This window comes from Homo sapiens, chromosome 21, assembly GCF_000001405.40.
Source record: "Homo sapiens chromosome 21, GRCh38.p14 Primary Assembly".
In the NCBI taxonomy this organism is placed as follows: Eukaryota; Metazoa; Chordata; class Mammalia; order Primates; family Hominidae; genus Homo; species Homo sapiens.
In genome coordinates, this window is record NC_000021.9 from 6,034,170 (window position 1) to 6,104,023 (window position 69,854).

Here is a 69,854-nt window from a genome sequence, read left to right on the forward strand (position 1 = left end):
GCCTGTTCTCTCTGGAAGGTTCCAGGACAGAGTGCAGGATCCAGGAGGGGAAGGGAGACTTGTCCCCGTTTGTGGCTGGGGAATGTGAAGCACAGCAGGGTGGTGGCGTTCCCCCAGGGCCCAGGCTGCTGGGAGGCTCATGATTCTTGTCTCTGCTCCCTGCCGGTTCTGGGAACAAAGGAAACCGGGGAAGCTGGGCGTTTCCGAGAGAAGTTTCTTCAGAAACCCAGATTGGGTGTTGGACATAAATCTGGAGGAGTCTGCCTCGTCTCCTGGGCTGTGACCTTGTGGAGCAAAGGTGGCGGGAAGCGGAAGCAGAGGCAGGCGGCCCAAGGTGCAGAGCGGGCCAGCGGGGTCCTGCTGCCCCTACTGTCCCCAGGAACCACTGCCTGGGAGCAGCTTCCGTCAACACCCCAGGCCAGAGGCGAAGGCCTCCCTACCATAAACCTACCATAATCCCAGTGTGGTGTTGAAATTAGGATAGACAGTGTATCAGTGGAACACAATGAGTCCACAAATAGACCCACAGATACAGACACACATTTCCAACAAAGATTCAAAGACAATTCAGTGGAAAAGGGAAGTCTTTTTAACAATGGAGCAGAGACAATTGGGTATCCACTGGCACAAAAGTGGAACTGCATACTTTTCACTGCATACAGAACCTTAACAGATCGTAGACCCACATATGTGATCTAACACTATTAAATTTCTAGAAGAAAACAAAATTTTTGTAAACTTGAGTTAGGAAGAGATTTCGGTACATTGCTGTCAGAGAACGTTTGCAGAGAGCTCTGTTCACTGCAGGGGGAGCTGCAGGTCTGCACTGCTTTGTTCTCTTGGGGCAGCCACCCAGGCGCCCTCTGTTCTTAGGGGAAGCTGCCACCCTGGCCTTCAGGGCTGACTGGAGGCACATATCACTGCTTTGCGTCCTGTCCACCCGTGCCCAGCTTTATATACCTGCAGCAGGGGCTGTGAGGGGCGAGGCACCAGCTCAGGGCTGTGTGACCAGCAGGTGGATTTAGATCCTCATCTGTTTGTGCCAGCGCCTGCCCCTGGCTGCTGCCCACCCCCTCGTCTTCTCCTGCTCTTGCTTAAGAGGCCAAAGTCTGACTCCACGGAGGGCACAGCGCATTCCTGAGTGCGATGCTCACTTGGCATCTCTGAGCTGCATTTTCTGCAGCTCAAAAAGGAGGTGTGAGGGATGTGTCCTTTCCCGGCAGCTAGCACTTTGGAAGGCACCACACACCTTCCTCTTTGCTTGTAGACGTGGCTCTTTAGAAAAACAAGATAGCGTTCCCCAGAGCAGGCTCCTTGGAGACAGTGGGAGGGGGTGATGCCACTTGTTGGACATGGCCATTCATAAGCGCAGGTCATGGAAGGGGACGGCAGCCAGGATGGAAAATTAAAGCCCGCATCCCTGGGAAGACGAGCCAGGAGGTCTCACAGCTGCTCCACCTGCAGCAGGCACCGGTCTTCGCAGTGTCCACAGAGCCCTGGCCTGGGAGCTAACGACTCCCCTGTAGCCCTGGGGCTTGCTGTGCTGGGGAGCACCACAGACCCCAAACTTCCTGATTGCTCTCGGTACAGACGAAATGCGCCCGAGTCTTCCAGCAGACGTGGGTAATTTAGGCAAGAAGCATTGTGAACGAGGACAAAGGGGACTTTTGGTTGCATGTTGTTTTTTTTGTCCAGCGTGGCTGCCTAAGGTGACCACGAGTTCTCGTTCAGCTGGCTGAATCACTGCAGGCAAGGGGAAGGACAACACCCTTTGCAAACACGTCCTCTTTTGGCCTTGGGAGGCAGCATGGGAGTGTCTGCTGAGCTGCCATGGCCTGTTGGGGGAGGGGCTGGTTGTTGAGCCTCAGTCCCCTGCCCTTGCTGTCCAGCCTGCTCGGGGCTCACTGAGGTTCCTGTGACGGCCGTCCATGTTCCTCAGAGTTCCGCGTGAGACCCCAGAAGCAGAGCAAAGAGCCCCAGGGCTGTACGTGGGCAGCAAGGAATGAAACGCTGAGTCCTCAGGGGATGTTTGAGGATAGAGGGACAGAGGCCAGTCCAGGTGGAAGGATAGAGAACGGTCTTCCAATAGCAATGTGTTCTGAATATTTTGGAACATAATTAGGTTGCCTTGGTGAATTCCCCTATTTTCTCCAGAGCACTTCTCAATCTGAGGTTACATATTTACTTGGGAATTTACTTACTTATGGATCGAACTGTATCCCCTTGATACTGAATTCCTAACCCGCAGTGCCTGTAAATGTGACCTTGTTTAGAAAGAGGGTCTTTACCGACGTAAGCAGGTTAAGATGAGGTCAGCCCTGTCAGTCACTACATGACAGACGAACAGCAGTTGGAGCCACAGTGCCCAGGTGCAGTGCCCTCCCTTATCCTCAGGGGATGCATTCCAAGATCCCCGGTGGATGCCTGAATCCGCAGATAGCATTGAACCCTAGACAGAACCCTAGATAGACCATGTTTTGTCCTCTGCATGCGTATGTGTGGTAAAGTTTAATTTATAAATTAGGCACAGTAAGAGACTAACAACAATAGCTAATAGTAGAACAATTAGAACAATAAGCCAGCATCACTGCTCTTCTGATTTGGGGCTGTTATTAACTAGGATGAGGGTTACTTGAACACAGGTGCTGTGATACCACAACACTTGTTCTGATCATCAGGACAGCTACAGCTGGGCGCGGTGGCTCACACCCATAATCCCGTAATCCCAGCACTTTAGGAGGCTGAGGCAGGCAGATTACTTGAGGTCAGGAGTTTGAGACCAGCCTGGCCAACATAGTGAAACCCCATCTCTACTAAAAATACTAAAATTATCTAGGTGTGGTGGCGTGCGCCTGTAATCCCAGCTGCTCTGGAGGCTGAGGCAGGAGAATCACTTGAACCTGGGAGGCAGAGGTTGCAGTGAGCCGAGATCGTGCCACTGTGCTCCAGCCTGGGTACAGAGCAAGACTCCGTCTCAAAAAAAAAAAAAAAAAAAAAAAGACAGCTACAGAGTGACTAGCAGGCAGGTCAAATAGACACTGTGGAGATGCTGGATAAAGGATGCTACACGTCCCTGGTGGGACAGAGCAGGACGGCAGGGGATTTCATTATGCCACTCAGAATGGCAGGCAATTGAAAAAACTTATAAATTGTTTATTTCCAGAATTTTTTACTTAATATTTTCAGACTGCAGTTGACCTCAGGACACTGAACCATGGAAAGCGAAACCGCGGATAAGGGGGAACAAGTGTGTTTCCCAAAGTCACAGTGCACTTAGAGGGGGTCCTCCCACCCCATCCTCCCCTCAGACAGAGACTGGGTGTTGTGTGGGTTTCTACTGGGTCCTCTGAGAGGGCAGCGCCTGGGGTGAAGAAGTAGCCCCCAGACTCTGTCCACCCCCTCCCGCCTCTGGAATGTATCAGGGGGAAGACAGGCCTCCAGTTCCATGAGTTCCTGCCCTGGCCCCGCCCAGCACCCTCATGCCCACCCCCATTCTCACTTGGCCAGCACCACTGACCCCAGCGCACTCAGGCACAAGCGTGTTCCCTGTGCATATGCTGTCCGTGCACATACATCCTGAACCAGGCACACAGATGCACACACATACACGTGTGTGTGTACACATGCACTGTGTTCACACCCCAGAAACACACCTGTGTAGACACGTGCATGCACAGACATGTTTCTGTACTCGAAGTGGGTTCTGAGACAGTGAGCAGCAGGCACTTGGGTTTTTGGCCAGGAGCGCTGCTGTGCTAAGGCTGGGAGGGCCTGGGTCCCTGCAGGCGTCGCGGCCTTCCTTCTTACAGACTCGCTCTAGGTCGCCCCTGCTGTTGACACCCGTGTCAGTGCAGACACAGCCCTCCCAGCTGGGCAGCCGAGTCCGAAGGCTGCCTGCGCGCTGGCCCTTCCATCTCTGCTCCTGCACACGGCTCCTCTGCAGACCTACCTCATCGCTGTCACCTGCTCTCTCCCGTTCCAGAAGCCACCCCTGAGCCACGGGAAGCTCCCAGCACCTGCTCTTTTACTCCCAATTTGCTCCTCCTCTTCCGCCCTCCTCTTTTATTTCTATTTGGAGAAGTATGGAAAGTCAAAAAGTACAGTGAATAAGAGCAACCCCCATATTCCCGTCACCCAGAATGAATAACCTGTTATGTGTGTAGGGTGGTGGGAGGTGGTATGCATGTGTGTGTGAGGGGTGGGGGGTGCATGTGTGGTATGTAGAGTGTGTGTGCGCGTGTGTGGTGTGAGGGTATGTGTGTGGTATATGTGTGTAGTGTGAATGCAGTGTGTGGTGTGTGCATGTATGTTGTGTGGTGTCTGCGCATGTATGGTGTGTTTGGGGTGTGTGTGGTGTCAGCGTGTGTGTGGGCTGTGTAGGGTGTGAATGTGGTGTGTGGGTGTGTGTGTGGTATATGTGTGATGTGTGTGCATGTATGGTGCGTGGAGTGTGTGGGGTGAGCGTGGTATAAGTGTGTGATCACGTGTGGTATACATGTGTGCTGTGTGTGATATGTGTGCATGTAGTGTGGCGTGTATGCATGTATGGTGTGTGATGTGGCTGTGATGAGTTTGGTGTGAGTGTGCATGTGTGGTGTGAGCGTGTGTGGTATAAGTGTGGTGTATGCTGTGAGTGTGGTATAAGTGTGTGGTATGAGTGTGTGGTGTGTGAGCAGGTGGGGGGCAGGAAGGGATCAAGCCAGCATTGTTGTTACAGCACTGACTTCCCCATAGGTGATTTCCGCTGCATCCCAGACACCCCCTAGCTGGCCCCAATTTTTGGAAAAGTAAGTGATTTGGGGGTGAATTGCACTACCTTTAAGTGATTCTGAAGTCCTCGGTGGCTCAGAAATGCAGGGAGATGACATTGGAAGCTTCCCTCCCTCTTGTTAGGACAAATCCTGTGATTTGCACACCTTGAAAGTCTGGATCTGGGACCTGGGCAGGCCCTGGCACCCCCGGGGCCCCTGCAGCAGGTGCGGGGAGGGGGCTGGTAGGGCAGTGCACAGGGATGGAAGGTAGCAGAGTGGGCACAACATCCCCTGCAATCCCTAGCACATTCCTGTGGTTCCGTGGGTGGGTGGGCAGGACAGGGAGAGTCACAGGTGGGAGGAGGCCTGGTCCCCTGTCCTCACCCTGCATCAGTCCTGGCTGGTGGCATTCTGACCACCCTCTCCCATAATACCAGGCTCGCCCCTCCCCCAGGCCTGGCTGTGTCCGGAGCTGCCCTCTGGGCTCTGTGGGCAATGTGAACATGTGGCCGCCAGGAATAGCGCCTCATATTTAGACAGCAGCCTCCTCTGCTCCCGGCCTGCCCTTCCAGGCCCTCTGCGGGCAGGCTGGCCATTTGTCCCAAGTCCCTTTCAGGGTTCTGTTGGTGGAAGGGCCTCCATCCTGCCCACCCCTTCAGCTGAAGGCTTCTGTCCCAGGATCACACCCCACGCTCCCAACAGGACTCAGAGGGCCTCGTCTTCCAGCCTAGAAGCCACCAAGTTCTTTTGTGTAAAGTGTAAAAAATGTTTGCACACCCAGCTATTTGTGTGTGTGTGTGTACATTTAAAATTATGTGTTTGTTGTATTCTCATTAGCTAACGTCTTAAGGCACAGTGTGTGTTTACGGTGAAGTTTATAACAGCAGATGTTAACCCACCACGTGAAAGTGTTAACCCGACCATCTCAGAGATGACTTCCTAATCCTGGGTTCTCAGACTGGCCTGAGTCTGGGTGGCGATGGAGACAGCAGTGGCTTCCGGGAGGTCCCTGCACTGGCCCCACCCAGGGGACCATGGAAGGATTGGATCTGGGCCATCTGGGTCTCCTCTGGCCCCTTGTCCTGGCGCCTGGGAGCAGGGGTGTTGGGAGGAGGAGGCTAGGCTGCTCCCGGGCACTGGGCCAGGGCCAGGGCCAGGGCCAGTGGCTGTGTCTCAGAAGTCCAGGCTACCTTCCTGCCCCATGTTCCAGAAAGCTCTCCTGTCCCCAGGCTGCCCTCATTCAGGTACCTTTTCACACTTGGATGACTCCAACGGGCTGATTCAGTACCGCAGTGTCCCAGCAGCTGACAATGACTGGAACTTGGGGAACGTCTCCATGGCCAGACAGGGCCCTGTTGAGGTGGCTGAGGCCACAGCTTAACACCAACAAACCATTTGCTGGTGGTCACAAGACGGGGTGAGTAGCAGCTGCACATTCCTGCAGAGTGAGCAGGCATTCCCAGCTGGGTGGATGAAGGCCCTGCAGCCTGGATGTGGGAGCTGGAACTGTCCGCTTTGCCCGGCACACACTACTGCACCCCATCAGCTAAAATGCATTGCCTACCACGGGGTCTTCACCCACCCACAGCTCTGCTCCAATTCCAGGTTGGGCCCTTCTTCCTCTGGCCACTGTACCTTTATTTTTTTTAGCCTTTGGCATATTTATTACTGTAAAATACACAATACAAATTTTACCATTGTGGCTGGGTGCGGTGGCTCATGCCTGTATTCCCAGCACTTTGGGAGGCCAAGGCGGGCGGATGACTTGAGGTCAAGAGTTTGACACCAGACTGGGCAAGATGATGAAACCCCATCTCTACTAAATATACAAAAAATTAATTGGGCGTGTTGATGGCTACATGTAGTCCTGGCTACTTAGGGGGCTGAGGCAGGAGAATCGCTTGAACCTAGGAGGTGGAGGTTGCAGTGAACTGAGATCGTGCCACTGCACTCAAGCCTGGGCGGCAGAACAAGACTCCATCTCAAAAAAAAAAAAATGTTACCATCTTAAACCTTAAGGCTCATCCATGTTGTAGCATGTGTCAGAATTTCCCTACTTTTAAAAACGGAGTAATATCCCATTTTGTGGATGGACCACATGTGTTCAGGTGAGTACCTAGGACTACAGACAGAGATGGGGTCTTACTATGTTGCCCAAGCTGGTCTCAAATTCCTGGCCTCAAGTGATCCTCCCACCTCAGCCTCCCAAAGTGTTAGGATTACAAGTGTGAGCCACCATGCCTGGCTGAGTTAATTTTTGTATACGGTGTAAGGTAAAGATCCAACTTCACTTTTTTAAAAAATTTAACTGGATTTCCAATTTTCCCAGCACTATTTGATGGAAAGACTGTCCTTTCCCCATTAAATGGTGTTCATACTCTCATCAAAAATCATCTGGCCATACATGCCAGGGTTTATTTCTGGACTGTTGTATTCCACTGGTCCATATGTCTGTCTTCATGCCTGTATCACACTCCATTGATTACTGTAGCTTTGTAGTAAGTTTTGAAATATGAAAGTGTGAGTCTTCCAACTTTATTCTTTCCAGATTGCCTTGATTGCCGGGCGTGGTGGCTCACTCCTGTCATCCCAGGGCTTTGGGAGGCTGAGGTGGGAACATTGCTTGAGGCCAGGAGTTTGAGAGCAGCTTGGGCAACATAGAGACCTTGTTTCTACAATAAACAATTTTAAAAAAATTGGCCAGTCACAGTGGCTCACACCTGTAATCCCAGCACTTTGGGAGGCAGAGGTGGGCAGATCACGAGGTCAAGAGATCAAGACCATCCTGACCAACATGGTGAAACCCCGTCTAGCTGGATGTGGTGGTGTGCACCTGTAGTCCCAGCTACTTGGGAGGCTCAGGTAGGAGAATTGCTTGAGCCTGGGAGGTGGAGGTTGCAGTGAGCTGAGATCGCACTACTCAGGAAGCTGAGGCAGGAGGATCAATTGAGCCCAGAAGGTCGAGGCTACAGCGAGCTATGATCATGCCATTACACTTCAGACTGGGTGACAGAGCAAGGCCCTGTCTCTAAAAAAAGATGGAAAAAAGTTTTTTAAATAAAAAAAGATTGTCTTGACTATTCAGAGTCCCTTGCAATTCCATATGAATTGTAGAATGGATTTTAAAATTTCTTTAAAAAGTGCTGTTGGATTTAGGTAGGTAGTTATTGCGTTGAATCTATAGATTGCTTTGAGTAGTATTAACATCTCAATATTAGGTTTTCCAATTCATGAACATGGGATGTCTTTTAATGTCTTTTTTAATGTCTTTCAGCAACATTTTGTAGTTTTTATTGTAGAAATCGTTCACCTCCTTGTTTAATTTCTAAGTGTGTCATTCACTTTGATGCTACAAATGGACTTGCTTTCTTCATTTGTTCTTGGGTTGCCATTTGTTAGCGTATAGAAATGAGCTTGATTTTTGCAGGTTGAGTTTGTATGCTGCAACTTTGCTGAATTCATTTATTAGTTTTAGCAGATGTGTGTGTGTGTGTAATCTTTAGTTTTCGGTGTACAAACAGGATTTTACTTCTTTTCCAATTTGGATGCCTTTGTGTGTCAGCATGTGTGAGTGATAGTGTGTGGCAGGGGAGTGCTGTGTGCGTGTGTGTGTGTGTGTGTGTGTGCACGTGTGTTTGAGAGAGAGATGGGTGAAATCAGCTGGCTGGCCTGGGTGCTCTCTGGGGCTATAGAGCACCACTCCTGGGAGTCCGTGCTCCACAGGACAAGGGAGTGAGCTGGAGTTCGGGCAGCAGGTTCACATTAGGGGTGTTTTCATAGATGTCTCTGGATTTCAGTAGCTGGATCCCAGCCAAAGCAAGTGGTAGCAGCTTTGAATTGTTGTAAAATTTCACTGCTTCGGAAAGACCTCTCTTTCTGTGTGTCTTCTCCACATCCTAGTCAAAAAATCATTTCAGAGAGAATCTCAGGAAGGGCTGCTGCCCTGCCACTGAAATGTGGGCCAGTCTGCCTGGGACAGATCCCTCTTTCCAGCAAGCATCTGCTCTTCTCCTAGTTCAGTTGGAAACTTGAGTTTGTCCAAGCGAGGTGGCCTCCGGGAGAGGCCAGGTGGAAGTCCTGATGTGAGCCGATGACTTTGGTCTCCTTCTCACAAGCAGTTGCCAGCCACGGGCACATGCAGATTCTCGCCGTCTCCATCATTCTTCCCCTTTGGAGGGAGAACCCAGGAGTGCTGTGGCGCCCCGCGGAGGGGGAGAACCCAGGAGTGCTGCGGCGCCCCGCAAAGGGAAGCTGGGGCGGGAGATGTTCACGGGCGGGGGGTTCTGCCCTGCCCCGCCATGGGTCTCTGCGCCTGCCTGGTCAGATGGTGGAACTTTCTGGGCACGGAGTGGGGGCTGTAACCACACTTACTGCACAGTTGTTGCGAGAATCAAATGTCAGCTGCTTGGGGCCCAGGAGCTCGGTCCAGGTGAAGTCCTTTGTCGGGGGCAGATCCTGCCGTGAATCTGAGTGGATAGAGGCTCGTGCAAGAGGCCAGGCCTCCAGCAGCCCAGGGTTCGCAGGTGGTCTGACACCTGCCCTAACACACTTCTGCTTTGTTCCCCAAACCCAGTGGGTTGATGGAAGCATTTCCGTCCTCTCCCGATGGGTACCCCTGTGCTCTTCACTGCAAACCTCCTTTTTAAGAAGGTTGAGTCCTGAGAAACTCTGCGTACACACACATCCCCCTGTGGCCACCTGTCAGGGTAGCCTGGGTGTCAGTGTCGACAGCTGGGTGGCACTGCCCACGCCGGACATTCTGCTAATAGCCAGGCAGTCATGCCTTCCTCTTCCGAATCAACCTCACTCGGAAGCTCAACGCAAACCCTGCCAGTCACCCAGCAGCCACAGATGGATGAGTCACTGTGATAAATGCACGATGAGGAAATACAGAGTCATCTCCCCACAATTCTATACTCTGTGTGTGAGGGAGACAGAGAGCGGGGTGGGCAGAGAGACAGAGAACACTGGGGAGGAGGAGGAGGAGTCCAGAAGGAGCTGGAACGGCCTTTCTGGGTGAGAACACAGCATGTGCCAGCCTGGCCCTGTGGACCACAAGGCTCACGGTGGCCACCTTCATGGGCCTTCCCTGGACTCGCCTGGTGGGTCCTGAGGGCTTGTGTGCCCCCCCTCACTCTGACCCAGGACGGCCCTAGGGATCCTTTGGCCTCAGACCTGTTCAGGCAGGACCCAGCAGAAACCCCTCCCCCGTCTCCGCCCACAGGCCTCTTTGCCCTTTACAAAGTTTAAGGGTCACTCTGGAGTTTTTCCTTAGGGGCTCAGAAAGTCAGCCACACTCGGCGATCAGGGTCAGGCTTCATGGGGTCAGACAGGCACGGGGCATGCTAGGGAGTGTCTAGCAGCCACTCTTGGGGTGTGAGGAGTCCTGGTCTGCTCCCCCAACAGCAGGCTTCCAGCTTCTAACGCAAACTTGCTGGCTGCAGAGTTGGTGTGAGATGTTCGCCTTGGAAGGCAGACGCACCCTCAGGACGTCAGGAAGTCTTGGTCAGGGGGATTGTGTTGGGGGAGAGACCACCTTAGCTGAAGGGGGTTTCCAGTGTGTGGTTCTGATCTGGGCTGCTGCACAGGCTCAAGGCTCACAGGACGTCCTTCCTCCAGGGTCATATGGGCCCCTGCACTGCAAATCGATGGCACCCATGGGCAGCAGGGCCTCCCTAGACAGCCCATCACACAAAAGACCACCTGTGGCTGGCCCCTCACCTGGAGGTGGTAGCACAGCCGCAGCCACACTTTACCACCGGCTGGGGCAGAGACCAAGGGCCCTGTGGACGGCTGGTCCTTCCCAGGCTCCCACTCGGGGGAGCCCCAGAAACAAGCACACGTATACTGTTAGAAACATCCAAGGGGAGGCCGCGTAACTGGAGGACCAGGAGGAGCATTGCGGCATCTTGGGGCATTCCATCCTGTGCCCTGTGGCAGAGCTGAGCCACGTAGCAGAGCTGAGTCACATGGCAGAGCTGAGCCGCGTGGCAGAGCTGAGTCGGCTTCTGAGAGGGAGCATCCTGTTCCCTGCAGCCCTGGCCAGAGCCACTAGGCCAGCTGGTCCCATCCGGAGGAGCCTCCCTCAGGCGATGGCTGAGGGGTCCCAGGGTCTCTGCTGATGGTCGGTTTATCCAGCTATGCTGCTGACCCTGCCCTCTCTTGCCACCCAAGGGCTAGGCTGCAGTGGGTAGGGGTAGTGGCAGGGATTGGTGAGGTCCCCCAGGGTGTGGCAGCCACTGGAGGAGGGTGGCTGGGCTCCGGCTGCCCTCTCGTGGAATCTTGGCATGCTGCTCAACCTTCAGCCTCAGTTTCCTCTTCCACGAAAGGGGAAAACAGTGGCTCAGGGGCTGGCAGTTGGACTAAGGAGCTGACGCCTACATGGTGGCTACTGATAACACCACAGTCGCTCTTTTGCTTTAGGAAATTGTCTCAAGGACGTTCCTGTTAAAATGCAAATGTTGGTTGTAAATTATCCCCCCTCCTACCTGGCACCAGCTGACTCATCAGAAGGGCTAGGGGCATAGAAGGGGCAACAGTGGGGGGCACAGGGAAGCCCTGGCTCGCAGCCTTGGGGAGATGGCACTGCCCCTCAGGGACCGTGAAGCTGCCGCCACGCATCGCCCCTGCCTCAGAGCTGCCCATGAGGCCCTCCCGAACTGTCCAGCCAGCCTGGCTGCCTTGGCTGGGCCCCTCAGTGGCCCCTTCACGGTGTTTGTTCTCCCCAGCTCAGCCACAACGCCTGCTGGCTTCCCATGGCCCTGGGGTGCTGTTGCCCTGGCCCTCCCTTCCCTCTTCTCTGTTCAGGTTGCATGGCTGTCATGTTAATCACCATTCAAGGGACCCTTAACTTCTGTGTCTCTCACTCCCCTGGACTTGCCTGGAAAGCCTCTCCCTCGAATTCTCCGTGCCCCGGGCAGCAGCTGCAGCTCCAGCGCAGGCAGAATGGGAGCCGAGACGAGAGCCCCGAGTGTCTTCTCTGCCCGTGTGGCCGTCCCTCAGGCTCCAGCCACCTCCCTTGCTGTGCCAGGTAACCTGTACCACACGTCCATCTTCAGGTCCCCCCTGCCTCGGGACCTTGGTACGTGACGTCCCCTTTCCTGCCAGGCTCAGGCCCTGGCTTCATTGAGGTCTCCATGGCGCGGTTTCCTCCCTGGACTCCCTCCGTGGCTGTGGCCTCTGCACACCCAGGCCACCTTGCCTTATGCTGCATGGCCTGCACCGCTGCTTGCCGTCATGGGTATTTTTTAAAAGGTGATTAATAACTCCTTCACCTTGAAAAAGGTGGGGGATCACCTTATTCTGAAAACTCATAAAGGGACAGAATCAAGTATGTATCCTGCTTGTCCTGGCAAACAAAGAGTTGATGATGGAAAGTTCTTCATAGACGGTTAGCTAATAGGCCGGGCGTGGTGGCTCATGCCTGTAATCCCAGCACTTTGGGAGGCCGAGGTGGGTGGATCACAAGGTCAGGAGATTGAGACCATTCTGGCTAACACAGTGAAACCCCGTCTCTACTCAAAATACAAAAAATTAGCCGGGCGTGGTGGCGGGTGCCTGTAGTCCCAGCTACTCGGGAGGCTGAGGCAGGAGAATGGCGTGAACCCGGGAGGTGGAGCTTGCAGTGAGCCGAGATCACACCACTGCACTCCAGCCTGGGCGACAGAGAGAGACTCCGTCTCAAAAAGAAAAAAAAAAAAAGTTAGCTAATAAATGAAGAATGAATTAAAATATTGCCATTTTGCAACTTCCAGTGAAATCTCAGATGTGGGCATTGGTCCTCAATGGCTGCAGAAATTAGGAGGCGACAGGCTGTCGGGGGCCTTCACGGTGTGAGGCAGGCTGGCCATAGATGGACCCCAATCGATCTAATCAGAAGGACAGGGACAACCAGACGCCGTGCGCCTTCGGATGGGACGTGCTGGGAATCACACGGCCCCACTGGGACCAGCCTGAATGAGGCCAGCCTCTGGTTCTACGCACTGGTGTACCAGGCACAGAGGGGAATGTGCTGAACTGCACCCAGCCACACACAGGCCATGAGACCCGGCAACAACCTGGTGTCCTGTCCTCAACAAATCAATGAAAGGAAAAAGAGAAGGAATCTTGTCTGTTGATTAAAAAAAAGGTAGATGAGCTCTAGCCGCCAAACACAGCACGCAGACCTTGCCTGGACCCTGATTGTCATAAACTAACCAAACAGACAGAGGCTACCAAAAGCATTGATGAGGCAGTTGGGAACTTTGGTGGTATGAAGGAATTACTTATTTTGGGGTGTGATAATGGGATCGTGATTATTTTTTAGAAAGAGCTGTCATTTAGAGATTCTGCTGCACTGTTGGTGGTGCAAGGAGAGATTTACTTCAAAATACGCCAGTGGTGCTCGCGTGGGGACGGGGCTCAGGGTGCCATGGGGTACAGATGAGAGGCCACTGGTCACCAGCCACTGTGATGAGGGCTGCAGGGCTGACAGGTACAGGGTGTTTAGTATACTTTGCTTTCCGTTGGTATATATTTGGCAATTTCCTAATAAAAAGTCAAAAATTGGCCGGGCCCTGTGGCTCATGCCTGTAATCCAGCACTTTGAGAGACTGAGATGGGAGGATCACTGGAGGCCAGGAGTTTGCGACCAGCCTGGGCAATAGAGCAAGACCCTATCTCTATGAAGAAAAAATTGGCCAGGTGTGGTAGCACATGCCTGCAGTTTCAGCTACTCAAGAGGCTGAGGTGGGAAGACTGCTTGAGTCCAGGAGTTTGAAGTTGCAGTGAGCCAGGATGGTGCCACTGCGCTCCAGCCTGGGTGACAGAGTGAGAGCCTGTCTCGAAAACATTTTTTTAAGTTAAAAATCAGCCAATAGGTGGATTATTCATCCCATAATCACCATTAGGCTGAAAAGGTAACATTTTTCCTTTGGGTCACAAAGGTCTTCTGTAACCCCAGCAAAGTATGAACGTAATATTACTTAAACTCCAAGAAGTCTTCAAAACAGGCAGTGTTATAAGCTAGGGTGGTTTACACAAGCAGAGAAACAAATAGATGACGCAAACCCTGATTGTGTGGAACCCAGTTTATATGTTTGTGTGTTTTGTTTGCTTTCAAGAAGTTTAAGGTGTTTGGAAGAATCACTCACCCTAAATCATTGATTATGGTTTTAATGGTTTAAGGAGATGTAGTTACACCAATAAGCCTTAAATGATAAGAAAACTGCTTTTTCAAAGTTCCCCTTATTCTTACATTAACTTTATTATTTTTTATTTTTTATTTTTATTTTTGAGACAGAGTCTCATTCACTCTCACCCAGACTGGAGTGCAATGGCGCGATCTCGGCTCACTGCAACCTGCACCTGCCAGGTTCAAGCGATTCTCCTGCCTCAGCCTCTAGAGTAGCTGGGATTATAGGCATGCACCACCACGCCCAGCTAATTTTTATATATTTTTTTTAGTAAAGATCGGGTTTCGCCATGTTGGCCAGGCTGGTCTTGAACTCCTGACCTCAGGTGATCTGCCCGCCGTGACCTCCCGAAGTGCTGGGATAACAGGTGTGAGCCACCATGCCTGGCCACATTCACTTTAATAACTAAAACATTATAGAGCTGCAGGGCTCTGTTGAACACGCCCAGGGTTGGTCCCGCCTTGTGCTGGCTCTGTTTCTCCTTCTTTTCGTTTGGTGTTGGTGTTTCTCCTTCTTTTCGTTTGGTGTTGGTGTTTCTCCTTCTTTTCGTTTGGTGTTGGTGTTTCTCCTTCTTTTCGTTTGGTGTTGGTGTTTCTCCTTTTTGTTTGCTGTTGGTGTTTCTCCTTCTTTTCGTTTGGTGTTGGTGTTTCTCCTTCTTTTCGTTTGGTGTTGGTGTTTCTCCTTTTCGTTTGCTGTTGGTCTCTGGCTGCTCTGAGCAGCACACAGTGTGCAGCCTCTGCTCCTCCCTGTTGAAGAGGGCAATATAGCTTGGATGTCCCGCTCTGGTCTCATGTGGGGATGTAGTCCCCAGTGCTGGAGGTGGGGCCTGGTGGGAGGAGCTGGATCATAGGGGTGGCTCCTGGCTTGGTGCTGTCCTTGTGATAGTCAGTGAGCTCTCGAGAGAGCTGGGAAACAGTCTGTGGCATCTTCCACCTGCCACCTGCCCTCCCGCTCTTGCTGTGCGACACATGGGCTCCTCCTGTGCCTTCCGACATGATTGAAAGCTTCCTGAGGCCTCACCGGAAGCCAAGCAGATGCCAGTGCCATGCTTCCTGTGTAGCCTACAGAACCTGAGCCAATCAAACCCCTTTTCTTTATAAATTACCCAGTCTCAGTTTGTTTCTTTATAGCAATGCAAGAATGGCCTACCTACCACAGGGGGCAATGGGCCCGTGGGGGAGGGGTGTAAAAGCCAGGACCTGAGGGCTCCTCAGTGTTGTTGTGGATAAAATGGGGGATGGACATTTCCTGGGTCCTTGCCACCCCCTGCGAAGTCATGGGGTCTTCCTGAGTGTACAGGACGCTGCCTGGCCTGGCCTCAGCCCTCCCATTCCACCCGTGCAGGACGATGCCTACAGAAGTGTCCCTGGGTCACAGCCCATCAGAAGGAGGATTGGGCAGTGGTGTGGGCCAAGAGCCTGTCTGCACAGAGATCCTTGGGGGCTCAAGACAGCCCTGCACCCCGGCCAGGAGCTCCGTGTGTCACTCCTTTTGTTGGTTTATTTGTTTAAGATTTTCTTATTTGAGTTGCAGAAATGAGATTGAGAAAGGGGCGTGCTGTGGCTACCCTGCTGCATCCTATGCAAATGTCGTGGAGCCCGGTCACCCAGATAGCTGTGTCCAGGCATTGGCAGCCAGGCCTTCCCGGGAGGACTGCCTGCGGGGGCTCAGCCCACCCAGTTCCCGCCAGCAGGAGCAGGCAGTGCCCGCCGCTGCCCCCACTTGGAGGTTCTGAGGTGTCAGTCACCTTTTTGTTGTTGTTTTTAAAAAACTTTACTGAGGTGGAGTTTGCATGCTACCCAAGTCTCAGGTGTACGATTCAGCAGTTGTCACTGCATCATGCAGCCACCAGCACGATCCACCGTCGGAACATTGCATCCTTCCAGATAGACCCTGTGTGCCCCTTCACGGCTCATCCCGTTCCTGTCCCAGGCCCTGGCAGCCCTGGCATAGCTCCTGTCCCTGTGGATGCGCCTGCTCTGAATATTTCCCAGCAGCAGAGTCACAGGATGTGGCCTCTCACTGAGCAGCATGTCCTGAGGCTTGTCTGTGCTGTGGCGTGAGTCAGAGCCTCCCTCCTTTCCATGGCCGAACAGGTTTCATCGTATGCGTGTCCTGTGCATCTGCCCAGCAGCTGATGGATGCTGGGGTGCCCACGTTGTGGCTATTGGGAATCAAGTGGCTGAACACGTCACGGCACTTGTGTTTCCGCTTCTCTCGCGCAGACGTCTAGGAGTTGATGTCTTTTATGAAAGAGTAAGTTTTTGAGTAAGTTAGATATGCCCAGGGAACAAGTTTCAGAAGGCACAGAAGCAACTAAAGGAAGAGTGAGTAGTAAACGTCCTACTGGTGTCTCCTACTGGTGTCTCTCCAAAGGCGGTCATTGTCGCCAGATTCTTGTGTTTCCCCTGAGGGCCTTTCCATGTCTATCAGCAGAAAAACACACTGCATTTGATGTAAAAGAGATGTGTCTTGGTTTGGGTTCCCCTGAAGGCAGAGCCGAGGCAGGGGCTTGGGTGCAGGTGGATTACCTGGAGGTGACCCAGGAAGCCCGAGGGGACAGGAGGGAGCAGTGGGATGGAGAGGTGGGAAGAAAGGAGTCTGTGCAGCTGAGTTGCTGAGCGGTTCCCACGGAGAGCAGCCATGCTCAGTTCCACCAGGCACCTCCAAGGGCTGTGCCTCTGAAGGACGGGAGGTTGGGTTATTTGTGGGAGGACCTGGACCCCTCCTGGCCGAGGCCGGCCCCAGGGATTGCCGCCTCCACTTTCTGCGGCTTAGGCAGGATCTTTGTGTAGATGTTTGCACAGATGGTAGCTTTGTCTGTTCACGGTTCTGTACTTTTCCATATTCACTTGACCATGTATCTTGGGAACGTACCTCACTTTTTTTTTTTTTTTTTTTTTTGAGTTGGAGCCTTGCTCTGTCACTCAGGCTGGAGTGCAGTGGTGCCATTTTGGCTCACTGCAACCTCTGCCTTCCTGGTTCAGGCGATTCTCCTGCCTCAGCCTCCTGAGTAGCTGGGACTACAGGCACATGCCACCATGCCTGTCCAGTGTTTGTATTTTTAGTAGAGACAGGATTTCGCCCTGTTGGCCAGGCTTGTCTTGAACTCCTGACCTCAGGTGATCCACCCACCTCAGCCTCCCAAAGTGCTGGGATTACAGGCGTGAGCCACCACCCCCAGCCCCATACCTCACTCTTAAATGGAACATAATATTCCCTTGTATGGATATGCTGTGGTTTATTCACTAGTCTTGCCTAGTGATGGATCTTTAGATTTGTTTTTTTCTGTGAGAAATGCTGCAATAACTTACTTTGAAATGCATCAGAAGTAAGATGGGTGGATGGACCTGGGCTAGGCAAGTGTAGTGCGCTGTGCATGGGAGTGTCTGGGAGTGCATGGGTCTTCACTGCACAACTGGCTAAATAAATTGCCATGTGTTTGAAAGGTTCAGAAAGTAAAACGGTGGGGAGAGTGCTGGTCTCTTAAGTGTTAAAGCCCCAGGACAGTGGTATTGTGGGGTGCGGGGTCCATCAGCTCAGCTTCTTCCCAGACAGGCAAGCGCAGGGAACCTGAGACCCCTGGACCCTTGGCAGGAGGGCACCTGGAAGGGCCCTGGGAAGCCCTGGAGTGCCTCAAAACAGGGAGCCCAGTACAGAGTGTGATTCTGGTGCCCGAGCCTAGGGCTTGGTGAGACGGCCCCTCATGGAAGCCCCAGCCCCCACTCTCTGCCCCGCTCCTGCTGGATGGGAGCGCTTGAAATTCAGGGCTTGTCACTGTATCCGCAATAACAGGAACATGTGGAGACCCCTCACCACGCATGGAGCTCATCCTGCTCACAGCGAGCCTGTGGGTGCAGCCCCCGCAGATCCCATGCATAGGTGGGGACGTGGAAGCCCCAGGAGGCAGGGGGACAGGTCAGTGGGTGGTCCTGCCCAGCCTGCTCTCCTGCCCTCATGTCTGCTGGGTGACTTGGCAGTGTGCAGCATCAGTGCTGGTCCCCCTAGTGGGCCCGGGGCCAGCTGACTCTGCCAGGGAGGGGGTGGGTTTTCAGGCTGAATAGGCTGGGAGCAGGGACAGAGAAGGAGAGATGAGATGGGACTGGGGCTGCGTGGACTGTGCCTGTGTGGGGTTTGTGTCACCTGCTGTGACATGACATTGTGATGTTGGCTGCAGCAGCAGAGGGCAGCTGGGAGGTGCTGTTGTGGCGGCTGCAGCTCCCAGCCTGGGTGTGGCGTGGCCTGAGCAGTCCTGGCACCCTGAGCACCCAGGCCAGTCTCAGCCAGTTGTCCAGAACCTGCAGGAAGTGCTGGCTCCACCAAGAAGGGGAGGGGGGGCCTGGCCACCCCTGATCATGGGGATAGAAGAGGCAGCTGCGGGGGTGGGAACCCGTGCATGGCAGGGGTAGAACCAGCCACCTAGAAACTGAACACCAGACAGGCACCAAGTGATGCAGATTTCCCTGTATGTTGGTGGCACCTGTGCTGCTGGCTGCCTTGGGGCTGAGTTATGATGAACACCACTAGCTCCCAGCAGGACGTGGGACATGCAGGGCTGAGCTGGATGTGTGAACTGGGCTTTCCTCGTGGGATCTGAATCCTTTCCTGTCCCTGCTATGGGAAGGGCTGGGGTGCCTGTGGATCGCTGGGCAAGAGCAGGGGGGCGGCAGGTTTGCGGGTCACAGTAACAGCTGCTGAGGGCTGGACGCTCATGTTCCCCCAAAACTCAGGTGGAAATCCTCACCCCCAAAGCAGTGGCATTAGGAGGTGGGGCCTTTGGGAGGTGATTAGGCCTGAAGGACAGAGCCCTCATGCTGGGATGAGTGCCCTTAGGAAGGAGAGATCCCTTGCTCCTTCCACGTGTGAGGACACAGTGAGAAGACGCTCATGGGCAAGCCGCAGGTGGGCCCTCGCCAGAGCCCGGCCACGCGGGCACCTGGTCTGGGACTTCCAGCCTGCAGGACTGTGAGAAATAGGTTTCTGCTGCTGAGAAGCCGCCCGCCTGTGGGATTTTGCTATAGCAGCCAGAATGGACTAAGACAGTAGGGGAATGGGAGATTCCCGCTGGAGCTGAGAGCCTGACCTGGGAACGTGACAGGCCAGCGAGGCTGTAGACGTGGCCACGCATCACTGCTCGCAGGGCTCCCGAACTTAGAGCACGGTGAACCAGACAGTGATGAAGCAAAGCCACCGCCACGCAACTCCGAGGTTCAGCCAGCAGGCACCGAACATGCCAGCAGCTCGGTGGCACCCGGCATGCTCGGTGGCATGTCCCTTCAGCGGACGGGGCACCAACCCAGCATGTGTGCAGTGAGAGCGTGTGGTGTGAGCACACCCGGCGGGAGCTCTTCTGGTGCTGTTGTGTGGCGGCGGCAGCTGAGCACAACGCAGATGACTTTGCCCCCTGCGCACTTGGTGTCCCCATATCTGTGTCCGGTGGGCAGCTGTGATGGGACATCTGGAGTTGCTGTTGCCTGTCACAGGAGCAAGCATTGGTGGGCAGACCCTAGCCCAGAGGAGGCCCCGGGGGCAAGCTACCAGTCTGGGGGCCAGAAGGTGGGGAGGGTGAAGGGCCAACCCTCTTCTGGTTCCTATCATGCATGGATTTCCAGTGCCCACCTCATTCCTGGCGGACACCGTACTATCAGGGGTTCACTGGGCTTTGGGAATGCCTATATGGCTGATTGCAGGGTGGCCTCGGGCAGCCGGTGATGGGGTCAGGTCGGAAACAGGCGAAAGAGAAGCTGCTTTAGAGACGCTGCCACTAGAAAGAAGGAAAGGCAGAGACTGTCAGTCTGGGGCTGCCAGGAGGGAGTGGTGGCCAGGGTGGGTGACACGCTGCTGTCATGTCCCTGCATAGGTCCACCGATCAGGGAGAAGGAAGGGAGGAGAGCTGTGCTCCTGGGGGCTTTCGCGAGAGCTCCCCTGGCTTGCCTCCTCCCCAGGGCTGGGCAGGGGGAGCTTCTACAGAGGTCATTTTCTCCTGAAACCCAGGGCCCAGAGTGGCATCAGCTTGTGAGGGCAGCAGGAAGGGCCCTGAGGGCTGATGGTGCAGGCCCTGGACAGCCTGGAGAGCTCTCCCACCAGGAGGTTACTAACCTCCGCCAACACCTAGGCGACCTCATTTAATCCTTACAGGAACCCTGAGGGGCAAACTGAGGTACAGAGAGGCTCAGCGACTTGCCTGAGGTCACACAGCTAGCAGAATTTTGTGGAAAGCCAGGACTCCACCGTGCCCTCGACGTCTACTTGCCACTTTGTCTTCAGAATTAGATCAATTTGCTACAACTCTGTTTGCCTAGACCTGGGTGGACCCGAGCCGACTTCACGGAGTGATCTAGTTAGTGAATAAAAAAATGGCCTCCAAAGGCTTCTCGCTGTTTTATGGCGGCCACTTTTCCTGATATGCATTGGTCCAGCTCGACTGAATGTCTTTTCTTCTGAATGTGCCCTTAACCCTGGCTCACGTATTTTGCTGGAATTTTCAGCCCCTGCTCCTGCCTGTGTTGCCAAATGGCTGCGGCCAACTGCCCAGACAAGGTTTAAAGTTTCTGTCTGAAGTCTTGGAAAATGTATCGTTTAGAGAATTGATTTTCAGCAAACTGACCAATCAAGGTCATTTTGTGAACTGACTTTCAGAGAATTGATTTCCCATATCCTGATCCAATGACTAAACTTTTAAAAATGAGTCTGCAAGCCCCAATTCAGAAGCACGGGATTTTGCATGTTAAGAAACAGTTATGGGTACACAACATCCTGAGTGTATTAAATGCCACTAAATTGCACACTTTTAAATTGCTAACTTTACGTTATCCTAATTTCATTGAAATTAAAAAAGAAACAACCAACAAAATTCATACCCAGAACATGAATTCATTCCAGATGGAGTAAAGTTTATGGAGGAATCTAATAAAGACTTAATCTACCAAAGAGATAAGAAAAAGGACCACAGCCATTAAAGTAAATACATTACAAAAACTGAATGGCAGATTCAAGACAAGAACAGATAGTTATGAAAATGGCACATCCTGGAAATGAAAAATACAGTCACCGAGACAAAAGGCTCAGAAGATGGGATAGGATGAAGTACACAGTTGAAAAGAGAATTAGTGAAATAGAAGAGAGAAATACGGAATTTGACCAGAATGCAAAACAGAGAGACAGAGATGACAATTTCTTTCTTTTTTTTTTTTAAACAAAGTCTCGCCCTGTTGCCCAGGCTGGAGTGCAGTGGCACCATTTCCGCTCACTGCAACCTCCACCTCCCAGGTTTAAGCAATTCTTGTGCCTCAGTCTCCTGAGTATCTGGGACTACTACAGGTGCGTGCCACCATGCCCAGCTGATTTTCATATTTTCAGTAGAGATGGGGTTTCGCCATGTTGGTCAGATGGTCTCGAACTCTTGGCCTCAAGTGATCCGCCAACCTTGGCCTCCCAAAGTGCTGGGATTACAGGTGTGAGCCACCATCCCCGGCCTGAGATTTAACACCTGTGCATGCATGTGCACACACAGAGACGTGCACACACGGCAACCGAAAGCCCTGGCAGGGCCGGACGTGGTGGCTCACGCCTGTAATCCCAGGACTTCGGGAGGCTCAAGCAGTTGCCAGTCCTTGGGATTTTCTGCTGTGTGCGTGGGGACACCCCTTGAGAGGCTCCTGGTGATGGGGCAGTGACCCTGCTGGTAGGGCAGTGAGAGGCCGTGGCTATGAAGCCCCCCGGCACGGGGGCTCCTGGTTCTGCCCTTCCAAGGGTGTGGTCTGGATACTGCTGGAACCCATTTCCCGCCTGAGAAATAGGGCAGGGGCGTCCATCTTGCAGAGTCACTGTGGAAGGTGGAGTCACCCCGCTGTGCCCCTGAGGGCATCTGCAGTAACTTCAGAGCCACAGCAGGCACCCTGCCCCTCCTGGCCCTGGCCCCACCCCTTTACCTGCCTTCTCCTAACTGTTCCTCTTCTGGAAGTGCCTGGAGCCCAGGAGAGGCCTGTGCTAGGGGCTCCTCCCTGTCTGGGCTGCCATCTGCGCACTCGCTGGCCCCCCTTCAGTGCAGACAACACACTGTGTCCGGCAGCAGGGCCTTGTCCTCATCCTCGCCTGTCTGCCAGTGGCTTTGCTGTCCCTGGTCTGGGCCTGACTCTGACACGCAGCCCATTCTTGCCTTTTGTGAGGGGCAGCTCCGGCCCCTGCGTCTTTGTAAGATGAAGACTCCAGAAATAAATAAATTTACTTATTTATTTATTTATTTTGAGACAGAGTCTCTCTCTGTCACCCAGGCTGGAGTGCAATGGTGCAGTCTTGGCTCACTACAGCCTCCACCTCCTGGATTCAAGCGATTCTCCTGCCTTAGCCTCCTAAGTAGCTGGGATTACAGGCACCCACCACCACGCCCGGCTAATTTTTATATTTTTAGTAGAGATGGGGTTTCACCATGTTGGTCAGGCTGGTCTCGAACTCCTGACCTTGGATCCACCTGCCTTGGCCTCCCAAAGTGCTGGGATTACAGACGTGAGCCACCGTGCCTGGCCAGACTCCAGAAATTAGGCCTGCAGGAGATTCTGGGCTGTGTTGAGGCCTGGGCTGCTGGGCCTGAGCTAGGAACCACGCCACCACCCAGTGGCCTCGCTCTGGCCCCGGCAGGGACCCACGAGCAGGCCCTGCTGCCCCCACCATGCTCCCCTGGAAGTCAGACCCACCTCCCCTACCCAGCAAGGGCTGTGGCCAGGCATGAAGCCTGGCTCCCCTGGTCCCCGTGGAGACCACGGGGACCTGGGTGGACTCCTGGGCCTCAGGGGTCCCCATCCAAACAGTGGGAGGGTTGGGCTGGAGCTCACCCAGAATGTTTGGCAGTGCCTGCAGCGGGGGAGGGTCTTTATGTCATCGCTCCTGAGGGTCCTTTGGAGCCTGTTCCTGCTGGTGCGTCGGCAGCTCGGAGCCACACGCCTCTCCCGAGGGTACCCTGGCTGCCCATCTGCCCATGTCCCTCCCTCCCTCGGTCACCCTAACAGTTGCACCCGCAGCACAAGGTCCCCTGAAAACGCACAGCGAGGCCGGAGCTGCTGCAGGCAGGGCACGGCCCTGCGGGTGTTTCATCTCGTTGTGAGAGCTTTCCAGTTGGCACAGGTAGTGTCTGCTTTCACCCATCCTTCCAGAAACAAGGGGCCTTAGGCCACGGGAAGAGCGCGTCCTGCACTTCCATGCCTGTGTGGGAGTGGCCTGTCCACTGGAGACAGCCTGTGCCCCGCTAGCAAGACCACGCTCATTTTGTGAGAGCTCCCGCCATCCTGTGGCTCTTGGGCCTGGAACTCGCATTCCTGCTCCATTCTGAGGGCCAAGTGATGTGGCTAGATGCAGAGAGATGGGGGCCTGCGGCGGCCGACACCCAAAGCATCCTTGATGGCTTTTTTTTTTTTGAGACAGGCATGGCAAGGTCTCACTCCCGCCCCCTGGATCTGCCTGTGAACACAGGGTGCCCCTGGGGGTGTCCAGAGTGAGAACAAATTCCGTTTGGGATAGAGTCTTACTCTGTTGCCCAGGCTGACCTTCAGTGGTGCGATCATGGCTCACTGCAACCTTGAACTCCAGGGTTCAAGTGATCCTCCCACCTCAGCCTCCTGAGGAGCTGGGACCACAGCGACACACCACCACGCCTGCCTAATTTTTTTTTTTTTTTCAGAGACGGGAACTTGCTGTGTTGCCCAGGCTGGACTCAAACTCCTGGCCTTAAGTGATCCCACTCAGCCTTCCAAAGCTGGGTAGCTTTTGATTGCAGATTCTAGCTAGGTTGCAGGACGTGAGGAAGTGGGGGTGCAGAAATCACAGCAACACCCTCCCCCAAGGGTGCTTTCCGTGGCCGTGTACACAGCCCGCCTGGCCGGCTCTGAGAGCAGGGACCCTTCTCTGGATGCTCCAGGCCATCGCTGTGCAGGAACCCGGTGTGTCGTAAGTGAAGGACAGTCGTCTTTACCTTGGGGGAGACAGTTGTGGGTGCCTCCCTGCAGGCTGTGGCATCTGTAATTCCCCAAATGTAGGTGCTACGTTGAACAGCCCCTTAGACTTCACCGCAGCACCGTGTGGCCACCGTGCACAGCCTTCCCAGGCCAGCTGCAGAATTCCATGGAAAAGGTTTTGTGAATGATTACAACTCAACGGTCTAGGCCCTCAACCTTCTCTTTTTAGAACAGTGCCCCCCATTGTGGAAATCCTCGGTTCAGCCACTGGGAACTCCCCAGTTTTGAGGGCAGGTGTTGGCAGTTTCATTTGGTCCAACACCAATTCCACGTTCCTGTGCCCCCTTCAACAGTCTGCGCAGCCTCCCAGTGGCGCAGCCTCCCCGTGACTCAGCCTCCTGGTGACACGGCCTTGCTAGCCGCCATCCTGTACCGGGCCCAGGTGACACCGTGGGACGTCTGTTATTTAGGTGCCCCTGGCCCCTGCCACGGGGTTTCCCACTTTGGGGGCCTTGCATCTGTGTGGCTTCTTCCTTGCTCTCAGTGGTCACCTGGTTGTCGGTGGCCCGCGTCCATCAGCCCATCATCATTCCGACTTGCTGTTTTGATCGTCGGCCGGAAAGCCAGACAGCTGGCCTTGCTGGACCATGTCTGCAATGGGAATTTTGAGGCCGAGAGGGAGGGCTTCAGGGGCCCCTGGGAGTGCAACACGTAAATGGGGGCTTGCACACGGGGTCGGGTGGGGGGCTCTTGCTCCGATGTTCCGGGATCTTTTTTGCCCCTTGTAGACCCACAGGTGTGTGTGCAGGAGCCCTGAGGAGGCCAGAGGAGGCCAGAGAAGGGTGAGCAGAGGTCCGAGGGCACTGCGGTGAGGCCAGGCTGCAGATGGAGCTGGGGCTCGAGCTCAGGAGCTGGTCTTCCCTGCTGGGGCCGCGACGCCTGCCGCTTTCCTGCCGGCTCTCTGGGTCAAGGCCTGGAAAGGCTTTCTTCTCGGGCTTCTCATCAGCTTATTGGCCCATTTAGGTAATGGCACTTCCTGTCCATTAACCTCAGCCACACTGAGATCAGCTCTCCACACTCACTTGGCAGGAGGCTTGCAGGAGCTTTCCTATTTGGAGAGTAAAAAGAGCATGGCCTCTGCAGCAGCCAGGAAGTGGAAAGCCCTGGCTTCCTGGTTCCAGAGAACAAACAGGGGATGCGGCTCCCAGATGCAGCCAAAAGTGCTCTGGGGACGGGGACAGTCGGCCGGGTCCTGTCGCAAGCGGCTGCCCTGTTGCACTGATGTCCTGGCCCCTGAGAACACATCAGTAGGGCCTGGCCGGACCCTGGGCCGATGCCACTCTTAGGGGTGAGATGGGGAGCCTGGCCCAGGCTGAGACCCCCACCCTCCACCCAAAACGTGTCCGGGCCTCCAGGCCGTGCAGAGCACACTGGAGGCTCAAGACGGCACCTCTTCTGTGGGACTGGGCCACAGCCTGTCTGATGCCTCACTTCTCTGACTCTTGGAGGCATGGTGCTGGCCTGTCTGTGAGCCCCAGACCCCCTCGTAGAGCTCGCTCCAGGGCCAGGCCCAGCCCCCTTACCGCCTCTCAGCCAGGCTCAGCTAGTGGCCGGCTCTGCCATGGGGAAGGCCCGGTGTCTCTCTCTCTCTGCCTCTCCCAGGCTGCTGCAGCATGGCCCCAAGCCTGGGCGCCAGTAACAGCCTCGTCCCTCCAGCCTGTACAATGGCTCAGCGCTACCTGGGGACTCCCTCCAGCCAGGCCAGACATGCTGGGCAGTCAGGGTCCCTGGGAGCCCCTTGACAGCGACTGACGGCAGGTGGGGGATAAGTAGCCAAGTGTCTCCTGCCGGCGGGGGCAACTCTGCAGGTGTCTCTGCAGCCTCCCCAGTACCCCATGGGTGCCTGCCCCCTGAGTCCCCCAGGGGGCACCTGCCCCTTTGTCCTGACCCCTGCTCCTTCCCTCTCTTCTCCTGGGGTGGCCAGGGGTCACATGCCATGTAACCCTGAATCCTGTCCCAGCCTCTGCCCCTGAGGAACCCGCCCAGCAAGCCATCCACCCTCACTAAAGTCCAGGCCGTCTTCCATGGTCCCCTCACCACCTTGTTCTTTCTGGCCCCAGAGGCCATCACCATCCAGGGCACAAGGGGGCCTGCCCCTTGGCCAGGTGGCTGCCTGTCCTCTGACCCTGGGTTGTCGACAGGGGGAGGGGAGAGCTGGAAACCGGGGTCAGGAGGATGCCAGCAGGTCCGTCACTCCCTGCCTGGATCCGGCCAAGTGCGGGGGACCTTGGCCAGCATCCTAGAGAGCTGGCGCACCTCCTGGGCCTGACGCGGGCTTCCTGGATTGCATAAAGGCTCCTTCTCCTTACATAGCCAGGGCAAAGGTGCATGACAACTCTGAGCAAGTCAAAACAACCGTCAGCAGCGGGAAACCTCGATGAACAAACACCGGGAGAGTGGTGAGTAGCTGCCAGGAAAGCCCCAGCCTCCGGCAGGAAAGGGACTCTGGGCGGGGCGGCCCCAGAGAGAAAGTGGTTAGATGTACGGACAGAGGGATGACAGGGCTGGCCAGGCAGTGCTGCCTGCAGGCTGTGCAGTTGGCCTGGGGGTCTGGAGCCTCCGGGACCCACAGATGCGCCCGCACCCTCATCCCTGGCTTCTTTCGGCCCCACAGCGGGGCAGCAGCACTGCTGTCCTAGCCACGCCAGGCGCCAGTGTGGCCTGGTAAAGGCCTCGTGCATTCTGTCCTGCTGGTGGGGGAGGCTGGCCTCTCATGCGCTTGTCCTTAGAGGGCAGCATGAAGATGCCGCGCCCCACCGGGGAGACGAGGGGAGTGGACCCCTCATGAGATCCAGGCCGCATGAGGCAGGGGCTGCCATGACAGGATACTGCATGCGGGGGGCCTCATGCAGCAGAAGTGGACTCTCTGAGTCCTGGGGCCAGACTTCAAAATCAAGGTGTCGGCAGGGCCACCTCCTGCTGAAGGCTCCAGGAGAAAACCCTTCCTGCCGCTCCTAGCTTCCGGTGGCCCAGGCAGTCCTTGGCTTGTGTCCGCATCGCTCCAGTTCTCTGCCTCCGTCTCACGTGACTGTGTCTCTGCACCTTTCCCCCTTCTCAGAACGTGTCCTTGGATCTCAAGTCCACCCTCATCCAGGAGGCTTTCATCTCAAAATCCTTAACTTAATCCCATCTATCTGCAAAGACCCCTTTTCTAAATCAGGTCCCATTCTCCAGTTCCTCGGGTTAGGACCTGGACAAATCTTTTGGGGGTGTCGTTCATCATCCAACTGCACTTGGCATGGGAAGGCCCCCCTCCTGCCCCCTGGATCTGCCTGTGAGCACAGGGGTCCCCTGGGGGTGTCCAGAGTGAGAACAAATTCCGTCTGGGACAGAGCTGGCAGAGGCCCCGGACGCTGGCCTCCCGAGCGGGGTTGTGATGTTGGACCCTGTTCTCAACACCAGGCCCACGCCACCAATTCGTGCTTCTGTCTGGGCCAGGCTTCCCCGTCCCCCTGTCCCAGTCTCAGGAGGGTGTCTGCAGGTTTGTCTCCCTGGGGGACGGAGCCACGTTTGGGTTCCACTTCATTCTCCAACTGCTCTGGTGCTGGACAGAAGCTGAGCCTGCCCGCCTCCATATGTGGGGTTGGAGAGCCTGGGGTACCCTGGCCTCAGAGGCAGTGATGATGGGGGAGGGAGAGAGATGGGAGAGGGGCCTGGGATGCCATTGGAATCTCTCAGGGCTTCATCTGAGCTGTCTCTGCCCCCTTCTAGCATTCCCAGGGGAGTTCCAGGAGGCCCATGGCCCCTCCTGTACAGCCCTCCACCGCCCAGAGCCTTCCAGCGCCGTGTCTTCCCCTTGGAGCATCTGGAGGCCCCAGACAGCACCCGCCTGACGTTCAGCAGAGGGGGAGACCGAGGCCTGCAGCAGAGTGTTTTGTCAGATGCTGCTCCCTGACCGGGAGTGAGAGGGAACCCACCTAGAGGTGCCAGATGGGGTGCCAGGGCAGCGTGGCCTGCAGGCCCCTCAGCTCCTCACAGCCCCTGCCCCCAGCCTTCCTGGGCCCAGAGATCCCCTTGTTTACCCTAGTCCAGGGACAGAGGCTCAGATGTCATGCTTGACCCCACAGGTACAGGGTTAGGGGTGAAGGTGGCTGTCTCTTCATGTCTTCACCATGGCTTCTCTGCCTTCCTCCTGCTCCTGGTGGCTTATGTCCTGCCGCTCTTGATACGCGACTGTGGTCTGTCCTGGGATGGTTATGATGCATATGTGCTATTGTTGTGAACTGTAACATTGAGGTCTGGCCTTACGGTTGGTTTTGATTGTCCCTTCTGCTCCCTTTTCTTATTTTAATATTTTACCATTTTCCATTTTAATGTATCTGTTGTCTTTTTTGGCTAAATCTCTTTTCAGTTTTATTTTACTGTATATCTTTTCTAAGTGATTGCTTAGAGATTACAATATACTAAACCTAGCCTTTCACAGTTTCTGCAGATCCTGCTTTGTGACTTCGAGTGAAGTGTGGAAGCGCTGGAAGCACTTAGACCCTGCCTGTGAGTTGTCATGTATCATGTCTGCAAACATTAAAAATCTCACCAGATGATGGGGTGTGTGTGTGTGTGTGTGTGTGTCTGTGTGTGTGTGTGTATGTGTCTGTGTGTGTATTTTTTTTTAGACAGAGTCTTGCTCTGTCACCCAGGCTGGAGTGCAATGGCACACTCTCGGCTCACTGCAACCTCTGCCTCCCGGGTTCAAGCGATTCTCCTGCCTCAGCCTCCTGAGTAGCTGGGATTACAGGCACGCGTCACGACGCCCAGCTAATTTTTGTAATTTTAGTAGAGAGGGGGTCTCACCATGTTGGCCAGGCTGGTCTCGAACTCCTGAGCTCAAGTGATCTGCCCGCCTCAGCCTCCCAAAGTGCTGGGATTACAGGCATGAGCCACCACACCTGGCCAAGATGATGGTATATTTTTTGCTTTCAATAGTCATACATATTTTAAAGGACTTAAAAGAAAAAATAGTTTAAAAACTATTTACCCAGGTATCCGCTATTTCTGTTTCTCTTTCTTCATTCTAGAAGTGCTGTGTTTCCCCCTGGGGTCTTTTCCCTTGCTGGTGACAATTCTCTTCTAGTTCCTTTACTTGAGAATGTCTTTATTTTGCTTCTATTCCTGAAGGCTGTCTCCACTGGATGTAGGATTCTGTGGTGACTTCTTCTCCTTTCATTCTTCGTGCAGCACACCAGCATGGCGCATGTGTACATACGTAGCAAACCTGCATGTTCTGCACAAGTACCCTAGAACTTAAAGTATAATTTAAAAAAAAAAAGAAAAAAAAAGGTATTGTTCCATCGTCTTCTGGCCTCCCTGTTTTGTTTAAGCAGTTTTTTTTGTTTGTTTGTTTTAAAAATTTCTATGCTAGTGGGGTGCAGTGGCTTATGCCTGTAATCCCAGAACTTTGGGAGGCTGAGGCGGGTGGATCACTTGAGGTCAGGAGTTTGAGACCAGCCTGGCCGACATGGTGAGAACCCATCTCTACTAAAAATACAACAATTAGCCAGGTGTGGTGGCTCACACCTATAATCCCAGCTATTCCGAAGGCTGAGCCAGGAGAATCGCTTGAACCTGGGATGCAGAGGTTGCGGTGAGCTGAGATGACGCCACTACACTCCAGCCTAGGCGACAGAGCAAGACCCTATCTCAAAAAACAAAACAAAATAAAAGTTCTCTGCTTATTTTGCACCTAATTTCTGTTTAGTTAGTAGAGTTTTAAGAAGTAGATTTAGGTTTGCAGAAAAACTGAGCAGGAAGTACAGAGAATTCCCGCACCCGCCTCCCCCACACTGTCCACAGCTTCCTTCCCTGTTATGAGCACAGCCATGCCATGGGACATGGGTCACAGCTGATGAGCCAGTATCCATACATTGTTACTACCTACGTCCATCTTTTACAACAGGGATCACTCTGTGTGTTGTACATTCTGGGCTTGGGGCAAATATATAATGACATGTATAATGACATCATTATAACATCATACGGAATAGTTTCACTGCCCTAAAAATCCTCCACACTCTGCCAATTCATCCCTCCCTCCTCCCAACCCCTGGCAGCCACTGACCTTTTTCCCGTCTCCATGGTTTTGCCTGTTCCCGAGAGTTGTATAGCTGGAGTTGTATAGTTGTGTGGCCTTTCCCAGGCTGGCTGTTTTCACTTAGCTGCATGCGTTCAAGCCTCCACAGTGTATTTGCTGGCCTCTGTGGTTTTGATGAGAAATCCTGGGTCATTTGAATTCCTGCTCCCTCTGTGTGTGTAAGCTATCATTTTTCTCTGGCTACATTCAAGATTTTTCTCTTTGTTTTTATGTTTTAGCAGTTTTTAATGTGTGTAGGCATGGTTTTATTTGAGTCTAGTCTGTTTGGGATTTGCTGAGCTCATTAAAACTGTAAATTGATATGTTCCCCCAAATTTGGGAAGTTTTCTGCTTTTATTTCTTCAAATATTTTTCTGCACCATTTTCTTCTCTCCTCTGGGCCTCTAAGGACGTGAATGTTAGACCTTTTGATATCATTCCACAGGTCCCTGGACTCTGCTCATTTTTTTCAGTCTTCTTTTTCTTTTCTTTTTTTTTTTTTTGAGATGGAGTCTTGCTTTGCCACCTAGGCTGGAGTGCAATGGCGTGATCTCAGCTCACTGCAACCTTCGCCTCCCAGGTTCAAGTGATTCTCCCACCTCAGCCTCCCGAGTAGCTGGGATTAAGGCACCCGCCATCATGCCCAGCTAATTTTTGTATTTTTAGTAGAGACAGGGTTTCACCATGTTGGCCAGGCTGGTCTCGAACTCATGACCTCCGGTGATCCACCCACCTCGGCCTCCCAAAGTGCTGGGATTACAGGCATGAGCCACCGTGCCCGGCCTTCAGTCTTACTTTTCTTTCTATTGTCTAGATTGGAAATTTTCTACTGATCCATGTATAAGTTCACAGATTCTTTCCTCTGTCACTGACATTCTGCTATTAGGTCTGTCCATTAAAAAAAAACAATTTCTCAGGTATCATATCTTTGAGTTCTGAAATTTCTATTTAGTTCTTTTTTGTAGTTTCCATTTACCTACTGAGAATTTCTGTCCTTCCATCTGCTTCACTCGTGGTTTCTTTTACCATGTGGAGCACAGTTGTGACAGGTGCTGTCCAGTCTTGACCTAATTCCAGCACCTAGAGCATCTGTTGACTCTCTCTCTCTTGAGAATTTTGTGGCTCTTTGTATGTCAAGTAATTTTTTTTTTTTTCCGAGACGGAGTCTTGCTCTGTCGCCCAGGCTGGAGGGCAGTGGCAGGATCTCAGCTCACTGCAACCTCCGCCTCCCAGGTTCAAGCGATTCTCCTGCCTCAACCTCCCGAGTAGCTGGGATTACAGGCACTCGCCACCACACCTGGCTAATTTTTGTATTTTTAGTAGAGACAGGGTTTCACCATGTTGGCCAGGCTGGTCTTGAACTCCTGACCTCATCATCTGCCTGCCTTGGCCTCCCAAAGTGCTGGGATTACAGGCGTGAGCCACCACGCTCGGCCCGTCAAGTAATTTTGAATTGTATTGTGGACATCTTGAATACTATGTAGTGTAGATTCTTGTTAAAATCTGCTGGAAAATGTTGATTTCTGTTCATTGTTTTGGCGGCAGTCAATTCAGTCAGAGCCAGATCTCAAGTTTTGTCTTCTCTCCTGGGGGCTGTGGTCTCCATCTCATTGTGCTCTCAAGGCTTTTCCTGGGTGGCTGTGGGTGCGTCCCGAAGCCAGTGTTGTCTCTGTAGGGTGCTCTCTGCCCCTCCCCAAGTACCATGAAGTGAGAGAGCAGCGAGCGGGCCAGGCGCCACTCCTGGAGGACAGCCACGATGCTCACCTGGACCTGGGCCCCACACACCTCTCATGGTACAAAGCTGGGGGCCTGCAGGCTTTCTGCTGCCCGCCTCTCCCTGGGGGTTCCAGCCCATACCCCAGGATGGTTGTAGGGTATGGCCGAGTCCATCATTTGCTCCTGGTATTGGGGGGAAGTGCCATGGTGGCCTCTGGCAGCCATCCTTGTGGCCTGCCTGCCCTTGCCACCCTTGATGTGTATATGTTTCAATATAGTTGCATAGTGGTTAAATATTCACTTAGCCACCTTCTGCTCCTGCCTTGACTTCCCACACAGGAAGATGGCCTGTACCCCAGGAAGATGGCCTGTACTAGTCAGGGTTCTCCAGCGAAGCAGAGCCTATAGGAGATGCAGACACAGAGATGGATATAGATACCTAAGAGAAGAGGCATTATTACAGGAATTGGCGCATGCAGTTACAGAGGCTGAGAAATTCCATGAGCTGCCATCTGCAAGTGGGAGAACCAAGAAAGCCTGGGGTGTAATTCCATCCATGGCGCAGGCCTGAGAGCTGAGGCCAGTACCTGAGCTCAGCAGGAGATGGTGTCTCAGCTCTGAGAGCCAGCTCTCCCTTCCTCTGCCTGGGGTGTAATTCCATCCACGGCAGCAGGCCTGAGAGCTGAGCGCTGCTGTCTGATCCCAGGAGGAGATGAAGTCTCAGCTCTCAGAGCCAGCTCTCCCTTCCTCTGCCTTTTTTGTTCTAGTCAGGCCCTCACTGGGTTAAATGATTCCACCCACACCGGGAGGGGCGTCTGGCTTCCTGAGGCCAGTTCAAACGCTGATCTCACCCGGAAGCACCCTCACAGATCCCCCAGAAGTAATATCTCCCCAGCTGTCATGCATCCCAGCCCCAGCCAGGAGGAGACAGAGCTAACCATCACAGTGGACCATGACGAAGTGGCTCTGCTGCTGCTTCACAGGTGCCGCAGACCCCTGGGAGGCACCAACACCCCGGATCGAGAAGCCCGATGGGAAAGAATGTCTGGGAAGGACGTCATGCCCGAGGCTTGCGTGACAGTTTCCACTCACAGTGCGCTCACTCTGAACCTCTGTGCACACGATGGGCCTGCATCTCTTCCCACTATCTGCTAGGAAACACGAGGGTGAGTGATGAGTTTTTAGGGTGGAGCTGGTCGGCAGTGGGGCCCCGACTCCCAGTCCAGGGCTGCTTCTGTTGCACCAGTGTCCCCCAGTGACCCCTGCACTTGTTTGGGTGCTGGACCCCTTTGAGAATCTGATGCACGACAGGGACCATTTCCCCTGGAAAACACACGTCCCCACCCTTCTTGTATGCAGAATCATGGGATTTGCCGCAGTTTGCACCCAGGCCTGTGCGGATGCCCCCCGACTGCCCGAGATGCTGCACCTGCCACTGCTGGGGGTGTACCTGCCTATGCCCACTCACAGGGGCACCTCCAGGGTAGCTGCCTGGTGCAGGCATTGGCTCTAAGCAGAGCAGCACTATGGGCCCATCTGGGGCTGGCTCTTGCCTGGGCCTGTGAGCACCATCACAGCCAGCCGATCTGGGAGTATCCAGGGTGTTCTTGTCATTGCGGACACTGAATAGCCATTGGTGGGTGGCGATGGGGGCTTGGAAGCCGAGCATCAGTGGCAATGAGAAGCAGGCCCTGTGGTTTAATTCCGAAGCACATGAACCCACAGAGCCGCCAACAGTCGTTATTCGGCAGGAGGGGGTACAGAGACAGCAGCCTGCGGAGCGTTCTAGGCAGGACAGGGCAGCAAACCTGACATGCGGAGCTGGGGGCAGGGGTAATGGGGCCAGGGGGTAATGGCAGGTGAGGCCATGGCCTAGAGGGTTGCCATGCTTGGTGCAGGGGAGGAGAGGCCCAGGTGTGGCTGCAGTGGCAGCAGGAGTCAGTGTGGCTGTGCCCAGTGGGATGTTGTCAGAGAATGGACCTGGCTGCTGGGAAAGGTGATTGTGTTTGTCTGAGCCACACTGGACTCTTCTCTGACCAGCAAGCACATTCTGGAGATGCGGGGCAGAGACGAGGCCTCCGTGAGAACCTTTGAGGTGTGAGGGCCTTGATCTGGGGTGCAGCCTCCAGCTTTCTGCTTACAGAGCAGGACCTGCAGGAGCTCGCTGACTGCCTGCACAGTGGAAGGAAGACCTGTTTCTTTTACTTTCCTTGAGGAGAAAAAATTAAAGTTCTGAGCAAACGCATGGCAAGGGAGCTCTTGCTTTCCTCTCTTGGAGTTCTAGGCGGCTGGCGCTAGTGGCACGTGGAACTGGTCACGCACACTGGGTCTCGAGGCCGTCTCCTCTTCTGTAAGTTGAAAGGTTGGTGAGAACAGAGGTGTGGTGTGCTCTGACAGTGGCTGGTTGCCTTGTTAGTGCCTGTGCTGCCGGCCTGCCACGCCTCCAGCTCTTTTAGAGGAATGGCCTACCTTTCAAAGAGGAAGTGCCACAGACCAGTCTAGTTCCCTGGAGCCACATTCCCACATGGCGAAGGTGGGAAGCCACTGCGTTATGACTCTGTGCGTTCACCACCATCTCCACCCCGCGTCATCCCTCGTGGCGTACGTCCCTGCCTGGCCTCCCCAGGCACTGGAGCTGGCACTTCTTGTCTAGGTATCTCAGGCCTGGCGAAGCTCCTCGGCTCCGGCCTGAGCGACGACCTGCAAGCACAGACTGGGCGCTGAGCCCCTGCCTGAGCTGAGTCAGGGCCGGAGAGCCGGCCGAGTGGCATGCTCCCGAGAGCACAGCTGGCTGTGCAGTCAGGGCCTTGGTGGACACGCTGTCCACCTGGCATGGACATGGGGACATGAGGGGCAATGCGGGCACATGCAAGAGCATTCCCAGAACAAATGCATGGTCGTCCCCCAACCCCCTCCCTCGGAGTCCAGCTGCTGCCAAATGTCCCTTAAAACCCTGGGTGGGATGCCAGCAAGAGCCCCGGGAAGCTTGATGATGAGACTCCCAGCCTCGCCTCCCGGCAGTCTCCCCCGCCGTGGCAGGCCTGGGCTGGCCCTGGCATCTGTCCAGGCCCCTCGGTGACTCTAACCTTGGCCAGGTTTGGGGACCACAGGGGACTCTGGGGCCCTCTTTGCTTGGTGACTTGGAGTTCTGGCCTGGCACCCCCAAGACAGCAAAGGGCCTGGCCCTTCCGGTGTCATTGCTCTCCTGGGTCCCAAGCTTGCGTGTCCCCGCGGGCCAGGGCAGGGCTGCATGCCACAGAAGTCATCGTTTCATAGAAGGGAAGACTAGGAAGTCAGCTGCACCCAGGTCAAGTGGGTCTGTGCGAGTGGACGTCCCTCCTCTTGCTGTCTGCGTGGGTCACATTGACCAGAGTTTGTTAAGCCCGGGCCAGAGGAGGCTCACTCCCTAGGCTGGGAATGAGTTTGGTGTGGCTTCACACACACCGCACTCACACACACACCCTCTACTCCACACGGTGATAAGTGAGTGGCTGGAGCAAGCCGCAAGGAGCTTTTGAGCGCACACCAGAGCTGCTTCTGCTACCTCCAGGCCTCTGATGGCTGCGGCTGCAGACACAGCCAGCCTCGCAGCATGTAAGAGTGGGCAAGGATGACACACGGGCACAGAGAGACCAGGCTGGGCTTCAGGAAGCAGGTCTGCGTGGGATGGAAGTGCTTAGAAAGTCATTTCTGGAAGGCCGACACCAGTCGGCACTCCCTGAGCGAAAGGACTTGGGAACACGTGGATGCACTTCTTGTATCTCCAAGGAAATGCTCCCTGAGGATTTGCGACGTGGAAATGCAACGGGCTGTGGAGTGCTGCGCACCCCGCACCTCGAGCAGTGGTTTAGCTCAGCTCGGGGTTTGTGGCTTCAGGGGGTCATAGTCCACAGGAGTGCCAGGGGGTTGGGCGGGTGGGACAGAGGAGGCGAGAAGTGGTTGCGGACACTCTGCATGAGCAGGACACGCACACACCACACACACACATACCCCACACACATATACACACCACACACCCCATATACACACAAGTACACACACGAACATACCACACACCCCATATACACACAAGTACACACATGAACACACCACACACACACACAATACGGCTCTGCAAGGAAACGTGTGAGGGGTGTGGTGTGTGTGCACTGTGTGTGAGGTGTGTGGTGTGTGTGAAATGTATGTGTGAGGTATGCAGTATGTGTGTGAGGTAGTGTGCGATGTGTGTGTAGTGTATGTGGTTGTGTGAGGTATGTGGGGTGTGAGGAATGTATTGTGTATGTGTGATATATACTGATTGTGTGTAAGGGATGTGGAGTGTGTGGCATGTGTGTAAGGTAGGTGTGTGTTGTGTATATGTGAGCTGTATAGTGTCGGGGGGGTGTGAGGTATGTGGTGTATGTTATGTTTGAGATCTAGTGTGTGTGTATGGTGTGTGTGGGAGGTATGTGGGGTGTGTGGTGTGTGGTGTGTATGAGGTATGTAGTGTGAGGTGTGTGATGTGTAGTGTGTGGTGTGGGGTATGTGGTGTATGTGTGAAGTATGTGTTGTGTGATGTGTGGGTGATATTTGGTGCCGTGTGTGTGGTATATGGTGTGTGGTATGAGGTGTGTAGTGTGATATGTGTGGTGTGTAATATGTGGTGTGTGTGTGTGTGTGATATATGGTGTGTGTGTGGTGTGTGGTTTGTGGTGTGGTGTGTGTGGATTGTGGCCCCCATCCCCATCTTGCGGAAGGGCTCAGACCCCGGCCCCTGTGCATTTACTCTCTAGCTTCTGGGTGCCAAGCTCAGGCTAAGGGGATTTCTGACGGGCTGGACGTCTGGGCTTCAGCCCTGAAATAAGAGTTTTGAGAAGGAAGAGGGCAGCGCTGGAACCCTCACCCGTCTTTTAATGAAGGGATTTGGCTAAGAAGAAATGCCAAGTACTTCCGCAGGTCATCCTGAGGTCAGGATGTGGTCGGTGTGTCTGTCCCTGAGCAGTCAGACCTGATGGTGGCTGGAGCTCCGGAAAGCTCGGGACCCCTCTAGCGTCCTAGGCCTTCTGTTTTCCTTCCTGCTCCAGGGGGCAGGACTGGCAGATTCAAGGAAGCTTTCAAGAGGGGTTAGAAAGAAGGGGTGTGCTCCAATCTGCCAGCCTGATGTCCTTCATGGGACCACAGGCCAGGAACTGAGGTTCCCTGCGAGGGGTGGATGCTGCGTCTGTGAGCCTCCCCACCTTCTTGAAGGCAAGAGCGCCCAGAGGTGTTCGCTTTTGGTGTCGGCCTTTGAGCTGGAGCCTGGAGCTGTTTCTCTGAATTCCTTCTGCTTGTTTCCTTGTGCTCTTGCCTGGGAAGAATGAAATGAAAAGAAAATGCAAAGCCCAGAACCTGGCAGAGATGGGATGCCCCAGGCCGGAGTGGGCAGGGCGGCGCTCTCAGCCCACTCTCAGCACAAACGCTGCCCCGTTCACCTCTCCGCGCTTGTTGCCAGAGCGTGTCAAAGACCCCGAAGAATGAAATGACTTCGGAAGAGGAGGCCACACACCCGTGAAACAAGCCGGATCTGCAGCGGAACATTCTTTACGTGTTTTGGGACATTTCAAAGACTGATGGCGTGCTGCCTTTGTGATGTGTGATCTGAAGATTCCATCAAAGAAAGTGTGTCCTTTGTGTGAAAGTTGTGATTCTTGGCATCTTCGTGGTTTTGGGTCCTGAAAAAATACCACGAGGGCCCTCCCTTGTGGCCTCTGCAACCATAGGAATGCGGGTTTTGGAAGTGGCATTTCAGGCACGGCCAAGTAGGAAATTAGAAGAGACCCTAGGACTTCGATGTGGGTGGAAGTAACAGCAGGGTGGTCGGGGGGGGGGGTGCCTCGTTGGGGACCCTCCAGCACCCCACTGTGGTTTCTCTTGGGGGTCGCTTGGACAGACTGTTGGAGGGCTTTCGTCCCCAACTTTCTATTGGCAGGTCATTTTTCAAAGACAACCCGCAATGCAGCCCTGTGGTTCTGCCTGTTGAGAACCCAGCATTGAGACCCCAGGGTCGACAGACAGTCTGAGAAGACTGTAATTTGCAGAAGAATCTCAGGGTGATGCTGGCAGGGCAGGGGTCAGAGCTAGCTGGGGACCAGGGTTGGCTGGGCACACCGTCTTGGTGGCTGGTGGTCGCAGCTCATGGAAGTCTGCCAGGGCGCGTAGCCTTGGACCTACAAGGGCAGGGTTCTAGAAGGGTGGTCTCCCAGCTTTTGTGAAAACCCTCCTTTAACAATCAAAAGTTTGAGTGCACACTCCCGATACATGTACACACATTGATTTTTTTTTTTTTTTTTTTTGAGGCGGAGTCTCACTCTGTCACGCAGGCTGGAGTGCAGTGGCGCGATCTTGGCTCACTGCAACCTCTGCCTCCTGGGTTCAAGTGATTCTCCTGCCTCCCTCCTGAGTAGCTGGAGTTACAGGCACACACCACCTTGCCCAGCTAATTGGTGTATTTTTAGTAAAGACGGGGGTTTCACCATGTTGACCAGGCTGGTCTCAAACTCCTGACCTCAGGTGATCCGCCCGCCTCAGCCTCCCAAAGTGCTGGGATTATAGGTGTGAGCCATTACGCCTAGCCTGATACATTGATTTTTTAACACTTGTCAAATGGACTAGCTAATAGTAAAATATTACATAGATTATAGAATATGGGCATTTTAAATACTTTTAAAAGATGAGATTTTGAAAGGACAGTATTAATATTTTCCTCCTGCGCCTCCCTGGGGCCTGTGGTCCTCCCTTTGTTTTTGACCCCTGGGCTAGAGTTAGAAGACAGGAAAGAGTTTGGCCTCACTGTAAGGACAGGCTTGTTTTTGTGATTATTGTTAATTTTTGGCCATATACCTTTAACTTTTTATCATACATTTTTTCTAAACATCAAGAACTTGAGAGGGAGCAGTATCATGGCAGCCCCATCTGACCTATAAGCCTTCTTCCCTCCCCCGATCCACTGCCCCTTACCCCTCCTCTCCCTGGAGTCTTTTAAAGCAATCCCTGACCTTATTTCATCAGAGAAATACCTCAGTGCGTGGCTGTACAGAATAGGGACTCTTCCAAAAAAAATAACTGTGCTACCGTTATCACACCTAAAACACGACCCTTGAATTCTTTGTGATAATCTGCTAGCAGTGTTGAAATTTCCCTGGTTGTCTCCTGTCTTTTCAGAGTTGGTTTGTTTGAGTACGAAGTCCAAGGCTCTCTGTGACTCTGAAGTCCCTCCGGAATGCCCAGAGCTTCCGTCCCCCCCACCCCCCCCCAACACACACACATCACTCATCGTTTATCTGTTGAAGAAACCTGGTCCTTTGTTTGTCCTGTAGAATTTCCGACACTCTGGGTTCTGCTGGCTGTCTCTGTAGTGTCGTCTACCATGTTCCTCTGTCCCCCAAATCCTGTGGCTCTGACGATGATGGTGAGGTGGTGGAGACGCCCTCACAGCTGGGCCACCCTCCCGTCGGGAGACACGTTTTGTCAGTTGCTTCCTCTGGAGTCCTTGTGAGTCAGACTCCTGAGTCAGGACCACCACCGTCAAGGTTGCCACCGCCGCCTCCTGACACGCGCCACCAGGCTCCGCGCTCATGGCCTGGCCTGGCATCTCACCAGGCTTTTCAATGGACTAGAGTGCGGGGCTGCTCTGCCTGTGGCAAGGGTTGTCCTGCTGCTGGGCACAGGCCCAGAGAGGAAGTGGCAGAAGCTGGGCATGGGATGCTGGTCCTTGAAGGAGTGTGTGGGGGCCACTGGGTTGAACGCAGCCCGCTGCAGCCCTGTGACCTTGAGTGAGTCCCTTTGTGGCTGGGTGGGAGGACACCAAGGCACAGACTGAGGACAGGCCCTTTCCCGGGCTCTCGGCTGGCCTGGTTATCACCAACAGGACCTCGCAGGCCCTTCCCCTCCACGGGCCCCAAGCCCCATCTGTAAGAAGGGGCAGCCCAGCTTGTTTCAGTGAATCCAAGAGAAACACTAGTTTTTGTCCTAGAGGAGAGGCCTGGCATGTCCCTTCGCACTAGTGATCTGGGAGGGAGTGGAGCTGACGCCAAGACCCCACGAAACCACCTTCTTTCCCTCTGTACCTGGAAAGGGCTTGGCTCCCACCACCTTTGGTGGGAACAGCCATTCAGAGCATTTTGCAAGGCCTCATTCTTTCCTGGAATCCCGGTGGAGAACCAGCTGGCTGAAGGAATGATCTGGAGAAAAGAGTTGTAGGAATGTGTGTGTCTGCCTAGAAAATGAATTGACTCTGAAAAATGGGCCGTAGGCCAGAAATAGCAGCTCTCCTGCCCTGGTCACTGCTGTTAGGAGGACAGTGTGGCATGTCCTTTCACTCTTCGAGCACCTTTGGCTGCTAGGACTGGTGGGGGCCCCCTCTACAGGAGGTCGTCGTCCCTCTGGGCCCACCGCTGGGCACGGAGCTCCCGTGGGCAGGTGGAGTGGACACGGTGCCTCTTAGGACTTGGGGTCCTGATCAGCTAGCCGGCAATCCCCCGCGGCAAAGTCCACCCCTCACTGAAAGCCAAAAGCACTGCTTGATGGGCAGGCCTGGCTACGGGAGCCGTAGTCATCACACACCCAGTAAATCACGCTCCTGGCACCTCCACACAGAGTGGCGATTTGTCAAAGCAAATGCAAGCAAATACCCACCCACTGCCGGCCTGGCAGGCTCCCCAGGAGTCGGATAGCTGGGGAGAGCCTGGACACACTGGCAGCTCTGGGAGCCCGGGGCACAGACTGCTCAGGGCAGGTCACCCCTACCCCAGGAGGGGGCTGTGTCTGCAGGGGCCCAGAAGGAGACTCAGAGAGGCAGCTGGAAACCCACAAAACTAGACTTGTTCAGAAAATGGCCAAGCCCTTGGCCTAATTATTCTCCTTTTTTCTTTTAAGTTAAAAGACTACTTTTTAGAGCAGTTTTCATTTTACCGATACATCGATCAGAGAGTACGGAGCTTCCCACATTGCCTCCCGCACCCCATAGCAGGCAGAGGCACCAGCCAGGCGCCATCCTTTACAAGCTGTTTCAGCAAAATGTCCCTGGTGAGCTAAGTTCTTTCTGTATAGAAAACATGCGGTCCCCGCAGAGGGGATTGCTGGGGGTTCACACACTGAAGGGGGCGCCCCTTCCTTCCCCGTCCATGGTGGGCGCATGCAGGCCAGGAGCTGCGTCCCTCCCCGAGACGGGGAGGGGGACGCTCGCCCCCTGACCCCACCGTGGAGTAGCCCCCTGGTGGCCATGCAGGGCCCACAGGGGCTCTGTTCAGTCGGCCGCTGGGCAAGGCAGGACCGAAGATCTAGCAGGGTCAGCAGGTCCTGGAGGGCAGACAGGGTCTCAGGCCTGGCTGGTGCACAGCCCTGCCTCCAGAGCAAAGGGAACACCCCGGGAGCAGTGTGAGGCCAAGCCGGAGGTGGAGGTGCCGCAGCCCTGCAGGGCTGAGAATACAAGCATCACTAACCCAGTGTTTTCACAGGCTTCAGCCATCTTTTTTTTTTAGTTTTTTAGTTTTTGTTTTTTTTGCTTTTTTTTTTTTTGAGACAGAGTCTTGCTCTGTTGGCCGGGCTGGAGTTCAGTGGTGTGATCTCGGCTCACTGTAACCTCTGCCTCCGGGGTTCAAGTGATTCTCCTGCCTCACCCTCCCAAGTAGCTGGGATTACAGGCATCCACAACCATGCCAGGCTAATTTTAATATTTTTAGTAGAGACGGGGTTTCACCATGTTGGCCAGGCTGGTCTCGAACTCCTGACCTTGTGATCTGCCCACCTTGACCTCCCAAAGTTCTGGGATTACAGGCGTGAGCCACTGCACCCGGCCTTCAGTCATCTTTAAAATGCTTTTTTTCCTCTTTTGATTCAGGGTCTTAATGATTAAGTCCAGGCACTCCAAGGACGATTAAATATTTAAACAGCAGCTTCCCTTTGAAGGTCAGCCCAGAGTGTGGGGTGTGTGAGACGGCCAGGCGCACAGTGTGGGATGCCGTTGCTGGCGGGGGCGCGGGCCCATGGGGGACGGGACAGGTTCGGACGTGGGGAGGGCAAGGGGGCCCAGGAGGGTTCCCACTCTGCAGATGGCTGGCCTGCCTCTCTCTAAGAGCTGGCTCTACACTTGCTTCCACCCCAGGGAAGGAAATGACCGCAGAAGGGAGTGCACCGTGGGGGCAGGAGGTGCTGCGGCCAATGGGCAGTGCTGGGAGATGAAACCAACAGCGGCGATTGCCCCAGAAAGAACTTGGCGCTGCTAAGGCAATGGCGGCCCGAAAGAGGCCCCTGACGCATGAGGAGCGGCCGCCGTCTCCAGCCCCAGGCCTCCCTCCCCTGTGTTTCCCGCAGCCCCCTCTGGAGTCTCTCCCCCGCCCCGCACGTGTAGGGAGACCCCGGGAAAGTGGGCCGGTTATAATTGCAAAAAATAAACCGTCAGTAGCCACAATATCTTATAAACGTAAAAGTAATCTGAAAACCTACTTCAGTTAGAGAAAGGGCGTTTGAATATTTCCTGTTTAAGACACAGACCCCCTGAGAAGATGTATAAAGGACTTGGGCTGGGTGTGGTGGCTCACACTGCCCACACCATGACCTTGGACCCCCGGCCTCCGGAACTGAGAGGCGCCGAACGCCTGCTGTTCAAGCTGCACCGTGATGGGCACTTGGTTCTGTCTGCCCCAGGAAAATGAGCCCAGCGCTCTCCCCAAACTCCTTTGTCCTGAACTTCTTTCCAGAGCCCTCAGCCCTAATGGGTGGTCCCCTAGGGTCCTCAGCCTTCAGACTCTAAATTCCCGTTGGAAACCCACAGGCAGTAGGGCCACGCCCAGGCACTCAGCCGCTGTGCTGCTCCCACGGGGGGCCCAGCAAACAGCCAGAGGCAGGCCCGGGGAGAGTTCCAGGGGGCTGGGAGACAGGTGGGAAACCTGCCACTGGCGGAGCGGTTGGTGGAGGGGTTGGAGGAGGGGCCGACAGGGAAACACGGTCCACGCCTCTGTCTGGGGGCTGTCACCTCCAGGGCTTTGAGCCTCACCAGCGTTCCGCCGCATGGCTTGGAAGGTGTTGCTTTTCCTCCAGGGAGCTCAGGCCTCCGCAACATGAGGACACTGCGACCCGGAAGCACTCTGTGCCGTCTGAGCTGCCCGCGATCCAGTCCCTAAGAGGGACCATCGGCAGGCGGCTTCCTGGCTCTTGGGGTCCGCACAGGCCTGTGGTAGCCCTGTGAGTGTCGGCTCCTGCATAGAACCCTGCCTGACTTCCCAGGAAGAGGGTGCTGCCTCCTGGGGACTCTCAGCCAGGTGGGGACCACTGACTGGGTGGGGCGGCCACGCTGGCCCCATTGCTCCAGCAGGGATGTGGAACGGTGCCAGCGCTGCCCGGCCGCTTCCTCCAGGAGGCTGGGTGGCTCCCCCACTGCCGTGCTGCTGACCCAGCCCCTCGCTCACCCTCATTCTTCCACAGGGGCGGCCAGGACCGGAGGCCCCGTCTCCAGAGTGGTGGGTGGGAAGAAGGGAGAGGGCCGAGGGTCTGCAGGGTGGGCCTGGGGAGTCGAGCTAGGTGTGCGTGCAGGTGCCTCACCTGCCGGCCCTGCCCTGTCCACAGGAGGAGGCCATGAGAACCGTCAAGAAGTTCATGGACTCAGGAGGACGTCGTGAGCAGTGCTGAGGTCATGGAATGTGGGCTGGGACCTTGTGTTTGGTGACATCCTGTAAGTACTCGGCTCGCTCAAGCTAACTGCCCGGCTGGGATCACCGCTCTAGGAGGACTCAAGAGTTCAGATGAGTGGCCCAGGGGCCCGTCAGTGCTGTGCACCTCTCCCCCCATGGGTGGGGGAGGAGCCTGGGGACTTGGCCAGTCCTGGAGGAGCCCTGAGACCAGGCCCTGTGGTGGGCACCACGGCACGGGGAGGTGCCTGGAGGGCTGGAGCCCACTTGGGGGGCCATGGTCAGTCAGGGCTGCAGAAGCAGAGAAATGCGGGATGCCCATGCTGGCTGGGACTCGCCCACTGCCCTGCACATGGCGAGTGAGGGAGAGAGGCAAGGCACCTTTCCAGGGGTGCATGGGAGGCTGCGGTCAAAGGTCCTGCACACCCGCATGCGTGCTCACATCTGTAGCTGCAGACACTGACCCCCAGAGACCCCCGAGCTCATGTGGGGCTGGTGTAGGCGTGGGGTGGACGCTGGGGCAGTGTGGGCTCCTCCTCCTCCTCCATGCGCGTGACGGGGTGGGGGTGGCCCCTCCCCTTGCCCTGGGAGCTCCGGCCCCCTCCCCACCCTCCCTGTGGCCCCAGTAGACAGAGCCCTGGCCCCTGCCTCGGGCCAGGTTTGGCAGAGGGGGCCCTGGCTGGAAACTGGAGGCAGATGGAGGGGAGCTGGGGTTGCGGGCTGGCCGTGTCCCCTAACCCCTACACAGCCCAGCTCTGCTCCTGCTCCGCCTGGGTGTTCTGCAGGCTGGGGTGGAGGTGCTCCAGGACTGCCCCACAGCCCAGGGCCACACACCCCTGGAGCGATCCCTATCTCTGTCTGCGCCCTGGCCTCCTTCCTGCCAAGACCCTGACTGAGTCAGTAGGCTTGACTTTCATAAACTGGCCAACAAGATTGAGACCACACTTGGAGTGGAAGATGGGGCCGTCTTAAGCCCTTGCCCCCTGCACGGGTCAGCCTGTGGCCAACGTCCTGGGCCGAGCCTCCTCCTCTTGCTCCACGCTCTTCCCACCCTGAGAGGGGCCTGGTCTGGGTGGGTCTCCTGGGACCCCCAGTGTTCGAACATGACCTGAAAAGCAGAAATGGAGGCTGAAGCCTTGGCAAGGAGGCCAGCACTTCCCAATCTCACCTTCCACAGCTGATGTGCAGGGCCGGGGGAGTGTTGGTAATCCTCCCAGGACACACATGTCTGCATTTAAGGGTGTGCCTGACATGAAAGGAAATTTATTCAATGATCTTTGCTAAAGACCGGAAGGGGACTACTCAGGACCAGTGCGGTGGGTGCTGGGACCAGGGCAGTGGGATTTTGCAGTGGTGGAGAGAGATTTAGGCTCCACTCTGAATATGGCTCCAGCGAGTGGGATTTGATAGCCCAGGAGCAGAGTGGGGTCCTCGGATGGAACATCACTAAGAACAAACAGCAGGGGTGGGAGGGTTCTGGCTGAAGGGAGGCGGGGTCATCCGTCATCACCTGGGTGCCAGAGGACGAGCATGCTGCCCTGACGAGGATGATCAGATACGGGGCGGGGCAGTTCTGGCTGAAGTCACTTAGCAGTGTTCTTGCTAAAACCGGATTTTGCAAGGAAGTGTGCAGGTGGCCTAGAAGGCTCAAGGGCCTGATAGAGTTTGGCCAAGCAAAGAATCTCGTCACTGAGAATTAGAATCAAGGGCAGGTGGCTAAATAGTGCCTTGTGGATTCTCTCCGGCTTTTGCGGCCCCTCCCTCCACATCCTGCTCTGGGTAGCCCCTATCCTGCAGCCATGACCCAGATTCCTGAAGAGGGGATGACTATACAGGGGCCTGGATGCTGGGTGCCGGCCTCAGGGGCGGGAGGCACCGGGAGAGGCCTGGCCGGAGAGCCGCCGGGACCCAGGTCAGGTCAGGACCCAGTGTGTAGCGGAGCTTGGGCTCATGAGGTCAGAGCTGGAGCCACTGCACATCGTCTCCCAGGGCCGGGGCTCCCAGAGGACATGCAGTGTCTGCAGTTTTCTGGGGTGCCCCCGTCCTCTGCATGGCACTCTGCGTGTTGGGGGCCTATTGCGAGCTGCTCATCCTGGCTTCTTGGGAGCAGTGTGGCCTAAGCAAGGGAGGCTGCCCAGGACCGGCACCTGTGGGGCGGGGCTGGTCGCAGGGTCTCGGTCCCTGAGGGCTGATTCCTGCTGAATGCTTCAATGGCCAAGGGTGGATCCCTCTCCTTCCAGCCTGAGGCTGTTTCAGGAAGAAACAGTCAGGCCTCGGCAGGTTTCCCTGCCCAAGGGGAGAGTCTGAGGAGGGGCTGACTCGGCAGGTGGAGCAGGGGGCCACTTTCATCGAGTTTGTGTTCAGAACTCACTCCAGGGTCCTTTTCTTTTGGGGCCAGGCAGGCAGCACCATGTGGGACATTATTAGCAAGGAGAGGAGGGGCCCAGGAGAGCTCACAGGGCGTTTTGGGAGCTCCGTAGATAGGCAGGTCCTGAGGACTTTTGGAAAGGATAGAACAAGGTCCCGGGCAGCTTTGTGGTGGTTGAGAGCGAGGGAGGAGGTGGCCTCCCTGAGCGTGGATGGCTGGATGCATGCCCCAGACCCAGGGGCAGAGGCTGAGAAGGGAAGGCGGGAGCCCAGGGACCACACTTGGCAGGGTGGAGGGGGCAGGGGGAGCCACTTGCTGGGGAAACTTCACCGGATGATCTGGGCTGAGGACGCGCGAGTGTGGAAGAAATGGTACCTCCCCCATGCCAGATGCTGCCCACCACCGGCACAGGGTCAGAGTTGGGGTCAGCGGGGCAGCCGTGTGCCCCCAGTGGGAGCTTGGAGGTCACGGAGGAAATGCGAGACCAGATGCAGGCAGGGGAGTCCTCCGGAGCCTGCAGGAGGGGGCCGCTGGCTCAGGGGCACCGGGAGACCCCCACATGGACAGGGTGGAAAGGGCTTTCTTCAAAGCCAGGATCTTGTCTCCATCACAGCGTCCCAGCAACGCATTGGGAGTGCTTGCTGCCAGGAGGCTCCCCGGTCCCGCAGCAGCCCCTCAGCGGCTGCCCTCCAAGGAAGGGGCGCACAGACACTCCAAGGCTCCACAGCGCGTGGGCCAGGGGCCGGATCTACCCCTGGGGCAGTGGGACTGAGCGTGAGCCCAGCGCAGCCCCTCTGACTGCGTCATTGTTAGGGGCCTTCTCGGAGCTAGCAGACCTAGAACCAGGCCTAGGGGGTGGGGGCGTGCCTGGATGTGCACTGGGGGGGTGTCTGAACCCTTAGTTAGGACTGCGGGCCCTCCTTTCCACTTCCTTCAGTTCCTGGGGTCTGGGGCATCCTAGCCATGCGTGGGGCCTCCCTGCTGGGATTGGAGACCCCCTGACAGCTGGGGCTGGTCCCAGCATCTTCGCTCTTCCCCCAGGAGGACTTGGACGCAGGGTCTTCTCTGCTCCCCGTCACACAGAGGGTGGCACACCCGATGGGAACTCTCATTTATCACCAAACCAAAAGATGGAGAAACTGACAGAGAAGGGCTGCAAGCAGCTACGGCAGGGCGGTGTGTGGAAGCAGATGGGATGGGCAGATGGAGGCGGGGGCCAGCATCGCTGCCTTCTTGCCCCTCCCAGAGGACCCCAGGTCCCCAGCTCGGGCGCCCCACCCAGACTGGTAACGCCTGCGTCTGCTGTTTGGCACCGGGAGATGAATCACTTGCTTTTCAAATTAGAATCTTCCTTGCTGTCAGAAATGTTTCTTCTCTACAAGGAAATGGAGGTGAAATTTTTATATGGGAAGGGTAGCTCCCTTGGCGAATTGCAGGGCAGCGGAGGGCGGGTTCGGGGAGCCGAGTGCAGCCCGAGGTGCAGCTTTCAGGCTGGGAGGAAGCAGCTGCTTCCGGCTCCTCGGGACACGAGACGGGGACAGCGTGTGCTCGGCGGGTGGGAGTGACGCTGCCCACCTGCGGGCGTCTCCTGGGGAACGGGGTATGTGGGCTGTGTGGCGGTACGGAGCCCAGCGCTGATAGGAGGCTGCGCTGTCAGGCTGCATTTGACCATTTATGGAACCAGGCCATGAGGAGGCCCTGAATTAGAAAGGCATCCAGACCCAGGCTGCAGCCTCAGGCCGGGCACTGTCCCCTGCATGGCTCCGGCGTCCCAGCTTGGTGTTATCAGAACACAGAGGTTGAGGCTATGGCTCCATCTGGGCTGTTAGCACAGAGAAAAAATGCCCAAATGACTTGGTAAAGGGCGGGCTTCCTGGCCCCATGGCTGCACGGGTGGGCTGGCTTCCTGTGTTTGCTGAGATTTCTTTGAGGCAGCCCCACGGTAGAGTCCACTCTGGGTCCCGGCCCTGCGCTGGGCGCTGTGCTGAGCGCCTCTGTGGCTGCCATCATCTGATTTTCAGCGCACTCACAGGCAGGCGCCAGGCTTCACTTTAAAGATGGGGAAGCTGAGTCTCAGGGAAGTGGGGTCTGTGCCAGGGTCTTAGCAGGACTTCTGGGGTTGCTAGGACCCCCACGGGGCTGGGCTGGGGGTCTTCATGCCAGGCCCAATCCCTTTCCCATAGTTCCCCCCGCCGGCACTACCCAACATGTGGTCTCCGGTCATCTCGTGCTGTCTCCACCCCTCCCTCCGCTTCTCTGCTGGAGTTGTCCCTGTCACCTTACCCCAGAGCCTTCTTTGTTCTTACAGTCCCAGGCGGAGGGTACCTCGGAGCACACTCTGCAGCCTCCGGCTCTCCCTCCTAAGTCCACCTGCCCGGCCGATTGGGCTGTGTGGTCACTGTCCTCAAGACCTTATGTGCCATGAGGGCTCAGAGCCCTGAGCCTCAGCACAGGAAGTGCCACCCAGGCAGCCAACACCTGCTCAGCGGGCGGATGGCCTTGCCGACTCGGCTTTGCTCCCGGGAGCCTCCTGGAGAAGAAGCCACAGGGAGACGGACAGCCCTGGGCGGCTCCAGCTTGCCAGCTCCACATCCAAGGTCCTCCTTCTGGGGTGGGGTTACAATCTGTTCAAAGCATATGCCCAGAATAACATTTTTGAAAGTCTTTAAAAATGGGGTAAAGCTGACGTACCACGAAAGACACAAATCTTATCTCGTGCTCAGGTCTTTGCGTGTCTGCGCCCGTGTAACCGCCGTGCGTGTCAGTGAGTCCCTCCAAGAGCACGCCAGAACCACAGAGAACCCCTGGTCCCCCCCAGGGACTCCCCCGAGTCATGACCCCCAGAGGTGACCTCTCCTGTGATCTCTGACTTCCCAGCCTGTGGGGGTCTTGGGGACTGTGTTCTCCCTGCTGTTAGAGTACACAGGCCCTTTCTTTTCATGGCTGTGCAGGGAGGGAGCGGGAGACACCACGGGTTGTTCCTTCTGCCGAGGGACACTGGTGACTTCAGGTTGTCTTTCTATGGCTTTCGTGCTGGCTCTGGTGGGACCTGCGCTCAGCAGCAGACACTGGCCCTGGGGGTTGTGTGAAGCTTTGCTGCTATTCCCCACAGGGTGGGGGGGGCCAGTTACCCTCCCCCATAGCTGTGGGGACTCCCGGGACCCTTGTCGTCAGCCTTTGCCATCTCAGCTCACCTGGCGGGGGTAGAATAACGTTTTGCAGGAAAGTTACAGACTTCCTGTCAGCTCAACTCTGCAGAAGAGGAGTTTGGTGGGAAGTTTTTCCAGAGTCTTCCCTCGGCCTGGGGCACAATGTCACTGAAATGCTGGAGCAATCAGGGGCCAGCCCTCAAATGGAGTCCTCGCCTCCCCACCGAAAGGCCAGGCCCGTTCAGAGAAGACCCCGTGGACATGTGGGGCGTGCAGGCTAGGCGGGGTGGGGCTGAGTGGCCAGGTGTCAGGCAGGGCCTTTGGGAACAGAAGGTGGGTCCCTAGGGAAGTGGCGGTCACCGTCAGCCTGGCGAGCAGTGGCCCTTGTGGAAAGGGGGCTTCGGACGTGCTCGGGAGATGCAGAACCCCGTCTGTGGGAGAGCTCCTGAGAGTTAGGGGCCAGGCTCAGCTCCCAAGGCTGCCCTGACAGAGGCCACACGCTGGGGAGCTAAGATGCTGAGCCTCTCACAGCTCTAGAGACTGGAATTGGGGATCAGGGCATCCTCAGGCCCCTGCCCACTCTGGAGGCCCGAGGAGAGGGTCCTCCCTGCCTCTTCCAGCTCCTGGTGACCCCGGGCGTCCCTCTGCGTGCAGCTGTGTGGCTCCAGTCTCTGCCTCCATTGAAACGTGGCTGTCCTCCCTGCATCTGTGGGGCTGACTTCCCTCTTCTTACAAGGATGCCGTCATTGGATGAGGGCCCACCATACTCCAGTGTGAGCTCACCCTAACTTGATTACATCAGCAAAGACCCTATTTCCAAATAAGGTCACATTCTGAGGTTCTGAGTTGACATGAGTTTTTAGGGGGGCCTGCTCAGCCCAGGACAGTATGTGGTTTAAGAAAGGGATTTCCCCAGAATGATCTGCCTGCCGTCTGCATCCAGCCGCAGACCCTGGTTCCTGCCGTCTGGTCAGGGCTGGCCCTGGGTGAGCTGGAACCCTCTGTCCCTGCACCCCCAGCACTCCCACCCAAAATGAACTTTGGGGACAGACATCACAGCTTAGGGCACCCGTGGGGTCTTCAGAGGCTGAGCTGGTACCCAGCTCGTTTCCTCCCTCACAGATGCAGCCAGGCAGTGAGCAGCCGACGGGTGCCTCAGTGTCCCATGCAGCACAGCCACGCAGAGCAGGCGAGGGCCAGCCCCCAGGAAGCCGCTTGTGCCTGCCCGCAGTGGGACAAACCTCGGCACTGAGTGTGTCCACAGATGCCAACGCCCCTCAGACGGAGTGAGTTGATGACTGTTAAATGCAACAATATAAATGGCCTTGTATTTTGTATATCTTTCCTTTTTTGTTTTATTTTTCTAGCTGATCTTTTTTACTCTATTTTGCAAAAGTTAGCAGTCTGCAGGGTGCTTCCCCCTGGCTGGCTGGAGAAGCCCCATGTGCCGAGCCTGGTCCGAGGTCCTCTGAGCCCCCACGTCGCCTCGCTAAGTTGCTGTGCCCTGACCCCAGTGTGGGAGGGGCCATCAGAGCACATGTGCCTTCTACTTGGTGAGGGCGGCATTATCTTGGGGATGCAACTGCAATAATCAAGAAACTTAGAAATATTTCGGATGAATTAACTGAGAACGCAGTGCACTCACTGGCATGGCCACCTGCCCTCACCTGGGGCGTGCCTCCGGCCCTGGCACTGCTCTGCCCCACCCAGTTGGTGGAATCATGGAAGCAGAAGAGGGGTGGTCCCTGACTCGTGTTTGTGCTGTGGAGACGCCCGCAAAGGCCAGGACACTTGCATAGAATGCTCCCGGCACTCTCCCGTCTCCAGGGCTGTGTGTAAGAGTCAGTGACAGAACTGTACGCAGCGTGCAAGAGACAACTGCCATCACTGCCACCTTGAAGGGCAGCCTGGGCACATACTGTCGAGGGACAAGGAACTTGCTGACAGCAGAAGGCTTCATGCCACATGCTTCGGTCTGTATACAGTCCAAATCCGGCAAAGTGGCACGCAACACTGTCCAGGGGTTCACTGCACATGGCAAAGCTGTCCTAGAGGGTAAGGATGACAAATGCCTGTGCAGGAGGGAGGTCGCCTCTGGGAACCCTGGGGGAAGCAGGAGGGATGTGTTCCAGCTTTCCTGGGTGCCTGTCTGGCCTCTCTCTGCCCAGAGCCCGCCCCCACAGCAGCAGACACTGGACGGGGTCCCAGGCCAAGGAGCACTCCACTCAGTAGGGTGTGGGGGCTTCCCTCCTTTCAGGAGCTCATAGAGTGAGGGGGCCCAGGGATCAGCATGCAGCTTTCACCCCCAGCCCCATCTGGGACCAGCGTGCACTTTCATCCCCAGCCGCCGTCTCTGCTTCTGGCCCTGCCGGGACTTGGGGCTGCCTGCGCATTAAATGGCCCAGGTCTGTGTCCTGGTTACTCAAGCCTGAGAGAGCTGCCACCCTTGTAGGTCATGGCTGCAGGAAATCAGGCTGTCCCCCAGGTCTAGGTGGGTCTGCCAAAATGCCCCGAGACGTGAGCAGGGCCGTGAGGTCAGCCCTGGGTGGCGCCGCTCCTCCTGCTCGTGTGCCCAGATCAATCGGCTGCCCCCGCTGGAAGGGGACGCTGTCCCTGCTGGGGTCCGGAGCCCACTTCGGGCTCCCTCTCTAACCAACAGTGGCTCCCTGGAGACTCTACATGCCCCACCCTTGCCCTCTGCTCCACTGCTGGGACCACCTTTGCTCTCAAGGACTGTGGACACCGGTGAAGAGGGGCACCCGGTCGATGCCAGCTGGACTCCGTCCACCCCTCGAGAGCCAGGGCGTTGGGCTCACTGTCTTCCCCAGAGGAAGCCTCGCTGGGGCCACGGGAGGCTCGGGCCTCTGTTCCTCCGGCACATTCTGGCACGGTGGCAGGGGAGGCTCCTTAGGAGGATGAGGGGACGGAGAAGGCCCCAGGGGTCTCCTGCAGGCAGCAGTGTTTGCTCTGCAGGGCCTGGAGGTTCAGGCAGGGAGGTGGAGGCGACTACATGTGGACGCAGGTTAAAGGACAAGGATTCTGAACATGCCGGGGCTGGGTCCCGGCACCATCAGAGCCAAGTCACCGGCTCCCTCGGGGAGGAGAGAGCTGTGAGGGCTGAGTCACCGGTGGGCTGGAGTGGAGGGGAGGATAGGGCGACAGGTGAGGACACTTCAGGCCGGGCAGGCTTCCAGCGTGCGGAAGGGGCCGGTGGGTCAGATGGGGGGTAGGGTGGAGGCACTGGCTGCGTGGCTTCAGCAGGCATCACCCTGGAATGTGCTGGAATAACAAGCAGAGGCGGCGTGGAGCAGGATGGAGGGCAGAAGTGCAGAGATAGGAGTGTGTGATCCTGGGTGGAGGCGCTGACGCCTGGCCGGCGGAGACGACACTTCTGGAGCCTCGCTGAGGCTGGATCCCAGGCGCAAGGGGCGGGCCCACCACGGGGGACCCCAGGTCACAACAAGGGGCAGCTCAGAGCAGGGTGGGGGCCCCCAGGCCACCCAGGAGTGGAAGTGGCTCGTGATGCTGTGGGTGCTGCGCTGTGAGGGGCTCCTGGTCCTGCCGGCCTCCCAGCTACACGTGGCCCACTCGCCTCCACAGCCGCCAAGCCTCCCTTGGGGCTCCTGCTCTCGGGGCTGGGCTGGAGGGGCCTGGGAGTCCCAGCGGGCGAGGAAGCCGGGCCCAGGGGAGAGCAGCATGCTGGGTCAGGAGACCGGTCGGGGGCTCGGCCGGGCCTGGAGTCCAGCGGGCAGGGGCTGGCAGGGAGTGGGCAGGGTGCCCGCCACCCCGAGGGCCACCAGGGAAGACCATCTGGATTGGGTTTGCGGTGGAGGCTCGCCAGCAGTGTTTTGACTCCAGGCAGGTTTCAGAGTGTGAACGGCCCCCGTGTCATCTGCTGGGTCCCTCTGCCAGAGGGTTTCTGAAAGACAGATGGCCACACGCGGAAGCTGTCGGCGGCGTGTGGGCCCAGCGATGACGGGGGTGCGAATCCTGCTCTTCCTCCCTCGGCAGCCAGCGGTCTCTCAGTCCTCTCCCGTGTTCTCACTGTACCCTAGAAAGCAAAGCCCGAGCTCCTCAGCATGCTGTGGGGGCGAGTGGGCAGAGCCAGGCGTCCTGCGGGCACACATGGCTGTCCCTGTGCCTCCATGAGCGGGGAGGGGCGCTGGCGGGAGCCCCCACACAGGCAGCCTCCCCACCTGGGACCCCACACAGGCGGCCTCCCCACCTGGGACCCCACCCAGGCCTCCTGACCTCATGGGGCTGGGCTTGGCTACAGGAGGGCGCTTTGCGTGGAACCTGAACCTGGCCTGGCTTTGCCTCCGTGGTTTTCGGCACAGGGGGAGGGGCCGGCTGAATTCCTCCGCAGGATCCAAGGGGCTGTGCAGACACGGGCCGTGACTGCTGGGTCCTCCGTGGAGAAAATCAATACCAAGTTGGAGTGAGTCCCCAGGGTTCATGTATCACTCTGCACCCGGAAGGAACTTTCTGGAAATGCAATACATCCCTGCAAAGTGGGACTCAGGGCTCTTTCCTGTCACTGTGCAGAAGGCAAGGTCTCAAAGGGAGAAGATCGGAAGGCTGGGAGCCCGGGAGCCCGCCTGGGAGCCTGCCTGGGCCTGGGTCTCCCCTCAGGGCTGAGGAGCCCCGGGCCCAGCGCCCACGGTCGCTGTAGCCAAGCTCACAGGCCCCACCTCCTGCCTGGCCATGCTTTTGCCCACGTGGGCTGCAGCCAGGGCCTGGTCGCCACCCTCCCCAATGTGGCCCTGAGGCCAGTCCTGTGCTGGCCTGTATTGACACGCCGGCTCACTCAAATCGATTCTTGTCAAAGCCGTCGTGGAAAGAACAGCTTTCAAAATAGAGCCCAAGAAGACGTGGGCTTCCACTGTGAGAGCCTGGGTGCTGGCGGGCTGCCCAGGGTGCCTCCTCTCTCTCCAGCCGGGCGTGGAGCTCCACGAGCAGCTCCTGGCTGTTGCAGGGCTGTGAGATGTTCTCGTTTGTTCAGCCGGAAGGTCTAGAGAAAGGGGCTGAGGGGGACGTCTGAGCACCCAGCCTTGAGGAGGAGGCCAGGACTGAGGCCTGGGTTCATTCCTAATGTGTCCCGAGGACAAGCACATGGAACGGGCTGTGTTCTGGCTGCAGACCGGCCTGGGAGCGCCCTCGCTGGCCTGGGAACGGGCAGGCTGCGGGGCAGAGGGCAATGGACCTTCTGCCTAGGTGCGAGGGGCTGGTGTGCAGCTCCGCGCCCCGGGGACCCCATCCCAGCCCCTCAGCCAGCCCCTCTGCAGTGGCAGTTTTCTCTTCCTGCCAAGACCTTGGACGGAGTCTGCACCCATCCCTGCACGTGGCAGAGACAAAACCCACAATCAGATACACAGGAAGGGCCGGGGTCCTGCCACCTGCACGTTAGACCCTGAGGGTGACGTTTGCTCTTTGATCCTCTGGTCCTTTGCGCTCCGGGGGCCTCTGCCTGGCATGGAAATGTTGATTCTTCCCTGTCTGCCTAAGACAGTGTGATTTTCAGACTAGCAGAGGAGGAAATGTCCGGCGGCTGTCCTGTGGGGGTCCACCCACCCTCGAGACTGTCATGGGCCGCGTGTCTCCCCCGGAGGCTGTCCTATCCTATCGGGCTCTACCCACCCTCAATACTGTTATGAGCCACGTGTCTCCCCCCTGGGCGGCTGTCCTATCCTATGGGGGTCCACCCACCCTCGATACTGTTAGGGGCCACGTGTCTCCCCACTGGGCGGCTGTCCTATCCTATGAGGGCCCACCCACCCTTGATACTGTTAGGGGCCGTGTGTCTCCCCCAGATCTGTATGCTGCAGCCCTAAGCCCCAATGCCTCCGCAAGGGACCTTACTTGGAGATGGGGTCCTCACAGAGGTGGTTAAGGTAACATGAGGCTGGTGGGGTGGCCCTGGCCCAATCTGCCTGGTGTCCTTATACGGAGAGGAGATGAGGACACAGACCCACACAGAGGGATGGCCTTGTGAGGACAGTAGCAGGAGACAGAGCCAAGGAGAGAGGCCTCAGGAGCCAGCGGAGCCGCACCCTGACCCTGGATTCCACCTCCTGAATGGTGAGAGAGCCATTCAGGCTCTCTCTGTTGAAGCCCCCAGGCTGTGGGACTTGTTACAGTGACCCGGGAACTCACACGATAGTCACAGCACATTACAGCTGACAAAGTGAGCTCCTTCCGTGGAGACGCTCCTCCCAGCATTCCGGTGAGGTGGGGGCTGGCACGTCACCCCCACTCTGGATGAAGAGGCCGCATCAGGCGGGATGGGCTTGGCTACGCTGCAGTCACAAACAGCCCCACAGCTCACCATGGGCTACAGCACAAGTTCATTGCCTGCACTTCGGGGTGGGCACCCACTTGCCCCTGTTCCAGCCGCTGTGCTTGGCGTGGCTCCCTCCTCACCAGGACCTGTGACTGTGACGCATCAGAGGAGGAGGTGCTAGGTGGAGACAACGTGGAGACTGAGGGTGAGACTGGAGGAGGGGAAGCCCCCGTTTCTTATTGAGAGCCCTACGGGGTCAGGCCAAGGAGCGCAGGTGGCTGTGCGGGAAGGAGCTGCACTCTGCTAGGTGTGGGGGCTTCCCACCTGCGCTCCCAGGTGAGCCGTGGCCATGCCACCAGGCCCCTCAACCCTGTGCCTGCCATGCGGCCCTCTCGAAGGACCTCTGGATATGTCTGGGGAGTCCTGCTCAGCCTGGCCCCAGTGGAGTCTCTGCAGCAAATAAGCACACAGCAGCAGCAGTCACTGCACCTGTGGCCCTGAGAGGCTGTGAGCACACAACATCCTGGCTGGAAAGAGGGGAGGCCTGGGGTCCGGGCAGCTTGCGGGGCCAGCTGTGCACCCAGTGACATCCTCATCACCACCCACGCCGAGCACAGCAGAGACCCCGAGCCGAGGGCAGAAGGAGCACACGGTCACAGGAAACCTTTCCTTCCAGTTCTCTGTGCCTGCACCCAGCACTTCGTGTCTAGGGATGAATTTAATCTGCACGGTGACCTCTGAGGTGGGCACTGCCACTGTCCCAGCTCTATAGACACGGAGTGTGGCGGGCAACATAGGAAACAGCAAGCCTTTGAGCGGAGGGGGGTCTGGCTGTGGCTTCCCCTCTTTGTTGAATGGTGTCCCCACAGAAAGATCTGTCTGTGTCCCAGAACCTGTAAAGATGACCTTATTTGAAAAAAGGGTCTTTGCAGATATAATCAGGTCAAGACCTGGCAGCGTGATCGTCCTGGGCTGTCAGGCTGGACCACAGCGCCTGGTGTGAAGGACAAGCGCCTTCATGAAGAGAAGAGAAAACCCAGGGAGAGCCACATGGAGAGGGGCCGAGGCCGTGGGAGGGCCAGGCAGGGACTGGAGGGAGGCAGCCACAAGCCAAGGAACGCCTGGGCCACCAGAAGCTGCCAGAGACAAGGAAGATCCCCCTCTAGCGCCTCTGGAGGGAGTGCAGCCCTGCCCACAGCTTAATTTGGGGCTTCTGGTCCCCAGAGCTGTAAGGGAATCAGTATCTGTTGTTGAGGCCACCTGGCTTGTTGCAAGAGCCCCAGGACACGCGCCCACTTGGCCACGTTGCCCAGGCGGTTGTGGTCGAGTGCCCAGGGTTCCGGCCCCAGCGCCTGCACTCCTGACCACACAGGAGGTTGACGCCTGCCGGGAAGTCTGCTCACGGCACCCTCTCTCTTTCCGGATTCCAGTGCTTCCTGCGGTGCTCTGTGCAAAGGAGTGCTGCCGGCTCCCATCCCCAGCCTCTCAGGGCTGGGAGGTGACATCCAGCAGCAAGCAGGGGCCCCGCTGTCTGCGACAGCGTGGCTGAGAGTTGGTGCCGGCCAGGTGTGTTGGCTCATGCCTGTAATCCCAGCGCTTTGGGAGGCTAAGGTGGGAGGATGGCTTGAACCCAGGAGTTCAAGGCTACAATGAGCTATGCTTGCACCACTGCACTCCAGCCTGGGCGAATGTGAGACCGTTTCTATAAAATACAATAGAGAGACGGCGAGTCGGTGCCACACGATTGGCCCTTGGTGTGTTTTCCCTGCCCATCAGAGCTACCCCAAGGAACTGAGTGAGCAAATGTGTGCCTGTCTGCTCACCTGCTTAAGATGCAAAGTGTCGAAAGCAGGGCCCCACCCAGCATCTTCCCCTCCCGCAGGTGCCTGGCACGCTGGGCTCCTGCCGCCACAAACCGACGTGACTTGGTGAACGTAAGTGAGCACTGGCTGACCGGATCATGTTTAAAGGAATCCTTTAGGGGAACCACTCTGCAAAGAAAGTAACCCTCAGTAACTCGCTTTTAGTTATATGTGGACTTCACCTTATCCGGCTTCCATAAGGTGGATTTGCAGAAAGCCGGGGCGGTGGCGCGGCGGGAGGCGTGGGAGCTGGTGGGATTCTCCGCAGGTGCTGCTGGGCCGGGCAGTGGCTCCGGTGGGGGGCGCTGTGTCTCCAGGCCCTGACCTGGCTCCCGCTGGGCCGGCTGTGGCAGGGAAGAGCCATTTTTCATGGCAGGGGGGTGGCTTCACACCGGCCCAAGTGCCAGTATGTTCCACAGTTCTTTTTGCTGACGGAATCAGCCATCAGCTCAGCCCAGGTGACTTCCAACCTAATCTAAACAAGGTGGGGTCGGTGGACTCAGCTCTCACAAAGAAAGACACGGTGACGTCGGGCGTGGCCACGTGAGGCAGGGGTGGGGAGAGGCTGACAGCCTCTGCCTCTCCCTCCACCGGCACCGCCCGCCCCAAGCTCACGTGGCCCTTGCGGACGTCATTCCTTCACTGGGTCGTGCCAAGCAGCAGGGGTGCGGCTGTCCCAGTCCTCACGCCCTGCCCTCCTCGGGCAGCCTGGGTGTCCGCTCCTGCACTCAGAGCACTCCCCGCCAGGCACCCCCCGCCAGGCACCCCCCATCCACACCCAAAGGCAGGCCCAGGCACATGGCTTGGGTGACAGAGTCTGTTTGGGGCGATGCCTGCAAGCCCTGTGGGAAATCGGGGTGGAGGGAGCGGGCGGGGCCGAGCGGCCGCGGGAACGAGCAGTGCCCTGCCTCCAAGGGAGCCCCGGGTCCTCTCCCCACTGGCTGGCCCTGTCGTGGACATGAGCTCTCAGGTTTCTGACGGGCTGAGCGTAGTGGCTGAGGGCTCCCTCAGGCAGGGGCAGGTGGGCTTGGGCCAAAGAGAAACCTCTTCCCCGATAGGGGACACAGCAGACAGCCACCAGGAGCCGGAGTGGAGGGGCCAGGCTGTGCTCAGCCTCACGACACACTGGCGTTCGCTCAAGCTCATGGCTGGCGTTTAGGAGGGCACCGCGAGCACCTACTGAGCTGGGATGAGGTCGGAGGCTGCCCCTGCCCAGTGAGATGAATGCCCCGGGGCCATGTGGGCTCTTGGCCGGGTGGTGCCAGGATGTGCCTGGATTTCAGAGTAGGTGGTCAGGGGTGGCCACCTGCTGGGAGTCTGGACCGTGGAGCCGGGGCGACTGGGCTTCAGCTTCAGTGGCTGCACAACATCCAAAAGCAGGGGGCCCTTGAGGACCCAGCCCTGCTCTCCGGGCATTGGGCACTTGGCCCCAGCGCCCCCCCTTTCTCGGTGCGAGGCCGAGCATCTCCCAAGTCTGGTGCCCACCCGGCTGCCTTGGCCTCTGCCCACTCCAAGCCAGCTCTTACTCCGCCACAGGCCCGGCCCCTCTCACTTCCAGCCTGGGCCCCACTGTCACTTCCCATCATCTCCCTCCTGGGTGACAGCCTTGGGAAGGGTCTCTGGCCTAGACTCTGATCCCAGGACACGGCCCTTCCTGCTCCTTGGTGGCCTTCCTGGGCTTCCAAGTCCGCGACCATACCCATGACCTGCTGCCCGCTGCTGGTGGGCCTCAGATTTCCCGGAAAGAGGGAAGAGGCTCAGACCAGCCCATAGCAGCTTTCCAGGTGAGGCCGTGATCATGAGCAGTCCAGGGTCCGCTGCCTGGTGGGGGCGGGACCGCAGGCTGGGCAGGGACAGCAGGCAGGGGTCCCTCCCCCCACACAGCCCCCCCTCCTGTGCGGGGCTCTGGGGTCCTGCCTTACAGGGGTCCTGTGTCACCTCAGTGGGGAGCAGGAGATGGGCCCGGGGCTCGGGGCTGCCATCTCCACTGCATGGTCTGGGGCTGAGCTGTCGTGGAGCAACTCGGGCCACATGTTTGTAATTTGGGGACAATTCTGTCTTCCTGTAATTTTATTGTATTTAGTAAATGCGGTTTAATTTTCTTCCTGTATAGACTTCTCAAATAACTACAAATCAAAAAAGAGCTTGCAGTCCCTTCAGGGGCAACCGTGGCCTCCAAGGACCCAACAGCAGGCCCGTGGCACACACTCATGCCCGCTCCCACTCCCAGACACTTCACGCCTGCACTCACGCCTCACAGCCACACACACGGGCACACCCACAGTGGGCACGCTCACACCCCAGTCACGCACACACACACATCCACACACCTCCCTCTGCTGCTTCCTCCCTCAAGTGCCCGCACCCCCATGCGTCCCCGTACAGTCCCAGTCAGGGCCGCTCCCCCGCACCCCCCGTCATTTCCCACTTCCGTTCCCAGCACCGGCATTCGGCATTTGCCGCGGGCCGAGGGCTGGTGCGACAGAAGCCCTGCCAGCGCCACGAGCCGACGCCCCTGTAAAAGCGGCTGTTCCGCGCACACAGGAGCCGCCTCTGGCCTGCCAGACACGTCCTGCCCGGAGGACCACAGACCCGAGGCCGGCTAGGACCAGAGGACCGCGGCTCACTGGCCATCAGCAGGCTCACAGGGTCCCCTCGCAGCACCCAGGGGGCTGGGGCCCGGCCGACCACTGAGAGAACTCGCCGTGCATCCCCTGCCGGCCTCCCTGCTCAGGGGCAGCTGGGACGTGGGCAGCCGCCTTTCAGACTCTAGCCAGGGTCCCGGATGTGGGGAAGGCCACCCATCAGGCGAGTGTATGTGAGACGTGGGGACAACGGGGGCACCCCACGGAGACACCAGCTTGTCCTGCCGCGTTCTCCATGTGCTGGAGTGGGGGTGGCTGCAGGCGCAGCTGCTTCCCCTGGCTCATCTGGCTTTCAGGTGGTCACGGCTGTGCGGGTCTGTTCCCCAGCTCCCGGGGGTGCAAGGCAGTGGCAACGCAGCGGCCCTGGTGGCTTTATGCTCCCGGCACGGCTCCGGGGGGGCTGCCGTGGTGACAGTGCCTGGTGGGGCGGCACTCTGTGCCTGAGTCTCCCAGGAGGCCCGTCTGGAGTCTGCAGCCCATCCTGGGTCCTGTGATACCCCTTCCCTGTGTTCAATCCCTTCCTGCTCAGAGTCCTTGGGTCCACTTTTCCCTGCTTGGACCCATCTGTCATGAACCCTTGAGTGGGTGGTGCTGCTGAGGGCTGGTGCCTGGAGGCACCGGGCCAGCTGGAGCTGGGAGGGTGGGCAGAGGAAACGCCACATGAAGAAGCTGCAGGGTTCTCCATTCTGGCCACACAAAGTGCCCGCAGTGGATAATGCTTCCAGGGGAGTGGGGGTGACTGGAGGGTTGGAGGGGTATCTGGACAGCTCCCTGGGGGCAGTTCCCTTGTGAGCGTTTGTGGGGGTGAAAATCCCTGTCACGTCTCCTTCCAGAATGTCCATTCTACTTCAATGCCAAGTTTAAGTACATGGTGCCTAACCCACGCCCTCTGTGTGCAACTGGGTGAGGTCATCTACCCGCTCCTCCAGGTCACAACAAATCCATCCCTCCCCAGCCTGTTTCCAACTTGACTGAAACACCCCTAAATGCTCCACAAAGTTCCTGGGCAGCCCTGGGCTCCAAGAGGCTTGGCCAGGGGTGAGCTTAAAGGAGAGCACACATGTGCACACACACGGACCCACCCACAGAGACACGTGCATACGCATGGATCCACACACACAAACACATGTACACACAAACTCGCATACACAAACACAAGCACTCACAAAATCACACACATGCACACAGTAACTCATACACACGAGTACATGCCTGCATTCACCTGACAACACAAACACACATGCATACGGCAAACCCACATGCACACACCTACGCATGCCCACGTGCACAAAGCAAATATCTGCACATAACCAAATCCATAGGCGTGCACAAGAAAACATATACACAGATACACACACTTGCGTGTAGTGCACACAAGCATACACAAACACGCACACACGCAAGCACAGATGCAGGCACACACGGAGAGATTTTGGTTCTTTGCTCGTGAATCATTTGTTCACTAATTAAATCACCCATCAGCTTCTTTGACAAGGGCGTCATGTGAGCCTCCTGCATGCCAGGGTGAGTTCTGAGTGTTGAAGCTCCCACAGGAAATGGCACCGTCCCGGGAGCAACAGTCTTGAAGACTGTGGATGGCTTCCTTGTCTTGCCCTGGCCAGAGGCGGGGCCCTGGGTTAGCACAAGGCTTTCTCAGATGAAGTTCCAAAGTTTCCCCATAAAAGGAGTCACTCCAAGCTAGCGTCGCCCACGACATCCTTCCAGGCCTGGCTCCCCTGGGCCACGCGGAGTGGAGGGGGCAGGCGGGTCTGTGCAGAGGAAGGGGCACCCTCCCCGTGCAGGGAAGGTGCTCTGCTCTTCCCACCCCCGAATCCAGCCCCCACCCCACTCCAAGGCACCCAGCTCTGCCCCGCCGCCCTCCTGTTCATCCTTTCGCACTTTTGGGGGCTTGGTGGCTTTAGCATGGCCTGTCCCCTCCAGGGACCCACCCACCTGTATGACAGGGTTTACTTCAGCCTCATCTGGGAAGGGAGCAGCCCTCGGGAGGCCCCTCAAGTACACAGGAGATGAAGAAGAGAGAAACTGAGGCTGAGCTGCTCCGATTGGCCCAAGGGTCCTGAGTTGGAAGATGACAAAGAAACCCCTCCTTAGAGTCTGGACTCTGCTTCCCCAGTCCATGACCATGTGGCTCAGGAGCTGGGGTAGGGGGCACCCAGGAGGATGGGGACCCTCACCTTCTGGGGACTGAGGGCCAAGAAGCCCACTGAGCACTCAGGGTGTCCTGCCCTGCCCTGGAGAGAGGGCGGCTGGAACCTGCACCCTGGGTTAGGGGGTGAGGCCGGGGAGCCAGGCAAGTACCAGGCCAGCTTCTGCCAGACCGCCCTGTGGGCCATACCTGTCTCTGACGTCACTCAGGCCTGTGAGCCTCTCCCTGTGCTTCCTCTGCTAGCACATGTGTGAGCGTGTACATCACACACAGATGCACACGTGTGCACAGAGATGTATGCACATAGAGGGATGTGCACACACACACTCACACACCATTGTGTGTTACAACGCCCTCTTAAACCTTGAAACATTTGGGAAGATGCTTGACTTGTTTGGTTGCCCCTTTCTAATTCACCCATCTCCCAACTGTTCACGCCCTTGTCAACCCCCCAACCCCAGACCCTCCAAGTCACCTCCCAGGTGCTGCTGTCAGCCCCGACACCTCCTTCCTGGGCAGGGGTTGTGAGGGGACGCCTCCTTCCAGGACAGGGGGCACCGTCTGGGCAGTAACGTGGGCCACAGTTGCCCCGTGACCCTCCCTACACTTTGTTGCTCTCCCAGCCACAGGCCTGGCCCTGACGCACAGCAGCTTCTCCGGCCAGCTGTGCAAAAAGGAACGCGTCCTCCCTGGGCCCACGGCTGGGTGGCCACGTAGCAAGGGCTCTTCCACTGCTCAGTGCTGTTACCCTGGGATCTAAACAGGGCTTGGGGCCTGACGTGAAAAGGGAGAAGCAGTGTTACCAGGGACATCCTCCTGGGGGTTTTAGAATCTCCCCCGTGGAGGGGGAGGAGAAGAGGAAGGAGGGAGAACTGCCGGCCCGGCCCCATGAGTGGAGGGTGCACCAAGTCACTGACCTCTGGTCCCTGCCCACCTGGGAGCTCCTACCTCGCAGGCAGTGCCAGTCTCTGGCAGGGGTCAGGCCACCTGTTCTATTTGCCTTTAGTTCATAGCCTGATCAAAAGGCTAATGAGTTCAAAGTCACATTCCTTATCTCATTTTTGAGTGAGGACTCAAAACCTGCACCTGGACCAGTGACCCTGGGCATTTTGTCCCATCATTGCACAACCACGGTAGCTTTTATCTCCCTGCCGGCCTTTTATTAGGTGCAGCCACGGGTTCTTTGCTTTCTCATTCACCGCTGACGTCTGTACTAATGACGACACGCTTTCGAATGCCAATTCACTGACTGAAGTACTAGCCACAGGTTTGTTTTTTTGTTCACGCCCAGAGAATGTGTCTTGGCAATATGCTCCTGTTGGACGTTATTATGCAGTGATGCTATATGGCAAATGTGCCCCAGGAATGCCACACTCACAAGGCAGCGTTTGGCCTCCTGTAAAAAAAACCCACAGAGACAAATAACTAAGAAAAAACCATGGAAGAAAGAGGTAAAGGATTCATGCCTTTAATATAAAAAGAGTTCTCAGAATAAATAAGCATTTCCTTACTAGGGGCCCATCTTTTGATTTTGCCCGTGCAAAGGAATCTGTGGCTCCTTCCTTTGTAATAGCCCCCAGTAAACCACCCCCTCCTGCCCTTAGTCCAGATGATTTGGGTGTGCTGACCTAAATTCTTCACCTCCAGAGATTAAACATGACATAAACCTGGCCAATGAAGGGCTTGCCTGGGACCGTGGCTGGGACTATCAGGGAAAAGATATGCTTTCTCTGTAGACGGTGAACTAGTAGGATGTTAGCTACCTGTCTTAGTCTGCTTTGTGCAGCTATAACAAAATATCACAGTCTGGGTAATCTATAATGAACAGAGATGTCCTGGGGAGGCTGGGAAGTCCAAGAGCATGGCACTGGCATCTAGTTAGGGCCTTCTTGCTGCGGCATCCCAAGGTGGAAGGCAGAAGGGCAAGAGTGAGAAAGTGAGAGCACACACACACACACACACACACACAAAGAGAGGGGGAGAGAGAGAAAGAGAGAGCGCAAGATGGGGCCAAACTTGTCCTTTTATAAGGAACGCACTCTTGAGATAATGGTATTAATCCACTTGTGAGGGTCGTACCCCTATGACCCAAGCACCTCCCATTAGGCCCCACCTCCCACCATTGCCATGATGGGGATCAAGCTTCTGACACATGAACTTTGGGGGGCACTTTCAAAGCATAGCACCATCTTTGCTACAAACTGGAATGAGCCTGCCTGAGAACAAAGCCAAGGCAGGGAAGTAGAACTGAGGGATGCTGCTGAAAAAAGGGAATAGAACAGATAAACATTGTGTGAGCCTGGGTCGAGCTCAGCCTGAAGCCTGTAGTATCCTGGGCCCTTTAGTTATGTTAACCACCAACTCTCCTTTTAGCTTGAACCAGTTTCAGTTGCATTTCTGCCTCTCACAATAAAGGGAGCCTTGACTGAGACCCACTAATAGAAAACGGAGCAGAAAATAAGAACTGACACTCAAAAGAAACACAAATGGCCAATGAACATGAAGAGAAGAATCACTTTCCATAAGGAAATCCAAGAAGTGCCCATTACAATAAATGCATGCTATTACGGATTGAACTGTGTCCCCCTACTGAAAGGTATGTTAAGTCCTCACCTCCTGTACCTAAGAACATGGCCTTATTTGGAAATAGGGTGGTTGCAGATTAACTAGTTAGAGTGAGACCATACTGGAGTAGGCTGGGTCCTAAATACAGAATGCCTGGTGTCCTTATAAGAAGAGAGGGAGGCCCCGGGAAAAGCCGGCCCATCTGAAGATGGTGGCGGAGACTGGATGAGGGATCTGTAAGCCAACGACTGACAGGTGTCCCTGAGAACCTCCAGAAGCTGGAAGAGGCATGAAAGGAATCTCGCCAGGAGGCTGAAGAGGGAACATGGCCTTGCCCACACAGATTTCAGACATCTGGCTCCAGAACTGTGGGAGGACACATTTCTGTTGTTTAGAACTGCCTGTTTTTTATACTTTGTTATGGCTGCCCTAGGGAACTAATACAGATATTATTTTCCACTTCTGAACTTAGCAAAATATTTTTAAAATGAAAATTCTTAAATGTTGGCACAGTTTAAGGTCAGGGGTGCCCCAGCAGTTTGGCAACATATATCAAAGGCTTTAAGACACTTTATCCTCTTTCACTTGGTAATTCCATTTTTAAGGCTTTATCCTAGGGAAAAATTTCACATAGGAATTAAGAGTTTTGGGAAAGATGCTCACAATAACACTGTTTATAGTAACGTGTAGAAACAATAATGTCTACAAATAGAAATGTTAAATAAATGGGAATGTTACATGTTAAACATGAGATATTAGATATTAAGAATAATGTATTTAAATTATATATGATACATGGAATTCTCTTTCTACAAATAGAAAGAGAGGCTATAAGAGTGTTCATATGGGGTACAATCCAAATTTATTTTTTAAAAATTTACATCTATTCAACTAGAAAAAAATGCACCAAAATACTGAGTGATGATATCTGAGTGGTAGAATTATGAATTATTTCTTATATGTTAGTATTATTATTTTCATATATATTTTTTATAATAATCATATATTCCATTTTATCATCAAGAAAAAAGTTTTAAAATTCTAAATCCTTTCATGTGCACTGTTTTAAACTAAGGTAGAAGAAAAAAAGTCACTGAAAATCCAAGATGTAATAAACAGGCCCAACAAAGGCCAACAAACTTAGTATATATTTGCTGTAATAAAATATTAACCCACTTGTGAGGGTCGTGCCCCTGCGGTCCAAACACCTCCCATGAGACCGCATCTCCCAACACGGCCATGTTGGGGATCAAGCTTCCGACACATGAACTTTGGGGAACACTTTCAAACCACAGTACCATCTTTGCTACAAACTGGAATTTTTAAAAATATATATTTATAAAATATAAATTTGGTAGCACAGATTCAATTATGGGACATGGCCGGGAGCAGTTGCTCATGCCTGTTTCCCAGCACTTTAGGAGGCCGAGACGAGTGGATCACCTGAGGTCAGGAGTTTGAGACCAGCCTGGCCACAATGGGGAAACCCCGTCTCTACTAAAAATACAAAAATTTGCCAGGCATGGTGGCGCGCCTGTAATCCCAGCACTTTGGGAGGCCGAGGCAGGAGAATCGCTTGAACTCGGGAGGTAGAGGTTGCAGTGAGCCAAGATCATGCCACTGCATTCCAGCCTGGGCAACAAGGGCGAAACTCCATCTCAAAAAAAAAAAAAAAAGCCAAAAATATCCCCAGAAAACAATTATGGGACACACTGTTTCTAAGTGACATCTAGGGGCAAAGCAAACACAGCTGCTTTCTAAAGCCCTCCAGGGCGTGGCGCAGCCACGGAGCTTGCCCCCACCGGGGGTGGCTGGGCATGGCTCAGGAGCACCTGTGCTCCTGGTTCTGGGCCCTTCCAGTGGCTGCCTGAAGTGCCAGGGTGTCAGGGCAGCAGCAGGACCCGTCCACCGGGGTGGGGCAGGGGAGAGCATAGTTCCCACTGGGGAAGCATGTCGGGTTCAGGGGAGACGCTCCGAATGGAGAGAAGGAGGTTTTGGGGATGAGAAAGCTGAGGTGTCTCTTGAGAACTCGGAGCTCCTGGGAGCACCCGGTGTAGTCCTCGCAGATGTGGAGCCCAGGCCAGGCTGCAGGTGGGCTGCCAAGGCCCACCCCACTGCCAGCCTCTTGTGCCAGGCCTCCCTCCGTGCCAGAGGGGGCTCAGGTTTCTAAGGACGGGGCAGGGAGCTACTGGGAGGTCCTGTGGCCCTTTTGGTTCTTGCTGAACTATGGGACCTGGCTTAACATTTTTTTATTGCAGTAAAATACACATAACATAAAATTTACTATTTTAACCATCTGAAAGCACACAGTTTGGTGACGTTAAGTTCATTGACACTGCTGTGTAACCATCACCACCATCCACCTCCAAACTTTTCCCTCTTCCCAAACTGAAACTCTGAACCCATTAAACACTCACTCCCCCAGCCCCAGCACCTCCCACTCTACTTTCTGCCTCTGTGGATTTGAGTACTCCAGGGACCTTGTGCACGTGGAACCATACGGCATTTGTCCTCTTGGGACCAGCTTCGTTCACGCAGCATGATGTCCTCCTGGTTCCTTTGTGTTGTAGCATGTCTCAGAACTTCCTTCCTTTTTAAGGCTGAGTAATATTCCATTTTGTGGAACATTCTGTGTCTCCATTCATCTGTGGATGGATGTTTGAGTGTCCCACCTCCTGCTCGTGTGAACTGCCTGTGGGATCACCATGCCATCTGAGGACTCACCGACCATTTCCTACAGCGACTGCACCATTCACATTCCCGTCAGCAGTGCACAAGGGCTCCGGCTTCTCCACTTCCTTGCAGACACTTGTAATTTTCTGTTGTGTTTTGATGGTAGCCATTCCAATGGGTGTGCGGTGGCATCTCACCGTGGTTTTGTGGACCTGGCATTTTAGAGGGGATGGAGACGAGGCAGTCATGGGGGTTCCCAGGGACAGGGTGGTGCCCCACTATCCGGTCTGGCTCACCTGTCCCTACTTCCCCGTCTGTTTGGTGGGCTTCTGACCCCCACCTCCCCAGCATGGGGAGAATGTGGCCAGAGGGGAAGAATCTCCTGCAATGCCCAGCCATCCTGCCCTGTCCCTGGCCCCTTCCGGGAGAGGGACTGACTCAGTGAAGGGTGGACGCTTTCACTGTTCCAGTGGCTCACCCTCCGTATGCACACCCAGGTAAACCGGTCAGTGAAGAAACACTCCGAACAAGTCAAGGAGGAGGCTCAGCCCTCTGGTTACTCCAGGAAGCTGCCGGTCTTCACCCACACAGAGCCCCGGCCCTTCAGGTAGGAGCGGCCAGAGGCTCTGAGGTTGTTGCCTTTGACCCACTTTCTCAGCCTTACCTAAGAAGAGGACTAGAGGAGCCAGTAGGACAGCTGGCCGGGGCTGGGGCAGGACAGAGCTCCACAGGGACCCTCAGACCTGCTGGCCTCGGCCTGGTATTGGGTGGGGAGTGGGGCACAGCCCATTCCCTCCACAGTGACCAGGTTGGGTCTGAATGACCCAGTTTGGCTGTCCACACTCCAAAAATGTGGGACAAGGGGCCTCTGGTGGCCTCCTTTTGGGAGGGCATGGCCCCTGGGTGAGGACAGCTGTGGCCCCCCCTGTGCAGCCTGCAGGAGGCCCACAGACCGAGGCCTCCAGGGGAGCTTCTGCTCCTGGGCCAGGGCATCTCCTGACCCTCTCTCTCCCCTTCTCTTACCTGGTTTTAGAGGCAGCGGGTGGATGAGCAGCCGGTCTAGAGAAGGGCTCAGACAAGTCCTGGGCATCCCAACAGTAGCCTTGAGGGACACGTGCTTGTCCTATTCCTAACTCCTCGGCATTCTTTATGAGTGGGGGAACCCATAGGGGGTCCCTGGAGGCAGTAGATGGGGAGCAGGCATCGTCAGGGTGAGTCTGGTCTGGGGCTCGAGGCGAAGGCAGGGCGAGGATCCTGGGCTGGCCGTGTTCTCTCCCTTGTCGTCCCCTGCCCTGCTCCCCCGCTGTGTGCTCTCCTGTGTCGTCCCCCGCCCAACTGCTCGTTATCCTGGAGCCCTCTCCCAGCCCCACTGCTTAGCTGGTGTCTCCCATTCTGGGAGTCTCCTCCCCACCCTCCCTCACCCCTCGGCCCCTCCGATCGAGATGTGCCCGTACCAACCTTGCCGTTATTTCAAGGGTGCCCATCAGTGTGTGCGCCCTGGACCTTAGCTTCATCTCTGTGCCCTGCCCTCTTCGATGCTGGTGTTCGTGGAATCGAGTCTCCCCAAAACTCGCATCCCCTGGATGCTCAGAATGTGACCTTATTTGGAAACAGGATCTTTAAAGATATCATCAGTTAAATGAAGACAAAGTCAGACTGGATTTTGGTGGGCCCCCATTCCAATGGCTGCCGTCGTTATAAGGAGGCGGCAGGAAGACGCGGAGATGGAGGCAGAGGCAGCACTTGGAGAGATGTGTCTACAAGCCACAGGACACCAAGGCTTACCAGCGGCCACCAGGAGCCAGGAGAGGCATGGGACAGGTCCTTCCCCACAGCCTGCAGAGGAGCTCAGCCCTGCCAACAGGCATTCGAGCTTCTACTTCCCAGAACTGTGGGGGAATACGTCTCCATGGTTTTAAGCCCCCAGTTTGCATTTCAGCAGCTCTAGGAAGCCAGTACAGTACTGAATTCAATATTCATTTAATCCGAGTTTCATTTTTAACTGCATGGTATGCGGTGTCTCCTGTTTCTCCCTAAGCCAATCAAGCCTCATTTAAAAAGAAGAAAAAGGACTCCCAAAGAGTAGCATGGTGGCCTGCTCAGGAACGCAGGGGCAGAGGCAGCAGCAGGGGCAGGGGCAGCAGCAGGGGCAGGGGCAGAGGCAGCGGCAGGGGCAGGGGCAGGGGCAGGGGCAGCAGCAGGGGCAGGGGCAGCGGCACGGGCAGGGGCAGCAGCAGGGCCGTCTGCACTGGGGCCTGCCCCAAAGCCGTCCCACCTGCACCTCACACCAACTTCAGGATGCTGGGACCACACACTGTTCATAAAGAAATGGAGGGCAGGCGCAGTGGCTCACGCCTGTCATCCCAGCACTTTGGGAGGCCAAGGTGGGCGGATCACCTGAAGTTAGGAGTTCAAGACCAGCCTGGCCAACATGGTGAAACTCCGTCTCTACTAAAAATACAAAAATTAGCTGGGCGTGGTGGTGCATGCCTGTAGTCCCAGCTACTCGGGAAGCTGAGACAGGAGAATCACTTGAACCTGGGAGGTGGAGGTTGCAGCGAGCCAAGATTGTGCCACTGCACTCCAGCCTGGGAGACAGAGCAAGACTCCGTCTCAGGAAAAAGAAAAAAAAGAAAAAAGAAACGGAGGCCCAGGCTGATGATATCACCGCCAGGGGTGCCCAGCAGGGACAGTCGGAGCAGGGCTGTGAGCCGGGTTGAGGAACCCAGAGCCCACCTCCTCCCACTGTCCTGCAGCTGAGCAGCCCCAGGCCTGTGAGCCAGCTCCGG

The 69,854-nt window shown here is 56.1% G+C and overlaps 3 long non-coding RNA genes across 3 annotated transcripts, besides 1 other annotated feature; 1 reads left to right on the forward strand and 2 right to left on the reverse strand.

Moving 5' to 3' along the window:
• Positions 1-69,854: part of a sequence alteration artifact (region identified as an assembly artifact by the Genome Reference Consortium. This region falsely duplicates sequence located at GRCh38 chr21:43376890-43571979) that runs on past both edges of the window.
• Positions 24,860-42,136, forward strand: LOC102724354 (long intergenic non-protein coding RNA 1669). Its single transcript, NR_136540.1, has 5 exons — positions 24,860-24,894; positions 26,245-26,330; positions 28,355-28,422; positions 32,698-32,880; positions 41,835-42,136. It is a non-coding gene; the product is annotated as a long intergenic non-protein coding RNA 1669 (long non-coding RNA).
• LOC102724370 (uncharacterized) lies at positions 36,589-39,010 on the reverse strand. The gene is made up of 2 exons (XR_430337.3): positions 38,749-39,010; positions 36,589-37,040 (listed from the first exon to the last, which is right to left on the reverse strand). It is a non-coding gene; the product is annotated as an uncharacterized LOC102724370 (long non-coding RNA).
• Positions 50,195-54,073, reverse strand: CH507-42P11.6 (uncharacterized). Its single transcript, NR_171776.1, has 3 exons — positions 53,176-54,073; positions 51,592-52,924; positions 50,195-50,976 (listed from the first exon to the last, which is right to left on the reverse strand). It is a non-coding gene; the product is annotated as an uncharacterized CH507-42P11.6 (long non-coding RNA).